General features: G+C 40.4%; 3 protein-coding genes across 5 annotated transcripts; all 3 read right to left on the bottom strand.

The window, feature by feature from the left end:
• Window positions 1–2,175: 2,175 nt before the first annotated feature.
• Window positions 2,176–10,993, bottom strand: colq (collagen-like tail subunit (single strand of homotrimer) of asymmetric acetylcholinesterase). 3 transcript variants are annotated; one of them, XM_080897170.1, is made up of 17 exons: window positions 10,623–10,993; window positions 10,003–10,112; window positions 9,675–9,782; window positions 8,808–8,852; window positions 8,627–8,653; window positions 7,714–7,785; window positions 7,382–7,444; window positions 7,270–7,296; window positions 7,135–7,179; window positions 7,017–7,052; window positions 6,812–6,892; window positions 6,610–6,706; window positions 5,916–6,046; window positions 4,649–4,768; window positions 4,398–4,524; window positions 4,187–4,289; window positions 2,176–4,091 (listed from the first exon to the last, which is right to left on the bottom strand). In XM_080897170.1, the coding sequence occupies exons 1-17, from the start codon at window positions 10,717–10,719 to the stop codon at window positions 4,022–4,024; spliced, it is 1,359 nt and encodes a 452-aa protein (XP_080753296.1). In that variant the 5' UTR covers window positions 10,720–10,993; the 3' UTR covers window positions 2,176–4,021. The 3 variants fall into 3 exon arrangements, with proteins under 3 accessions (XP_080753296.1, XP_080753295.1, XP_080753297.1); XM_080897169.1 differs by having other exon boundaries at window positions 4,398–4,539; window positions 10,623–10,986; XM_080897171.1 differs by lacking the exon at window positions 8,627–8,653 and having other exon boundaries at window positions 4,398–4,539; window positions 10,623–10,986.
• An 886-nt stretch (window positions 10,994–11,879) lies between these two features.
• Window positions 11,880–18,454, bottom strand: hacl1 (2-hydroxyacyl-CoA lyase 1). Its single transcript, XM_080895898.1, has 17 exons — window positions 18,262–18,454; window positions 17,939–18,043; window positions 17,809–17,849; window positions 17,636–17,716; window positions 17,489–17,561; window positions 17,337–17,414; window positions 17,121–17,215; window positions 16,899–17,011; window positions 16,684–16,819; window positions 15,738–15,843; window positions 15,481–15,564; window positions 14,419–14,520; window positions 14,094–14,248; window positions 13,812–13,970; window positions 13,617–13,724; window positions 13,320–13,506; window positions 11,880–12,205 (listed from the first exon to the last, which is right to left on the bottom strand). Exons 1-17 carry the CDS (start codon window positions 18,310–18,312, stop codon window positions 12,173–12,175), a joined length of 1,707 nt encoding a protein of 568 aa, XP_080752024.1. The 5' UTR covers window positions 18,313–18,454; the 3' UTR covers window positions 11,880–12,172.
• A 1,401-nt stretch (window positions 18,455–19,855) lies between these two features.
• ankrd28b (ankyrin repeat domain 28b) lies at window positions 19,856–38,283 on the bottom strand. The gene is made up of 28 exons (XM_080897464.1): window positions 37,745–38,283; window positions 32,845–32,928; window positions 32,272–32,350; window positions 31,728–31,798; window positions 31,429–31,629; window positions 29,969–30,056; window positions 29,585–29,727; window positions 29,181–29,393; window positions 28,428–28,506; window positions 28,216–28,330; window positions 27,928–28,010; window positions 27,686–27,749; window positions 27,528–27,596; window positions 27,311–27,451; window positions 27,019–27,130; window positions 26,857–26,883; window positions 25,838–25,912; window positions 25,540–25,741; window positions 25,360–25,447; window positions 25,160–25,277; window positions 23,610–23,829; window positions 22,258–22,345; window positions 22,087–22,170; window positions 21,800–21,945; window positions 21,582–21,664; window positions 21,377–21,459; window positions 21,139–21,230; window positions 19,856–20,975 (listed from the first exon to the last, which is right to left on the bottom strand). The coding sequence occupies exons 1-28, from the start codon at window positions 37,769–37,771 to the stop codon at window positions 20,692–20,694; spliced, it is 3,159 nt and encodes a 1,052-aa protein (XP_080753590.1). The 5' UTR covers window positions 37,772–38,283; the 3' UTR covers window positions 19,856–20,691.
• Window positions 38,284–51,864: the final 13,581 nt, after the last annotated feature.

Genomic DNA, 51,864 nt, shown 5'->3' with positions numbered 1-51,864 from the left:
TGCCAACTATACACTCACTGACCGTTTATTAGGTGCACCTGTTAGTGCAGATGACCTGCTGAAGTGACTTGATTTAAGTGACTTTGAGCGTGGCATGGCTGTTGGTACCAGATCAGAAACTGCTGAACTACTATGACTTCCAATGAATTTCCTATTTTGCATGACCATTTCTGGGGTTTACAGGGAATGATCTGAAAAAGGCAAAGACGATAGAAGATTGGAAAAATGTTGCTTGGTCAGATGAATGCCACTTCTTTTGTGAAATTCACATGGTAGAGTCCCTTGGATGTTTATTTTGCATGAAAGCATGCATCTATTCTCCCTTCCAATGGTCATGGCAGGTGGTGGTGGTGTAATGATGTCGGTACACTTTGGGCATGTTAGCATTGTTTCTGACCATGTCCATCCCTTTATAACCACAGTGTACCTAACATCCGATGGCTACTTCCAGCAGAATAATGTCCCATGCTACAAAGCTTAAATGAACTCAAACTGGTTTCTTGAACATAACAGTGAGTACACTGTACTCAAACGGCCTTCACAGTCACCAGATCTCAACGCAGTAGAGCATCTTCAGCAACATCAGTTCGTACAGAGCTTGGGAAGAAGGCATTGTCCTTTTCTGCCCTGTCTTCATGCAGTACATTGCAGAAGCTCTCTCAGTTGATTTCACTTGCAGACTTTAAAAGACATACAAATGTTTTTATGAAATCATCTCTGGGAACTTGTTCATGTTTTAATATGACTGTGTATGTTATACATATTTAGCCATTTTATTGCTTTTTTATTGTTGTAATTTTAATATGTTTGTCTGGAGCAGGTCTCTTGGAAGTGAGACACTCAGTCTCAAAGGCTAAATTAAAAAAAAATCTTTTGGGGTGTTTGGCATAAAAGGAGATTCTCATCACTGATGTACAGCTGGTAAATCTGCAGCAACTCAGTGATGCTATTATCAATTTTGACCAAAAGATTTTGGTCAAATTTTTGAAGGCAAAATAAATTCCAACCCAGTGTTTTCAATATGTGCCTAACACAGTGACTGTTGAGTGCAAATAAGAAACAGATAGTAAATAGTTTGTCGTAACAACTGTGGTACCAATCTTAAATAATACTTCTGTATATCATTTTCTGTTTCAAGTGATTATTTTGCATGTGCATTAATCAGCACCACTGCACCCAGGATACCAGCAGTTCTTATCTATAGGTCAGGGATTTTCACTTGGCTTAGGTGAAGCAGTTGGGTCTCTGCCAGCTTCCTGTCCTGTGGTTTCCTTTGCATCGCCCCATGTACCACAGCTGTAATGCTACACCAGTCAGTCTACACTAAAATAACCTTGTAGTGGAAAAAAAGAGTGTCATTTTTCCATAGGTATCATTTTAATACCTATGTGAGCTGAACATAGACCAAGCTTGCTATAAGTTACACTGCATGAATAAGTTAATAAAATGCATGGGATACAGCTCATAAGTTAATTTGACCTTACTTCACAAATGGTAAACTTCACTTGAGGGATTCTTCTGTGACCACAGCTCATCTTTTCATTACAGAGCCAGTAAAATCAGGTCAGCCCTTGAATTTCAGTGACATTTAGTGCCACACTGGGACATTTGTTTGACAAATGTGATTGCCCCGGTCAGGGCACTGCACATGATGGCATAAATACACCAAGGTAAGGTTTTACTCTGGCATCTCGGTAGACAAATTGCCCTGATGTGATTTAGAAGAGGAATACAGCATGCTAATACAGTTATATGGTCTCATCCTGCTTCAAACATCTTGGTTGCAACAGTGGCCGGCTGGTCTGTCCCCAACCTGTATCGCTGTGCCTCATCTCCAGGCACAGATTCAGCTCTGAAAGGCTTCATTAAGATGGAATAAAAAGCCGAAAAACCCATTGCCACGTCTGAGAAACAGCAAGAGTTCACTGTGTGGTCTGCTTTGCATTTAGACTAACGCAGCACTCAGCAAACGGCTGACTGCTGCGATACTTTGATGTCCCCCTTACTTTTTTGTCTGAGTGTTGTATCCTAAGAGAACATCAATAGCCTCTCCATCAATGCCAGTTAGGTTTGGGTTTTTTGTGTGTGTGCTTTTTTTCCAATAACAGCAGACATGACAAACCGCTAACCAAGGTTTAAGTTTAAATAAAGAGAGTGACTTAAATATCACTTTTATTTGATCATTTTTTAAATAGTTCACAACTACTGTAAAAATCATATCAGAGTATTAAAACAAAATGAACTACCCCAGTCACAATGCTTGCTACGCTTCATAAAGCCTTACAGCACGTCACCACATGCACGTTTCAGCATTGCTGTACATAGGCAGTCTAAGATAGAACACAGCAGCACAGGCCACAGACACAACACTCAACATAGTTTCCAGAACGGTACTCGAGCTTTGTGCATGGCACAGTTCATAACTTTAAGGTTTGTCATTCATACAGTGCTTTGCTTCTCTCTGAACAGAGCAAGACTGACAGTTCTTAAGACACCTGCTATGCTGATGAATGCAATGATGATTTACAAAACAGTATTTGACAAAGGTGAAGCATTAGCAGAGTTTCACAAGCATGCGGACACAATATATTAACAGTCTTCATCTTTTGATTGCTTTTGTAGGCTTTATAGACCTGACTACATCTAGGTATGTCTGAGAAAAGGTCTCCCTTGGCACCGCGACTCAAAGAGTAGCTTATGGAAAATGTCAGCTTATATCAGCACAGTCATTTTCAGCATTTGTGCCCAACACACAGCGGACTACACCTACACTGTTAAGTTTACTGTTGCTGTATATACTGTAAGACAGAAAGACTGGATAAAGAGGTATCAGAGTATTTACAGTAATGATCAGAAAACTGACTGCGATATGAGTTCCTCTCCCTCCCCCCTTTAGCAGCTACAGAATAGTCCAGCCCTTCCCGTGCACCGAGAAAATTAAGGACATAACAGTTTCAAGCCTTCGTGTACAGTATATTTCATTTCTCACTGCAGCACAGGAGGGGAAACTGAATCCTGCAGTACTGCGCATTGTTGATGCGTTAAAGCTTTTGCTTGAGTTGCCTCAGTGTACAGTGACTGCCGCGTAATTTATAAAGAGCAGTAGAGGATACCTGTAAAAGGTGCTTTGTTTGTTGAGCTACATTACCTGTTAGCTAGTTCCTGAGAAGATTTGGGGATTTATTGAAACCTTGTCCAGACTAAATGTCCCTGTCAGTACGGTACCACCACAAGCTAACAAAGCTGGGTCAACTTCTAGGCTTCAAGCCTCCTGGAGTAACAGTCTCACTCAAAGATTACAAGTGCATAACTCGCTATATATACAGTATGTAGTGCACTATAACCACCTCTATCTCCATCCCTACCTTTGTATCTCGACATGGTAGTGAGAGGACACAGTACGAAAGTTGTTTTGACAGTAATAAGTAAACTGATAGGTTACATGCTTTGATAGTGACAGCTGCTGTCGTGGTTTTAGTAATCCCAGATACATGCAAATGCTGTGCACTGTCATTCACACTGCAGTAGAATACCTCGGGCCATCGCTCTGGATGTCCTACTGCTTGTTATTCTCAACAGTAACTGGGTCAAGATTAATATGCCTCTGTTCCAGCTACTGCTTCTCTGCAACATCGTCCACTGGTACGCGATTGAGGCTCTCAACTGTTGCGTTGAAAGGCTGGTTCGGGTCCAGTTGGGTATGTTGAGGAAGCCAGTCCAAATCCTTCTCGTTAAGACAGCGTGCAGTCTTCCTTTGCATTTCCAGTGTGCGGATTTTCACCTTCAAAGACTCAAGCTATAACCTCCGGGATATGTGGCATCTCAGCAGCAACACAGATGAGTTTTATGTATGTTTGTATATTTCTAGGTTTTGTTCTTTCTTTCATAACAGAATCACTGGCAGCCTCCATGTTTTTGCTTGGAGCATTGTTGTCTTTTCTTTTTTTTTTTCTTTTTTTTTACATGTTAAGTCCCAAGCAAATAACACACAGAGGAGCCACAGCACTGTCCAGACAACTCCTCAAGTAAAGTACTTGCAGTTTGTTGAGTCAATAGTACAGTATCTTGTGCACTTGAGGTGACCATATGACCTACAAATCATAAGAAAAACGTTTTCAGGGTCAAGTTCATAACCTACATCTTTTCATGCAGTACAAGGTTGTGTACCCAAATGCTGTATGCTTACCCTGGAAGATATGAATTACATGTCTGGTATCCAAAGTCTTTTCCATCACACTCCTCAGCCCCTTCATAGCGGTATCCGTCTCCACAGTAGGCATGTTTACACTCTATGGTAACATGAGACAGCAGGGGCACAGGGGGGTCATGTTATATGTGCACAGCAAAGTACAGCTAATGAACTATAAAAGGACCGGTAACATAGATGCATGACTTACTGACGCAGCCATCGGTGACAACTCTGTTTTTGTCATCACACTCCTCCCCGGTGGAGATCTGCACTATGCCGTCCCCACAGTAACCTTCATCATCGGGGGCATTTTCCATGGACTGGTAGGGCGTGATCTGGAATGGAAAGGTCTTTTGCAGAATTTAAAAAATGTGAACATAAAAGGAAAAGGCTGTTTGAAAGTCAATATCTATTGTTTTTTTTAAGGACACATTGCATTGTTGCTACATGCATTTATACCTGGATTGGCAGCCAGCCATCAATGTCTTTGAAATAGAGAGATTTCTGGTCTTTACGGAATGCAAGAGCGTTATCTGTGCGGAGGCGCTCCAGTTCCTCCTCATTGCTCACCACAAATATCTAAATAAAAGGCAAAATAATAGGGTTCCGTGCATTTTAGCACTTTATGAAATAACATTGAAGACCATCATTTGTCATCCCAGCTGGTAACATTTGTCTGCAAGCATTATCTATCTCTCCTGTAAGTGTACTTTAACCTTCCTTTTATCTTTCAAGCTTATTTATTTCCAGTTGTGGTCTAAAGTTTAATAGATTTATCACAGGCATGATGCTTTTAATGATATCTTTGAAGTGTTCTTTTTCTGGATTGGAATGATTGTACAAAATCTTTTTTTTTTTTTAATTTTTGTATTTTGTATTTTCTCTAATCCACTCACAGCCAAAAGTATAAATAAAGGTCAAATATATACTTCTAACTTGATCCCTAACTTCTCGCTAGTTATCATGATTGACCTCAAAAAGGAGTTTCTCTTCACTGTCTTTGTTTTATAGCAGTCATTGGATTGACCAATACTTGGAACAATAGGAAAATCCAAGGAATTCTGTGAAGGTCTTAGAAGGAGACTTTTAGATTTATACAAGTTAGGAGGGTCTCTTGAAGCCATTTTTAAACCACTGCAGATTTTAAGATTATCAGTTCAAACAACTTATTTGGATGTGTCACTGCTTTGTCCAAGAAAAACCAAATGTCATCTGCAAAAACGTTTTATGGTCAGATCAGATAAAGATTGAGCTATTTGGCAAGAATACCAAGACATATGTTTAGAGTAAAGGTGAGGCTTTCAAAACTAAAAATACTGTACAGGCTGTCAAGCATGGTGGTGGTAGCATCATTCTGCAGGGCTGTTTTACTGCCAGTGGTACCAGTAAATTGCACAAAGTGGATGAATTTTTTTTTTTTTTTTTAGCTCAAATCAAGAGCTGAAACAGCCTTCCTAAAGCCATTAAAGGTCTATGTTGTACAATCACTCCACCCTGGAAAAAGAGGACGGCACTGCCGTCATTTAATGCACTTCCAGAAAGCATTCGTTTGCAAAAGGTTATTAAAAAGCTACAATTACCATGGCATCGATGCCTATGATGAGCTGATGTAAACTTCTGACCACAACTGTATTACCCTTTGAAACTCTTTACATTTTAATTTGGTGGATTTTTCACTGATTTCACAGATGATTCTATATTTGACTGCAAACCATTCATCTCTCACCGCTGGCACTTTGAGATAATTTCCTGTAGAGGCATAATTTTCAAATGGAGGACTACTCAAAGAGCTGCAGCTACACTTTCCAGGAGGCCCTGGTGGACCGCGCGCACCCTTTGCTCCAACCATGTAGACTCCTGCATATACAGGAAGAGGGGGAGAAAAAAAGGAAGGATAAACAAACAGTGGGTCTATATTTAGTCCAAAGTGACAGAATATAGCAGCATTAATGAGTTGTGTACAGCCTACACAAGCTGATATAAATACCACATGTCAGTCTAGCGTCTTTGATTTATCAATCAAGAAGCAAACACAATCAGGATAATTCATACAGGAACTTGATCAAGATAACAAATGTCATCTTGATGATGTGCTGACATAATATTTGTAAAACTGTAGGCTTGCCATCTGTCAATCCATTTTAGCCACATGATGTCATGCTGAGAGAATCCTGTTTCAGCTCAGGGGGATTCGATTTCTCCAGTGCTAAATAAGACTACTGGTGTTACCTCGTACACAGTTTCAAAGTGGGCTTCCTTTACTCACCGGGCTGCGAGCTTTCCCTTCTCACTTTCAGCACAAGTTTTCACGCGCTCACAACGGAAAAAAACACACGACCATCCACAAACTAAATCTCTCCAGCAAACACTTAATTATGACCACAGTTTTCAAGAGTTTTAAATCTACTTTGGGATTTCACCTGTTGCAGGTGGACCAGGAGGGCCGGGGTGGCCTGGAGGTCCCTGCGGGCCTGCTGGCCCTATAGGACCAACGCTTCCTGTGTCTCCTTTCAGTCCCTTAAATTCAAAACAGTGCAGGGTCATTTCCTTACACCACATGTCAAAAAGTACAACTGTCTTGCTATCACTACTGTAAAACAGTGCAACCCACAAACTCCTCACCTGCTTGCCTCTCTTCCCCGGTCGGCCAGTGGGTCCTCTGTTTCCTGAGGTTCCAGGTTCTCCTTTTGGACCCATTTCACCCTCAATAACAGAAAAAAAAATATCTATATTAGAAAAATTCTGAATTCAAATACATGAATTTAATTGGTTAGCTGGTTAACACTGTAAGGCAGAACCCTTACTGGCGTGAATGAGGATTACTCACTTTTTGTCCAAGCATTCCTGGGAAACCCATTGCACCCTGCGAGTGAGGAAGAGTACGTAACATGAATTCAGAATTCTTACAAAGTGTATGTACAATTTTCCTGATACACTCTCCCCACCTTGTCTCCTTTCATCCCATTCTCGCCACGGTCACCTCGGGAACCCTGACAGAGCAGATTACATTCATTTAGTTTACTGTCAAAGTAGTTAATCAATAAATCCTACGGTATTTACAGCTGAATGGTGCCACTTACCTTTTCCCCTTTATACCCAGGTAAGCCCTAGGATTAAAGATTTATAACAAGCATGAAACACGATGAAACAAAACTCACTAAAGATCACTAAACAGCATATGTAAAATTTTACCCTCGGCCCAATTGGTCCTCTGGATCCAGGCAAACCCATCAGCCCCGGGTCACCTTTCTCCCCCTGACACAAAGGTAAACATGAATAACCTGAATGAGCTTTTGTCTTTAAAATAAGAAATGTCATATGCGGACATTGAACGTTAAAGGTTCTTTTATTACGTTTACAGTAAAGCGTTCACCAAAGGAAAGGCTGTTTGCATGTTACATAACTGGTAAACCAGGGTTTTAGTTTATTTGACTGCAAATCAGACTTGTGTAATAAACCATTCTGGTTCTTATTGGTCTCATATATTGACATATTTTATAAGATCTACATTATGACTTACTCACTTTGGCCCCACTTGGTCCTGACCATCCTGTTGGTCCTCTTTTCCCAGGAAGTCCAGGAGGGCCTGTCCGACCCTGACAGGAGACATAACTGTTTTTTAAGTTAATGAAATCAGAGCCTTTTATGCCTGTTTGAACATACATATATATACATATATATATATATATATATATATATATATATATATATATATATATATATGTATACATATATATATATATATATGTCTGAATGAATTATTTGCTGCATTAGCTGACGGCCAGCTCACTACAGCATTTTTCAGACGCTGCTGCACATGTAGGGGGAGAATGGCTTTAACGAGCCCTGTCACTTTGCTCTCTTTAATTAAATGATGGGCTGTATATAGAACAGGAGTCTGTGCTTGTGGGAAATAAAATGATTAATAACCTGGCTGAAACACTAAGCTAAATTGCTCTGCGGTGCTGCAAAGCTGCTCAGTCAGGCCGCTTGCAAAGTGAAGCTCCCCCATTGGACAGCTTTGATTCATTTAGGAGGACGCTACTCTTCTACCTGTGCTCATCACATAGTGTGTCCCGAGCTTTCAATAAAGCTTTATGTTAGGAGAAGGAGGACCGTCGGACAGGCTAGCCTGATGCGGAATGTTGATAGGGAAGCAATATGCTCCGCTTCGGTGAGAGAAACAGACTGAGAGCATGTAAAGTCCCTCAGCCACAAAAACAGCCTGTCTCAGCAGCCCTGCACCCATTTGCCTCCTGTCAGTGTGTCTGTTCTGCCTCCTGTCAAGGTTGTATATCCTCACAATTTCGGGATGTACACAAGCAGGCACTGGCAGCACTGTGACTTACAGCGAGCGAGCAGGCGGAGGCATTGTATCTCATTTTTTGAGTAAATCCACTTAGCAAAGAACATGGAGTGATTAATGGAGACTCTCACCTTTTGACCAGGTCTTCCTATTTCTCCCTGACAACAGGATGTGGAGGAGGGGACAAGGACGGCAGTCATTTAATGCACTTCCAGAAAGCATTTGTGTGCAAAAGGTCAGTTGCACTTTAGCTTATTAGAATAATAAGCAGACAGTCTAGTTTTATCTAATTTCAATAAGTACACTCCTTACCTTTTCTCCTTTAGGCCCTGCTATCCCAGGTAATCCAGGGGGACCCTAATGAACATAAAAAGAAAACATTAGATTTGTGCTATATGCTCCTAAATCACAGAGATAGCCATCTAAATTCATTTTATTGTCCACAGCATCCCACCACAGATCTGTTCTGTTTCTGGAAGCTGCAGTTTCAATTAGCTAAAGGCTGAGTGGCCACTATTGATTTAAAAGCTGCCTTGTGGGCCTCCTTTGATAAAGAGAAATGCTGCTGCGGTTGGACCTCTGATGAGCAACCGCAGCAAAAGCTTTAACAATCAGTTGGTAAATCTGCTTTCACTTATGAAATGCTGGAACACAGTGGAGAACAGTGGAGCAGGTTGGGTTATGAGGGCCTTTTGAACCGAAAGGTCTTTGCATCTTTCAATCACTAGAGAACACAAACACCTGGACACAAGCATGTTTTGGTGAGCCCTGGAATTTACGCGACCCAGTGCTCGTTTCCAAGCAGACAGCTCTTCAGACAGTTTCTGAGAATGATGTGTGGGACACTGGCAGCCGGTGGAAAAAGGCTATTTGTGTCTCAGCTAAAAGTGGAGCGTTAATAGGTTGCTGTGTTGCATGGGCCAGAGAAATCCCCATCTCCTGCTATACAGGAACTATCAAGTTGGAGAAGACATGCGGTTAATATGTAGTTGGGGTACTAATTTTTAACACCTTAAAACTACGTAGACTCCAACATGAAACAGAGACTGACGCTTTAGTTATAGTGGTGATGAATCCTGTTACATTATGAGAGATTTATTGGAAGAGTCCAATAACAGTGGCACGGTTCCAGATACAAAAGGATAGCCATGATGTTTTAGGAATAGCCTGGTTTCCCACCTGAGGTCCTGGGGGGCCAGGAGGCCCCGGAGGGCCTGCTGGGCAAGAAGAAACTTTATTGTTATTGTCCACATCAGACTCGCGACCACCACGGGAATTTCCATCACTCTGTAAAATATAAATAAAGATGCAATTCGATGACTTCTTCGGTCTTGACAACATTTGCAAGAGCAGGTTTGATGCTATTCATACAGTTGTTGACATTAAATTCGAGAGACTCTTGACCAGGGGTCAAAAGGCTGTAAGAAATGTGGTGTTTTTGGATATAAATCAAGGACATGTCAATAGTTAGAGATTCACAATAGAAAGTCACATGACTTTGACTCACATGAGGGTAGAGGCGCCAAAGTGAAGGGGGTGGAGGAAACAGCGGTGGTGGAGGCGGACTCACTAAACAGCATGGGTTGAACCTCTTCTGCTGATCCGGTGATCTGAGAGCTGCGCAAGGTGGGCATGCAGTCACAAATTAAACAGGGTATCAAAGGTATATGAAGCCAGGAAGGTTTTTTTGTGTGTTGTTTTAACTTCTGCACCCGCGATAATGAATGCGAGATGAGAAAAACTTCATTTACGACAAATTAAGGCGGGACAGATCAAAAATTTGACAAACTGAAGCAATTACAGCATGCTGGAGCAGCACAAGCAACAGAGAAACAGGTGCAAACTATCAAATCATGACACCCATCCAGCAGAATTCCTAGCACTGGACGGATATGAAGCCCATGTGCCTCTCACTGAAGAGCCGGAGCTGTTCTCGCTATTTATAGAGGCCTTTCCAACCTACCTCATGGACAACAAGAAAATAAAAACAAGGGTATTATCATGAGTGCCACGTGAATCTCAAATTGAGACTTTCAGAATCCGTGCTTTTGCAGCTCAAATCCACCAGCTCCTGTGCACGCACAGTACAGTATACAGTGTTCAAGCTCAGGATTAAAACGCTCTTACCTGCTGGGAATGAATCAAAGTTGTCCAGAAAAGAAGGCTGAGCCAGGCCATAACAAAACCACAATGGCAGATACAGTCCAAGTGTTAGAAGAGTCATGCTGCTCCGGATAGTTGCCTGACTTTATTTCTGATCCACAGCAGCTCTCAAGCTGTCTTTTTCCACTCCCTCTTTTCTCACTGTCCTCTCTCTCTGCCCCCCTCCCTCTGCGTTCACTCTGCTGTGTCTCCTTTACGCCCTCAGAAGAGGGTACGCTGACCAATACCCATTAAATCTTTCCTCTGCATCAGTGTGCACTAAAATTACAGGAGACAGCCTGCCAGCTGCTCCTGGTGCCAATATTAGATCTCTACTACTGCAGTGGGGGGCTTTTGTTATTGTCTCTCTTCAGGGAAAGTTGTGAGACTCCCTGTGTGCTTTTCTGCAAGACATGCTGAGAGCATTCTGAATGAAGATGTCAATATGTTACAACTTTCTTAGATGTATCAGTCTACAGTCTAATTATGTTTAGATGAATGTGTTTTTTTGTGATGAAGTACACTGTGCATCAAGTTATTTAGTGCGCACTATACTGCTGTGGCAAGTCTTTTACACAATGTCAAGTGTCTGCATTTCCAAAGGACCTAGAAAAACAGACTCCATTACTTCTCAGCAGCACTTTAACCTCCTAGGACCTGGCGTCCACATGTGTGGACATCACATTTTGGGTTATTTAGACTAAAATACTCAATTTTGCTCTACATGGGCCTGATATCCACTTACAAGGACATTATACTGCTACTGTTCTATCAAAATTTTAAACGAATATCCTCATATGTGGCTCTGATTTTTCTTAAAAACAAAAATAAGGTAAAAACAAAAATCTGGTAATTCTTTGTTTTTACATTCATCGGGCCCCAATATGCCCAAATATCAAAGAGAAATTAAAAATGCATGCTGGGGAAGAGTTCAGGTCCTAGGAGGTTAAGATAAATTATGCTTTTTTCTTTATATAAATTACAAAAAGCAATCATGTCAAGCTTGCAACTTAAGAGATACAAAGCAATGCAATTTTCTACCAAATTATTTTAGCTTGCATTGCTTTTTTTGTTGCGCATTTAGGATTTTTCAGACAAGTTGTGGAAAAGGATACAAAACTTATGGAAATGAGAAAAATCCTGTTGATTTCATCTAAAGTTTCCCCATTACTGACAAATCTCTACATTCAACTGTAAAGATTAGCTGGTTCATTTGCAAAAAGAAAAAAAAGTTTGTCAAATGCGTTTATTTTCTCCTTTTCTCCAGATTTAATTTTATTACATTTCATTAATGTAGGCAATACTCAACAGGGCAACTCACAGTTGCAGTCCAGATTAAGAGGGGAAAAAACTGACATAAAGAAACAGCATGCACTCTGTGTGAAATGTTTTATTGTAGTCATATTTTTCATATTATTCACAGTATAGTAATAGCAAAATATTAGATTAATTAATGGAAACAACCAGAAAAACAAAAGCAGTTTGATATTTTCCAGGAGAAAACCGTCACTGCTGTTCTGAAACGCTCTGGAAATCTACAGGTTGGAACGTGTGAGCCAAGGAAACTCCTGCAAACAGACAACACAGTGTTTATATTAGCTATACGGTGTAATAAGATCTAGAGGAATATTGTACTGTAATGGAGATCTAAGCAGTAAAACAGAGGTTTTTCCAGGTAATAAAAATTAACTAAAAGTTTTCTTCAAATTTTCAAAACTAAATCTTGTCAGCTTCAAGTCTGACAGGAATGAATTAAAGTTGGGTGTCGAAAGGTAAAGGCGCAACACTAAAAGTCAGGGACAAGTCTTTCTGCTGGCACAGCCGTGGAGCTCAGCGCTGTGGATACATTACTCAATACAACCTTCAACCGTGTCTGCAAAAGGTTGCGTGGATACGTTCAACATAAACACGGAGGGCCTTGCTTTCTAATTATGGGAGCCCTGAAATAGAAAGGTCAGGTTGGTGTTAGGTGGAGGGATTGTGAGTGGAATACAACAGTTCTGGTGCACCTGGAGCAGGAGGATTACGGCTCAGCGAGGCATGTTGGTAACATAGCCCTCAAAGGATGAGGAAGAGTCAAGTAAACATGAAGCTGTTTATTGTATGCAAAGCAGAGACCAAAGAAACACTGGATTAAATCAGGCTTGGCTTTACTGCTGTGTCTGCTGGTGTCACTCAGTCTCTTTATGCCTTCTGTGGTGCACCAGGACCAAATACTAAAAACATTCTGTGATCTGATTTGCAGCCTTTTGTCATATAGTACCGCTTATAGTCTGCAAGGACTCAGGGCTGCAAAGGTGTAAAACATGCTATGAGATGAGATTTCTGATATGAGTGATATATGTCAAGTCTTTATTCCAGACTGTGTTAACATGTTCGGACCGCCTTAGACCCTCCATGTTTCTCCAGTGTACGGCAAACGCTCCACAGCGCAGAAGTCCAGATATTTGATAGAGCCACAGAGATGCTCTGACTATGGTAGGAGTTGTTATTACAACCGTGACCACAAGGTGGAGCATTATTTTTCTAGAGTTGCCTGTGCATGTAGAGAATTTTACTCCAGGTGCACCTGGGAGACGCTCACCCTCAAGTCTGTCTGGCAGGCAAGACGTGGTTAATGTTGTTGCATACTTTATAAACATGCAGACTCTATAAACATGTGCTCCTAACAGTTGTAGTTACCTGCTGCTTCCTGTCTGAGGAAGGGTCAATGAGCACATTGATGAGACTTGGTCTCTCCCAGTCACTCAGGCTAAGCTGTAAGGCACTGCGCAGCTCCTCCACCGTCCTCACCAGCAACCCTCGACCTCCGAACGCCTTCATCACCTCATCATAGCGAGCGTCAGGTAGAAGGGACACGGGAGGGGCCCTACAGTGTGACGATGTAAGACAACTTTTGCTACGTCATAGCATAAGACATCAATAAAAACTATCAGTGAATTCACTTTATGATCATTTTCTCAAAAGTATCTCACTCACACAGAGGTCAGCTCTCCCATTTGTTTCATTGCTTTCCATGTTTCAGAATCTACTCCGCTGTAAATGCCGTTATTATTGACCACAATAACAACCACGGGTAGGCTATACCTGATTTACAAAACACAAAGAGAAGAATGTGAAGTCAATAGACGGTTAAACTGCAAATACTGAATAGAAACACTGGACTCAGTTCACCTGCACATGGTCTCAACCTCCATACCAGAAAACCCAAAGGCACTGTCTCCCTCCACACAGACGACCCTTCGGCCGGTGTTCTGGCTCGCCTCCACAGCAGCTGCTGCGATAGCAAACCCGAGACCTACTCCCATTGTTCCAAAAGTGCCTGCATCCAGTCTGAACATCATCAAAATTAGTTTACAGCAATCTAATAGATATACATTAACTCACAGTTTAGTCTAAATTGATTTGTTAGCATAAAAAAAACAACAAAAAAGTCAGTGCGCTTGACTGGCTTACCTGTGTCGAGGTAGGTAGTTATTTAACATGGTGCGTCCGATGTCCATTGTGTTTGCACCCTCGCTGACAATGATGCAGTCATGTGGCAGCAGCTGGGAGATGTGATGAAACACTGTGTAGTAGTTCAAGGGCACTGTAGACTGTAGAGCAAGTGCCTATTGGCAAGAAACACAAAAAACAGAGACAACATCTAAATGGATTAAATATATAATTTAATGTCATCGGCAGGCTGATACAGTGTAACCATGCACAGAACAACAATGTAAGCTTTCCATTGGTGGTCCAAATTCTAAGGAAGGATTAGAAGAACTTTGGTGAAACCCACCTTTGATATTTTTGCATTAGCAGCAATCTTGCTCTTTAACATGCTCCACCACTCAGCGTTAGAGGGGTATTTCCAACCATCTCTACGGACACACAGTAGCAGCTGAAGAAAAAAAAACAAAAACACTGCTATTACAGTTGAATGTTACTGTACTCGTGTCACTGATATAGAGAATATAGTCGAGCTAAAAATACAGCACAAGACGTTTCAAAGAAATCATCTGGTCCTTACCTGGTCTTAAAATTTGGTAGATGCAACCTCAGAGGAAGAACAACCCCATGACATTTAACACAATGTAATCGTAATAAAATGCAAAAGCAGTCTTGTGAATGTCCTCACTGTTTCCATAGGAACTGAGAGAGAATGTAGAAGCCAGGTGCTGCTAATCAAATGCATTTGATTAACTGATCATCAGCAAGTGGTCGTGTGTGAACACAATGCCGAGGAGGAAAGACAACACCAATCTCAGCAAATGTTGCTGTCCATTAATCTGGGAATGATTATAAGGCCATTTGCAAACAATTTCAAGTCCATCATCGTACTGTGAGGAAAATTATTCACAAGTGGAAATCTTATTAACAAATTCACCCCAAGGTCAGACCATGCAGCGCTCAGAGAAACTGCAAAAAACCCAAGAAGTACATCTCAGGCCTCAATTAACATATATTAGCAATTCAAACTCCTCTGTATATGAAATACGCTTTGTTTTTGCCATTTTGCTTTTTACAGACATATTTTTTGTCGCATATTTCAGTCTGAAAATTCAGTGAGAGGAGCAAAGAAAATATAAAAACAAACAAAAAACTCTGAACAAAGTGTTCAGACCTCAGTGTCGTCAGGCTTAAAAACCAATGATTAAAGAAGCCATTAAGAGCTGCACAAGTACAACCAGATCTTATGCTATAGTGAATTATCTATGAGAGAAAAACATAGTTCTACACAGGTTCTTACCATTAGCGCAAATGTTGATGAAACAGGTTTGCTTTTGATTCCTAAATTAACGTTATGGGAAAGACATCAAAGAGAAAGATGAGCCAATGGGCTGAGTTGCTGAAAATGTACCTGAGTGGCAACAGCACTGATATCTCCAAGGAGAGCAACAGCTGGCCTCACGTTATTGCCCATCTCCTCAGCACAAAGGTCAACCTGCAAACAGATCACAGTGGGGTTATATCATTACAGCTTTTGCAGCACCAGATTTGGCAAAACTAACTCTCTCATGACAAGGCAAAAGATTAACAACCAAATAGACTACTAGCTTTAAACCAGATCTTTTAATGCTGATTTTTCTCAAACCATAAACTCGGTCATTTACATACCTGAATGATCTTAACATTAGGGTTAAATCTAGGCGAAAGACCAAAATGGAGCATCCAATTTAGCCTGGCTCCAAACAGAAGTATGACATCAGCCTGGAGAAGAGCTCTGGGTAACAAGGGAAAAAATACATAAAAAACAAACAGCAGAAGAGGTCAAACAATGGATTCTCATTAAACAAGACTAAAAATTTTAGATCCTGACTAGTTAGAAGATGCAGAATTTAGGAGCCAGATAGATGACCATGACACAAATGTTTGTTTGCCATCTAAACATGTACTGTCAACTATTCTTGGCCTAAAAAATATAGAAATAGAAACTTCGTGCCACTTCTCCCTTAGGCAGAATGTTTTTCGATCCTAATAATGCATATAGAAGGTGAATTTTGTCTTCTAGCTAAAAACACATTCAAAATAGGAGCTGCACTCAAAACACATCCGTCTGTCTGGATGTTAGACTGTTTTCTTTTTTGAAAAATCTGACCATCGCTTTTAAAAAACAAGTACTTTTATAAGTGTATTATTATACACTTACCTAACACTTCATTAGGTACACCAGTTCAACTGCACATTAATACCTAACCAGCCAATCAGTTGGCAGCAGCTCAATACATCAATACAATCATCAAAATTGTAAAAATGTTGCCCGGTCTGATGAGTCTGGATTTCTGCTGCAACATTCAGATGGCAGGGTCAGATTTTGGCACACACAGCACAAAGGCATCAATCCATCCAGCCTTGTTTCAACTGTTAATATCAACTGAGCATTGATTAAACCCCAAAGCCTGCATGGGTATTGCTGAGCATGTCTATGCCTTCTACTTCAGGAAGATTAAAACACACTAAAGTTACAGAGTTCTGCTGGACTACTCTATTAAGGAGAAGCTCTACAGATTGTTACAACTTTGTCTGGTTACTACCAGGTGTGATTGTGCAGTGTGAGGCTTACCTTGAGCGTGCAGCAGCTACACAGTTGGCATGGTCATCAGGAAGAACCCCTTTTCCCATCGGGGTGGGCAGGAAGGGAAGGCCACTCATTTCAATAAGCTCCCTCAGCACAGTCTCTGCTCTGCCGTAGGCTGCTCCTATTGGCGGAAAAACACAGGTTGGTTAGGCTTAGTTAATTTGAAAAGAGGTGGCAATTGCTTCTTTTGTTTCAGTTACCTTTGCCGATGATGACCAAGGGTGTCTTGGCTGCTTTTAAGACAGATATGGCTTCTGTGACTGAACCCTGGTCAGCCAAACTCACTGGTGGAGGCGGACAGCAGGACACCTCTCTGAGCGAGAGACACACTTCTCTGAGAGTCTATACACCTGATGTTTAACGAGTGATACTGTGCATAAAAATGTATTTATTTATTTTTAAATCCAAGAATGACAACAAACCTAACTTTGCTCCTCTCCACTTTAGCATTAACCATGTCGCCTGCAATATCCACATAACAAGCACCCGGACGCCCATAGATGCTTGTGCGGACCGCCTGTGACCAACCAAATACCAGAAAACTTTACACAGACGTGATGAAAATAATCATCATCATCCAGATCTGTTCGATACATTAAAAGAACAAAACAGACAGTGTGAGGGCATTGTTATACAACCTTCTCTATCACTGAGGGGATGGCTTCTAGACTGCTGGGTCTCGCTGAAAACTTGCTGTACAGGCGGCATGCTTCCACCTGGCAACATGGAGAAACAGAATCAGCGTAGAGAAGCGGTGTCAGGCAAAAATCCACATCGAGACACGTGTTACCTGAGGAAACTCCTGAAAGGCTCCTGCAGTTTCCTGATTTCGATCCGAAGACCCTCCGATAACAACCACCGGCCTGTGCAAAGCCAGCATCACTTCATAAACACCTTGTTAGTTGTACAGTACACAGCAGTGGTTATGGAGTCATACCAGCAGTTCATGTTGGCATTGGCCATTCCACCCAGGGCATGGATGAGCCCAGGTCCAGAAACCACAAGACAGGCCCCTGGTCTGGATTCAGATAACCACAGGAAACAGCAACATGTGAATAACAGTGCTGGGCACCAGCTGTTCACCTTATTCGGTACAGAATTAGATTTTACCTCCCAGTAATGTATCCGACGGCAGACGCTGCATAGCACGCCTGTTATGCGACAGAAATTATTTGATGTCAGCATGGCAGTGCAATGCTTTTGTTAGGGATTACTAAGGTTGTACAAAACAACGAGTTACCGCTTGCTCGTTGCGCATTCCTACGTATCTGATTCCTGCAGCCTGAGCAGCCATGGCCACTTCGATAATCGGAACTCCAACTATCCCAAACATGTAGTCCACTTTCTGCAGGGAGATTGGTTGAACGTTGGATTGAACAAGTTTTGTAAAAAAGTAGCATTATTAATAAGAGGGGGAAATGCTTTTATGAAAAGTTTAGTGATCCTGACCGCACCGCACTTGGACTTTGACACATTGCTCAACAGTTACATCTGAGCAAAGACACAAACAGGGAGAATATTTCTGTTGGAGTGCCACATGTTTGCAGACGACGTCATTCCTACCTGAGCCTTTAGAGACTCAGCGATGAGCTGAGCTCCTGTCACTTCGTCCATGACCGTGAGGAGACAGCAGGCAGCGCAATGTCAAACCGCACTGTCACAAACCACAAGGTGAGGCTGGACTGCGACTTGAGCAAGTTTGCATCAGAGCCCTTGAGCAAAGGTCTCTGCTTGGTTTGTTTTTGGACCTGCATCCGCCCCCTTACTTCCACTTCCGAGTTACGAGCCAATCACGGGAGCCAATGCGTGTGACCTCACGTCCTACCGAGAAGTGCAAAAAGAAATTCAGTTGTGTAGACTAGATACTATATTTTATTTAGTTATTTCTAATAAATATTAGAATCTAGAGTTTAAGCATAGACCTTGTAGTCGGTCTTTGGTTTAATGCATCATTTTAAATAAATTAATAAATATGGATGGAACAGAATCATGCAGCTCTTTTCATTGGCTGCCAGTAACATTTCTACACCATAAAAACAGCAGTTGTATGATTTCTATATTTGTATGACAGAATAAAAAACAAAAGTATAACTAATAATAATTGAATGATGGTACACCAACAGGCCCCTGAACTGCTCACTGCCTCATCAGAAATAGTCTCAGTGGAAAGGTAGCTGTCAAAACGTCATTCTTAAAAGTGAGAAACAGTAAGAATAGACTGTGGTATGCCAAATTACACAAGAACTGGACTGTAAATCAGTAGCATAAGTCTTATAGAGTGATGAATCGTCATCAGTATTTACAGAGGTCAGGAGAAAGGTACAACAGTGTCTACAGCCACCTGTAAAACACAGTGTCTCTGTCATGGTCTGGTCCTGCATTTCTGACAGCGGTGTTTGGGATCTTGTCAAAACCGATGACATTATGAACACAGAAAAGTGACTTTCAAGCTCATTAGAATTATGCAAACTCTGTTTTTACCTTATATACGGTACTGTATTTCCATATGTTTTTGTACACTTGCACCCATTTTCCCAGCAAAACAAAGAAATGGAGATAGTTGCAATCAGAAATAAAGACAGCATTTAACAAAAAAATAAATCAAGTTCATCATTAAATAACTCATTTCTTTATTACTCATAAAATATACAGCAATCTCAGTACTGAAAGAATTCATTGGAACTTGAATTCACAGTCATTTTCCCTATATACATGCTAGTTTCTTTCCTCTTCAAGAAAAAAAGCAAGGAAAAGAAAAAAACACTTTTCCATACTAATGAAATTAGCGAATGTATTTTACATAATTCCAGTTAAAAGCATTTGTCAACAAACAAAACTGTGAATTCTTGAATCAGGGTACAATCGAGTGGTTTCTCTCTCTTTTTTTGAAGTTAAAGCAAGCAAAAGTCAATACTTTGACTAAGATAACAGCAAAAATATCATTTAGACAGAAGAAAAATCAAATGCCATCCTATCATTGGTTTACAGTGTTTCTCCTCGCAAAGCTCAGCCTAAATACCTCAGTAAGGGATCAGTGCTTCTCACAAATGTTTAAATACTTACCTAGTGTGCACCACTGTACTTTCACAGCTGCCTCTACAAACCCATCCTTTCTCAGTAACTAATGAAGGCACAAAATGAACACATAAAAAGGGACCAGAAGTACACAAATAATTTATTCTTCAAAGACTAAACCGCAATGGACAAGTCAATGTACAAAATTAAGGTTGCTCGACCTAATAATTAACCGGTGCACATATCAAATTTTTTGAAATTACTCAGATCATTAAAACCTGACTTTTTTGTTTTCCTCTAGAGGATAAGGAATTTAAGACATGAAAAATGGGTTTAATAAAAATTTGATCTCAAAAAATAAATGATCTTTTCCCCCAGTATGACTTTTACAGACTTGAAGGACAAGTGCATTCTGAAGGGTGTAGTGTGCGGATATAAACCCATGAACCCCCCCACCCCTCCAAACACACGCGCGCACACACACACACACACACACACATTAACAGAAACAGCGAACCGCCGATGAACCCAAGCCTTCTCAGTCTCATTTGCACAGTTAAAACTGGGTTAAAATGTATCCATGTCTCTTGGTCCCTGTTGGTTTAGCTCTCTGTGATGTGCAACCACCAGTCTACAGCATGTTATTGCCTTAGAAAGGTTGCCGTCTACCAAACGAGTCCAGGTTTTAGCACTCAAGAAGTCCGTGTTGGTAAAGCAGTGGTCACTGAGGTCCAGTATTAGTTGAAAGGACACCTAGTGCTGGATGAGGTGGTGATGAGCGTTGGCCAGCCTGCTGAACCTCCTCCCTCACTTGCTCGCTCTCTGGTGGTGGTGGTGGTGATGAAGGGGTGGGGTGGGGTGAGGGGGACTCTTAAGGCTCCTGTGGGGGCTTGTGTCTCATTCTGCCCTCCCAAACTCATGGTGGATGATTTTTAAGACACAGCGTGTGTTTATGCATTTATCACTTTCGCCCTTCCTTCAGTACGTCTCTGAATCAGAGTCGTTGAGCTCCTCGTCTTTGTAGAAGCCGTCGTGGTGGCTGATGTTGTTGAAGCTGCAGTATGAGCTGTGCTCGCCACGCAGCACGGGCAGGCTGTCGAAGGTGACGCTCTTAGAGGGGCTGGTAGTGTAATGGTTAATGGCACTGAATGGGAGGGTTGGTGCCGGGGTGCAGGGAGACACAGGCATCATGGTGGCCAGGATGAGGGCTAGGCAGTCTGCCACATCTTTGTTGGGGGCACAAGCCAAGGCGGGCGTGTAACCTGAGGAAATAACAACACAACAATATTTTATGCTCCATAAAATTAATGCAAAGAAAACATTTGCAGTCAGCTTCTAATCCTGCTGTGCCCAAGGATGCACACCAAAACCCAGAAGTAAGACAAAAATAATAATAATTTTAAAAAAAAACTACAGTGAATTTACCATTTTCATCAACTGCAAGGACACTGGCTCCCTTTGCAAGCAGCTCTTGCACTACCACAGTCAGGCCATTTCTTGCAGCCACGTGTAGAGGCCTTAAAAGACAAGATAAATCTTTGAAATCGGTGACAAGCTAGTCAACACTTACTAATTTGTTTTGTACATTTTGACATTAAGAATTCAGTTATTAACAATAATGCACTAACAAGCGAGGTACTAATATGATATGAGTGATACGTACGTCTGTAAGGCGGCATTAGTGGCATTTATGAGGTTTCTGTCTGTAATCTTCTCCAATATCAACAAGGCACTGGTTTCATGTCCCTATGGATGGGTATAAAAAGAGCCACACAGAGTGGTAAATGCTCATCCTTTCTCATATTTAAACACTTCGGCAAGACACTGTGCATACTAAGAGCACAGTGCCACCATATGGTACTACACACCTTACTGCAGGCCAGGTGTAGTGCAGTGTTCTTTGCAGCATCTTGTAGAGTGAGATCTGCTTTTGCACTGCTCACCAGCACCTCTAATGGTGACATGATCAAACACAGGAAAAACAAAATGAAGTTAATTCAATAAAGTAGTTTATTAATTCAATCCTCCACTTGATTATTATGTCCCGCTGTGATATTTGCCAGGGTAATAGTTAAAGCCTTCGTACCGACAGCGTTGGTCTGGCCGTTCTCAGCAGCCATCATGAGCGGTGTCTTCCCCACGGCGTCGACACTGTTGACCTGAGCGTTGTGGCTCAGCAGCAGCTGGAGACACTCCACGTGGTCAGTGAAGGCTGCGGCGTGGAGCGGGGTCCTGCACGTGCAACATCAAAGCAAAGCTCAGTATTTATTCAGTGATATGACCCTTCACTTCCTTACGCTCGTTCCCAGAATCAGGTGCTTTACAATTCTATTCAGGCTTGAATTAATATTTTTCTTGTAACATCATACATGCCTGTTTTTACTGTCTTTGGAATTCACAATTGCAGGGCCCAGTGTGTCTATCAGCATCTCAGCAGCACCTTCGTTGTCATGGATCCTAAGGAATAAAAAACAGCACTATTTAATCTGGTAGATGCTCCGTCCTTACACAAATTGATCGAGAGAAAGCAGCTCTAGGTCTTACACAGCACAGTGGAGGGGGCTGAAAGAATTGCCATCAGCCTTGTGGAAAACCTCTTGCTCCAGCAAAACCTCCACACACGTATCGTGACCTGCAAGAATGAAAACATTAGCTAGTTACAGCATTAACATAGCAATAATGACCAGGATGTGTCAAAACTAGCCTAAGGGTGTGCATAAGAGACCTGTGCCAACGAGGAAGACTTTATTAGTCCCCCTATGAAATGCAAAGTTCGGGTCAAAAGCTTCCCAAGTGCCATTTTTAACAGAAAAACAGAAATTTCAACATAGCATTTCTTAACATACTAGTTTTCTTTAGAAAGCATGAAGGATTTCTATTTGTGCTGCATAATTATTTCACTTTTTTTGTTTTAACTGAGCCATAGCACGAATCACTGCCGTGGAATGATGTCCTTTAATTTACAAGCTTTGAGCAGCTTTGAGCACAGTACAAAAAAAACTTCAGCAAGAGTTTGAGTTTGAGAAAGCATAATACCAAAACCAAAACAAATCAGTTTAGACTTGAGGAAAATAATTGTTGATGCTCACAAAGCAGAGGAAGGATATACAAAGTTATCACATCATTTCCAAGTACTGAGAACTGGAGTGAGAAGCATCAATAAGAAATTCAAAGAGAGCCACACAGGACAGAAAAAGTCTGGCAGAGGTAGGAAGCAAAAGATTTCAAAATCTCTGAAAAGGAAACTGGTGAGAGATGTGTCTAAAGACCCCTTAGCAACTGCCAAAACATGAGTGAATGTTTTAGCTAAGCTGGGAATTATACGCTCAGAAGAGAATCACTAGAACCATGCAAAGGAATGGACTGTGAGATTGCACACCAAGAAAAGCCAGACTGAAGTATGCTAAGGACAACTTGGAGAAAGAGTATGCATACTGGAAGTGTGTCCTTTGGTCAGATGAGACTAAATCAGAGCTCTCGGTCCACAGAGACACTGTTTGTGTTCGGGGTAAGAAGCATCACGGAGGCTAATAATTTTAACCGTCTTAGTTTTTGTGAAATCATTTAATCTCTGTGTGCAAAGTAAAATAATGTAGGCATCCAAAAAAAACAACTTGGATGCTTGAAAAAACTATAAAAGAAAAATTCCTTTCTTTGTTTAACAGCACCTGGGAAACACAAAATGTTTAAAGACGGGACTAATAATTCTGTCGCCATCTGTATGATGAGCAAGCAATAAACATGGAAAAGATGTGCTTGGCTATATTCCAACCACATTTACTTGGGTGCTTCATTATACTAATCTACTGCACTTAGTGGCAGGCTTGCATGTTCTAACCATCACATGTAAATGTCTTTATCTACACGGAATGTCATCAAAGCCCTCTTCTCTGTACCATTGTAGCAGGCCCAGTGCAGTGGGGTGTAGCCTTGGTTGTCTGTTAAGACAGGGAGTGTTTCCACTGATTGGGCAGCATGCAGAAGGCCTCCCAGTACCCCTATGTGTCCACACGCCGCTGCCAGGTGGATCGGTGTGCGCCCTTTACAGTCTCGCACCAGGAAGCTGGCGCTGTGCTGAAGCAAAGCTTCCACACATTCCTCATGGCCAGTCACCGCCTGAGAACAGAAAACAGGTTTTACCAATGACTGGCTTACATCCTGAATGACAACATACAATATGTAGAAAAAAAAAAAACAAGGTTTCAGAGAAACCTCTCAGATACTCGCAGCACTACCCAGTTTTCACAATATTTCCTCCATGAGTGTTGCTTCTTTTTCTTTAAGTTGTTTATTGTACATTTTGAGGGTCTACGTTGGGTCACTGCACTATAGTAGAAGTCAGCCTCTTTTTACTTTCAGTATCTTGACTGCCTTTTGGGCATCCCAAAGCAGAATATTTCCACATCGATTCCTAACATGATGCCTACGTTGCCTTGATGGCAAGGTTTTCTTTTCAATATATGCTGGCATGTCTGTTGTCCAAATAGAGCATATTTGTGTAGAAAGCTGGCACAGTAGGAGTGTTGTAAAGTCATACTGGGTAGAGAGTTTTGCATCTCAGACTGGAATTCAACTATCGACCTTTCGCTTGCCAACTAAATGTGTAAACCCATACATTATGGAAAATCACACAAGGTCCTTTATATAACTTACAAAAAATATTAGTACTAAAACATTCCAAAAAGCATAACATTAATGAATAAAGAAGATATACAAGCAATAGACAAAGAAAGCAAAAGTAAAAATGTAAGAAAACAACATGTAAAAGCCAGTCCATACTTTCCTGAAGTTCGTTTATTTATTTCTAAATGGGGAAATGATTGTGCTGATAGAATTGCGAGAGGAAGTTTGTTCCACAGAACTGGGCTAAAACAGTTTACCATTTGTTTTAAGCCTTAACTGTAAAATATGTAACAGCAACTGATTCTGAAGGGTCTAGGGGTGGTATGAGGTATTAGGAGCTCTAACGTATCAAGTAGAGCCAAAATCTTGGGATTCTGAAGCAAATGGGAAGTTACTGTCGTTCTGTGAGTGATGTGTTCCCTGTGATTAGTGTGAATATACTTGCTGCTGTTTTGTACCAACTGTAGATACTGCCGCATCATTTAGGCATGTACACAATGACTTGCAACTATCTAATCAGGAGAAAATGAGGATGTTGACAAGCAATATTTCGAAAAGCGAGACTGGACTACATGTCTGACATGCTGGTTGGTTGGCAATAAGTGAAATGTGCCTTGCAACACAGTAAAAAACAAAAAACAAAACAAAAAAACTGTTGTGATTATTGTGTTGTTGCGATATTTGAAAGACACACTCATTCCACAAAGGCCAAGAAATACACATGTAAATTCTGATAGTGGTAGCAAGATTTAGGTATCCATACTGAAAACTGTGAATAAAGTTATGCACAGAAATATGAGTAAAAATAATGACATTTACTTACTCCTCTGTGCAGGGCTGTCCTGCCCCATTTGTCTTTGGCTTCTACATTGGCTCCTTTATTTAGCAGAGAATACACACAATCTGTGTGTCCACTCAGGACCGCAAGCATGAGAGGGGTTCTAGGAGATATGAGGCAATAATGTTAGCAATGACTTTAGAATAAGAATGGAAATAAAATAAAAAGATTTTCATTTAACTTACTGTCCATTCCCATCTTGAATGTCTACTGCACTTTGAAGATCAGCATTTCCAATGAGCAAACGTAAACACTCTGAGTGACCATTGGTAGCTGCGGGAAAGATTAACTTATTACTTATGTTGTATTTGGGTCTGAATTTTCAGGTTCAGGAAATTTTATTTGTAACTCCACGTCTAACATACCTGCAGCATGTATAGGTGTTCGCTTCAAGGTGTAATCTTTCACCAAGATGGAGGCTCCCTGGTTGATTAGGACATCCACACACTCCACATGCCCTTTGAAGGCAGCCAGGTCCAGGGGTGTGCGCCCTTGGCTGTTTCTCACATCCAGATCCAGCAGAGACTGCACCAGAACCTCCATAGCTTGATGGTGACCATGGTATGCCTGAAAGGTGGATTCCCCCATTATAAAGTTACTGCTGACGCTGGTGACATGTACTGCTCACCAGAAGGATAAAACCAAGTGTTTCAAATTACTCACAGCAAGATGCAGGGGGCTGACAGGGGCTCTGACATCCGCGTCGTTCAGGATGTCTGTCCCTGAGGTTTCCATTAGCTGAATAAGCCAAGACACACATGAGAACCTGATTCAGATATTGTTTCCTTTCCTACTGCATGACTCTGTGCCCTATTTTATATACATAAAAACTACAAAAAAATATGTCAAGCCTTGATTATACTCTGTTATAGACAGAGTTACAGACAGCTGGAGACATCACAGCAGAAAAATCCTTCCTGTTATACGTCTTTGAAGTTTGGCTGAAATCTGTTGCTTGGGGCTTTTGTATTGTAATGAAAATGTTTCTGCAGATGAGTTTGGGCGATCACAAACGAACATCTGTAGGGACCCTTGTGCTCACTGACTAATGAAAAAAATTCCATCACTTGGACTCAACCAGACCCACAGGTCCAGAAAATAAGGCCTCAGTCATAGAGTTTTGTGGTACTTCTTGCTAGTTTTATGAAGAGACTCCTCAGTTGTGAGGCTTCTTCTCTTCTACGAACTCAAGAAATTAAATTTAAAAAAATCTATCAACTAAAGGGATAAAAGAAAAAGGAACGCACACATTAACAGAGTACTTTTAGTTATCAGCAAAGAGGCATGAGACAAAATGTCAGACATTCACCAGGGGAGAACCAAGACGTCATCCAGAGAACACAGACGATTCAAGGAGGAGTAAAAGAAGTCATCTATGCCCAAACAGAACAACCATTTCAGAACAGGTGGTTGCCTAAAACACCAACTATAACACACTTTTGAGATCCCCTCCCAGGTGATTCACTCACTCACATGTTGAAATGTGCAACCCCAATAACGTAATAATGATGACAACAACTCTCTGGACTAAGTCCAAGGTGAAAGCACCACTAGGGGCTGAATAGCTCATAATCCCCATGATAGGATTCTTCACTGTTATAACTGAAGAATCCTCTCAGACAAGAGGTGAAATGTCTTCAAGAGCCTAAAAAGAAGAACTAAAGAACTAAAAATCAACTTACCACATCTAGGGGTGTTTCACTTGCAATCTGTTAAAGAACAGGAAAAAAACACAAACAAACAAAAAACAGGCAATTCTTTAAGCAGAATTCCACAAAACACAAATATGAAAACAGGGACATGGTGGCTGTTAAGTGTCATGTACTCTGGATTGAAGTTCTTACCAGCTCCAGACAAAGGCGATGTCCATACGCTGAGGCGTAGTGCACAGCATTGTAGCCCTGATTGTCCCGGATCCCTGGATTTGCATCATTTCTCAGTAAATATTCCAGGCACCTGCAGACACAACAAAAGCGCTGTAGTCAAGGAAACAACATGTTGGCTTCTAGTCCTAAACCACTACTCAGCATAATGGATAATGCAGGTGGTTATTTTTACTTTTATCTGTGAAAAACTACAAACATGAACCACCTCCCACACAACATCCACCATTTTTAATAGAGAGAATTTACTGACTTTCCATCTGTGTCAGACGCAGCGGCGTAGTGGAGAGGAGTGCAGCCCCGCTCGTCTAGGTCATTGACGCTGGCCCCAGACCCCACCAGAGCAAACAGGCACTGGTAGTTACAATTGGCAGCAGCGTAGTGCAGAGGGGTCCTGGAAAAGCAAACACAGCTCAGTTCCCTGTTCAAATTTGACTCTTGATCCAAATCCACCAATAAATACTACAAACCTGCCAAAGCTGTCCTTTCTGTTGAAGTCGGCCCCAGTGTTGAGGAGAAGATTTAGACATTCCAGGTTTCTGAGGGGTTAGACAGACAGATAGTCACTTGATTAAAAATTACACAATACTTTAATACTAAAGGCGATATTCAGCCATCGTGTACTGACCCTCCAGCAGCTGCAGCATGTAAACAGGTCCTCCCAAAGTCATCAGGAGTATCAATATCAAAGCCTGCACAGGGTAAAAGTGATTATGAAGGAGACACATTCAGGATATATTATAAAATGTTTTACATTGCACATGATATATTTTTGTACTTTTTTTCCTGTCAGGAATTTCTAAACTACTTAAACGTGAGCTTTGTGTCACGTTGCACTGAAGGTTGTGACAGGGCATGAGTGCCGTTCACCTGAAGACAGGAGCTTTCTGCAGCAGTCAGAGAAGCCACTGAGAGCAGCTAAATGCAGTGGGAACATGCCATGGATTCCTCGTCTGAATGAAAAAAAACAAAAAACTTTGTATCATACAAACAGTACACAACAATGTTGCTAATGTGGGAATAAAAAAATGACTATTACTAGCACATTACCATTTATATGAGTTACACAACAGATACTACATGTGTGCTTTCAGAAGGAAGGCTCTTCAATATATGTTCTAAGACTTGACTGAAAAATCAACAGAAAGGCTCACGTACTTAGCTGTGTCAGCTCTGTTGGAGATGAGAGTGTTAATGAGGAGTTCGTGGCCGTATCGAGCGGCAATGTGTAGTGGTGTATTTCCGTTCTTGTCTTCACAGTCAATCTCCGCACCTTTAGGGGGAAAAAACAAAAATCAAAGCAAGCATTTAGCCTCTGTTACACTAAAAAGCAGTTTTTGCTTCTGGGTCCAGCATGAGAAACAGCTCACCTTTCTCAATGATTGCTTGAGACCTCGAGAACCTCCCATGGATCGCTGTCATGTGGAGTGGAGTCTTCCCATCTTTACTCTGAATTGAAACAAAAACTTATTATCTGACAAGTTATGCCTTTTTACAGTAAAGTTTAATCCCCAAGTCAATCAGCTTCCCTCAAACAATGAGAAGACCTATCACATGTAGGAAGCAGGCACAATAATACACGTTTACACACAAGGAAGCAAGACGTTAGGGCTGTGCGATTTTATACGCTATCGTTTAATTTGTGGTGTCGCATTTTTTCATTGTTTGGATGGCCACCAAGTGAATGCAGGTACAGAAAATACCAGCATGGCCAGCGAAGATGAGGCAGAACCAGGTAGCTCCAAACAGAAATACTAAACTAGGGGCTACCTCTGTAGCATGGAAATGGTTTGGTTATGAAAAGTCTGACACAGACCAGAAAACTGTACTATGCAAATTATGCCGCAAACCGGTCCCCAGCACAAACTCACACACGACAAACCTCTACCACCTACGCAAGAATCATGTGAAAGAGTATGGAGAGAGTTTACGGATGGGAGGCCAAAAGGAGCCGTCAGGTGCTCAAAATAAACCTTAGACTCAAAGGTTACAACAGGCTTTTCCCCGCAGCATGCCATGTAATAAATACTCACAAAGAAAATGGTGGTCGTTACAAGTTATATCTAAAAATATATGTAAATACTTAGTTGTTTAATAACAAGCTTTGCCTGGTTTTTACTCACTTTAATGTTGACATCTGCCCCATTGCAAACCAGAAGCTCCAGGCAGAGTGCTCCGTGACGCGAGGCGGCGGTGAAATGCAGAGGGGCAAAGCCCTTCTCGTTCACCTGGTTGACGTTGGCTCCACAGTCTATGAGCTCGTTCACAACCACATCTTGCCCGTTGTAGCAGGCCACGTGGAGGGGTGTGTTGCCATATGCATTGGGCTCATTGATCTAGAAAGTCAGGAAAACAGCAGGCAATTAAAACAATTAGAATAAAGTGCTACAAATAAAAGAACAGTTACAGTTAGAACAGTTGTAACACACAATTTAGAGACACCACTGAAAAATATCTCTCCTGTTGAGCTCATACAGTATAGCAGTGTCTACAGTGCGATGGCAAAAAGCTTGTGGGTGGAACCTACATCCACCCCCAAGTCCAGGAGGTATTTAACAACGCTGATCATTCCACTAGAGGCTGCCGCATGTAGGGGGGTGTAAGATTTCTTATCTTTGCAGGCCACCTCAGCTCCATGTGATGCCAGCAGCTTCACCACTTCTATGTGTCCTGAAGATAAAAAGAGATTTAATTACATAATGCTTACACAAAGATATTAGACATGTTTTTTGTTCATATGGCATCTACTCTAATGTAAACATTTAAAAACATTTTAACAGATGATTTTTATTCAAATAAAATTCTGCCATTTAAGTTAATATTGACCACAAGAAGAAAGGAATGTCTAAAGTTGCATAAAAATGAACAAATACCAAAACGTAAAAATCTCTATGGCTGCATTATTTTTTACCCATGTAGGCGGCCCAGTGTATCGCACGGCGGTCCTTCTTGTCAAAAGCATTGATGTTGGCCCCTCTGGAGAGCAAGAGTCTCACCATCTAAAAGTAGCAAAAAAAACAAAAAAAACAAACAGGGGATGAGAAAAAACATCAGGGGACGCTGCAACATCAACCTACCTATCTACCATTTGCAATAAATGTAGCAACTTATATACACTGCATGCAGTGTTTACATATTAGACATACGAGTTCAGTGACTTTATCTTAGCGCTCTTGGATCAATTGTCTTGTCAATGTATGCGTATCTTCACTTTAATATAATAGAAATTATTTGAACCTGCAGGGGTTTCTAAAGTTATTTTTTAACTTGCTGAGCAAACATGAGTGGTGAAACCTTGTCACCCTTTTGCACAGATTCTGTGCAGGTATGCCAACCGAACAAATATAATTAAGATTAAACAAGAAAACATGCATTTCCAAATATCCTGTCTTGTACAGCCAGTAGTGTGGCATTCTTCTCTTGGATCATACCTCCATAGACTCACCTTTTTCATATTTATATGCTTAACTTGAATCCACTGTATACCTAAAAGATGCTCCAAATAGCTTGTATGCACTTGCATTCATTTGCATGAATTTTTGATAATTCACTTTTAAGATAGCTAATTTGCATGCAAGTACAAGATTACAATGGGTAATTTGCATCCAGACACATGATTGGTCAAGCACTATCTGTGCATCCAGCACCCTTAAGTATGCGACCACAATTTATGACTGCATGCAGAGAGCCCACTCAGTCTTAAGCCATGTCTGAAAATGCAGTTTGTGCTCTTTAATTCAATGTAGCTGGCTCATTAAACATTGAAAAGCTGCCCTCTTTAACTTAAGAGGGTGCCCTGATGTCAGGAAGCATTTGGATGACTGGACCAGATTTTGCGCAACTGAATCCGGGATCAAACGGTCGGGTCGGTTAGTCATGCGCTACTAAAATTCAGCAGACCTATATGTGGATGTTGCTTGTCTCAACTAACACTTGTTAAATGGGCAAATAATGTGACCATTATTCTGCACTGCATGGCAGAGTGCCCACCAGTGTTTAATCATTCTTGAGGCAAGCAGAAACACTTCTTAGAAAGAGATCGGGAACTTCTAATAACAGTCAGGTAAACACACCCAGTAATGCTAGCATACTCTGACAGTTTGCCAGCAAAAACAATCTATGTAGCACACAGCAATTTAAATCAATCAATATGAGGATTACTGAAGAGGTTATACTCAAAGACATTGCACACTTTACAACCACAAAACCTCACCAACCCTCTACATTAACACTCTGCTCCTTAAGAAAGCTGATACCAAACGTTCAGCTGCTATTTCAATTCATTAACGCGCAACCACATCGATTCCAAAGATGTTAAAGTGCCTCCTTAAGCACAGTTTAATCTAACAATGTCTTAGGGTTTAAATTTACCTCCAGATGACCGCTGAAGGCTGCATGGTGCAGCGCGGTGCGGCCTGCTCTGTCTGACACATTCACATTGCTGAGTAGTGGCACTAGGGCTTCGGCGCAGCGGACCGCCTTATTGGCGGCGGCGATGTGAAGTGGCGTCTGCCAGTTTTTGTCTCGGGCATTTACATCAGCCGAGTGTTTCAGCAACACCTGGACAGCATCCTGTGAAGAAAAAACAACAAGTAGGTTTACATTGTTTGGATATGCAAACCTGTGTCTTGTAGTGTGTATGACAGAGAACAAAGGGAAAATTCACATACCTCACTGCAGGAGGCCACAGCTCGGTGCAGGGGAGTGAGCCACTTGTTATCTTTGGCATTTACTCTTGCACCTAGAAGTGAAGAAGCAAAGGCTATTTAAACTCATATGGTTTTGCTGCATATGGTGCAACGTTTCGACAAGAAGGTATTCAACAGTTTTTGAAGAGACTAAATTAGAAAAGTTCAGAAAAGGCTGAAAGAGGTGTAGAGACATTTCAAATATGTCATCATACTGTATGCAGAGGAATGATTGCTTGTATTCCACTTTGCTATTAAAAGGTGCCATTATGTACACACACACACACACACACACAGCAGTATGTCATGTGCTCCCAGCATTAGGAAGATAATTATAGGCACATCTATAATATTTCTAATATTTCACATTTTAAGAGCATGACTTATTTTCTCTGATTAAAAACTGTTAGATAATCTCTCCAGACACCTGTGAAACTCTCATTTCTACAATCCAAAATTCACCCAGTATTTGTGGCTTCAAGCACTTTCTTGTGATCATTGCATTAATACTAAGAAGAAAACATACCAGATAGAATCAACAGCTCTATAATTTCTGCATCTCCGAGATAGGCGGCAGCATGCAATGGAGTTCGCTTCTCATTGTCCTGTATTAAGTGAACAGGAAGAAACTGCTGAGATTACAGAGAAACAAAACAACTTGCAGTAAACACTGCAATCTGTCTCTTCATTACATGTGCATTGGTCTGGTGTAGCAATACAAAAACACATTTTCCTTAACATTTGCAACACTGTAGTGTTAACAGGAACAAATATTTACACAAACACCACATTGTGGTTTTAACAAATTAATAAAAATAAAAATAAAGAAAAGCCTTGCAGTGAAGGACGAGTGAGTACAAAACAGCCTTATTTTGAAACAAACACCACCACTTGAATATGTAATATTGACGAGGAATGCAGTAAAGAAAAAAAAAAAAAAAAAAAAAAGAGGCAGGTCATGCAGTGCTGTTCTGTATGCTACAATATCTGTAAGAAAGAGCTGCACGAGGCCTTTCAAGGACAACTGCACATTAGGCCCCCCCAAAAATAACAATAATATGAGGAAACAGATGCAGATATTTGTAACTGTTGGGCTTACCTGTGCATTCACATCTTCTTTTTTGAATATAAGCGAACGTACTTCATCAGGATCTACATTGAAAATAGCTTTCAGCAAAGGAGGCTGTAAAAGAAAGAAAAAAAAAAGCACACAATAAATAAAAAGGACAAAATTATCATGATTTTGATACTTTTCTTTGTGGACATGTAACACCATCTCAGATTCCATCACTACAATTTGCATACAGAGCAAACCCAATGAACTGCGAGTAACAATCTTGTCTGTCTGACGGGTATTGTTGAAATCTGAGAAAACCAATAATCCGCCAAACTTAAACTTAAGGACTTCAGCATGCTTGCAACACAGGACATACACAACACTCATCTGAAGACCAAATATTGGCATTCAACAAAGCACAAATGAAAGCAATGTAAAAGAGCATTATTCTTTGGGAGAAAGAGAACAAACAATGAAACGATGACTCCGCATGTCACAGACTGCCAAGGCCACTTTTTAAACACCGTTCTGCACTTTCTGTCTGTTGATAAGTAAACATGCCATGTTAGCAGAGATAAACATCGCAGTTTTTGAATGAAGACATTAAAAAAGACAGACCCAAACCTTGTACTCAAAATGAGAACTGTGCTGCTTACTTTCACACAGCCAGGAATCAAAAACAGGAAAAAAAATAAAAGTACACAGCTCCTCTCATTCACCACATCCAACATGATCACAAGATCAAGTTTTGGCATAAAAATGAACCAAAGTTCTTTGAGAAATCTCTCTTGTTGATCATCGTGTAGACAGAGTGCTAGCAGTGTGTTTTTCAACATGAGTGTATAATGGAATTTTTTCCATCATAACACTTGGGATGTTTCTAAAAAGTGACAAAACATGTGAACACAATAAATTTCAACCTAATAGACATGTTGGCCATTGAATTGGCAACACCTTATAAAAATAAATTGCTGCTATGCTCATTTTCTCAGTTTCATACTGATGACTCCTCACTTGTCCAGTTATGTATAAACACTTGCTATGTGTACATAGGCTTTAAAAACATTTTTGCTTATGCTTAAAAAACTGCTATACCCTTCACATTTTATACATATTAATAATTGCACAAATGCTTTAATATAATTTATACTATGCCTTCTACATAATAAAGTTATGAATAATAAAACTGACTTTGACTTGAAGAACTGGCAGTGTTGTGTATCTTTCTATGACTTCAGTGCAAGCCAAACTCTAAATGCCAAACTCAGCATTTAGAGTTTGCCACACCATAAATGACAGAACTGAGTCTTGAATGCAGCGTTACAATATTCCCTTCATGTTGGATAACACTTTCTGATGCTAGCTTCAGTCTTTTTATGTTTTTTGAAAGAGTCAACCACTCCTGTAATTTTAGACAGACGAAATGCTTGCAATGCTCAAATAAAATCATTGAAAAAACAAAAGAATAACCCAAAAAACAAAAACAAATCCTAGGTAAGTAATATGACTAAAATATATCATTTATGTTTAGCAACACTGGATCGCTTTAAAACCAGAGCAAAGATTTTGGAAACACTGGAGTCTTTGATCAGGATGTTTTCATCTGCATGCCCTGTAGCAAGAGGCTGGGTTGGACAGGGACAACAGTGGAGAGGAGGAGATCCCTTCCAGGCAGAGCATTCCTGACATTTTAAAGTGTTACAGCTGAACCCCCAATTAAAAACTATATTCCTAAGAAATACACTATAAGTGAGAAATCTTAACCTGAATGAATAAGACAGCATATATGCAAAACAAAATGCATGAACAAGAAGTGGCCGAGAGAAGGAAACTGCTTTTAAAATAATCTGCTGCCTGCATCATGAAACATTGCGTTATCTACTAGTGACGTGCGATGCCACTGATTTCCTTTCTGATCAGCTACCAAGTAAAATTCAGACTGGTATTGGTGATTGTGATCCAATACAGACACTTTGTACAAAAACTTAATGTGTTTAGAAAATCCAAAGTATTGTCTTTCAAAATATACCTTCATAATGGATACATGACATCAGACTTCTTGCTCTTATCATTCAATTATGAAGAATTATATATAAGAAAAAAAGCAAAAAAAGGCAAAAAAAAAAAAAAAAGCCTGAAAATTCAATGCCTACATTTTAAAAGGATTCAATTAACAATTAAAAACATATATGACTGATTTAAAATAATAATAAAGCTGAGAAACATTTGCTAGATACATGTTATTATCTATCTTATGTATGTTTGAATTGTATTTTTAGTGTTACACATCACCAACAGCTCCACATTTTCCCTCTCTGTACCTGGAAAGTATCTGCCTGTAGCACCAAAGGACTTCCTAGCAGCACCTGTCCCTCACCTCTTCTTCAGTTAGCCTCATCATAAACTCATCATCATATTCCGTGTAATGATTTACTTTTGTGTCACAAACCACGTCTTGGCTGTTTGTGGAGCTGAAACGGCTCCACGCATGACTCTGCTTACGATCATCACCTGAGCGAGCGATGCATTTATACAGCTGTATTTCGCATCACTATGACAAGTGGAAGGAGGAGTAGTTCCTACAAATCATTTAGAAAATCCTAATAATATAGTTACTTTCCACTGTGTTCCTGTTAATCATAAACTCCTAATTTAGCCCAAATTAATAAAATATTGATATTTTAATATGAGCATGGATTCTAGAACATAAATATCTGGTATTGACAGAATCAATACTTTAGTATCGATCCTCACACCACTATTATGTACTCATAACCTTTACGTGCCTGAAATAGATTTTGGCTTAAAATAACTCAAAACATACCAAATAAGTCTACTAGCTGAGAGAAAACAAAAACACTGAACTTAATGACTCCTCTCTTTGCTTTCCATTGTACAGGTAAAATGATGCAATATACAGGGTACATGCATTCATTAGTATTCAATCATTCAACTTAGCAGGCTGCCCAGCTAGTCAATTAGGTTAATGTGCATGCATGCAGTTTGTATGTGCAAAAGACATTTGGTTTATGAAAGTGCATCTTCAGCAACCCACTTTAAAACATTAATCAAGCACAACTACGTATACTTGCAATCATCTGGTTTTGCAGTACTACTTCCTGATGCCTTTTAGTGACTCATGCTTCATGAAGTTAAATACAGAACCAAGAATTTATACCTCTACCTGACAGAAAAGATATACAATAAAGTAAGGGAAATTGCTGAGTTTACTTCATATAAGCCAAATGTCAAACATTGTAAGGGTCATTGTTGTTATTTCATTTTTTTTTTTTAAATCTATCAAGGTCACCCTGCTATGGATAAGCCCTCAACAGCTATTCAACACATATGCGGTGCCATGGGTGGATTATTCCCAGCAACATATTGAAGCAATCACGACATTACAAACTTGTACAACCACGACTGCCATCTCAAAAGCGAGCAAGCAAGCAGCATACAGTGGCTTTTTCTTTCTTTCTTTTTTTTTTTTTTTTTTTAAACACAAGGACAATGAACTCGTTTAGTTATTATAATGCCCATGAATGTCTGCAGGGCACAAAGCAGGTTAGAGTTACTGGGGACAAATTCAGCCAACAAGCAGACTCTTGTGGTTCGAACACTATTTGCGCCATGTTAAAAACAAAAAAAAGGGACAGATCTGCATTTTGTTGTTTTCAGTTCTCCGTGTCCTGCATGAGTGGTGGTGGTGTAGGAGATTTTCTATGCTCTTCTCTCACTGCTGGACTGTGTGCCTCCTCTCCTCATACAAGCCAAGCTAGTTAATACCATCACCATGGAGACAGCTCTTTGGCAACTTCCACCGGCTCACAGGAGCCCAGATCATTCAAGCACACACAGACCATAAAAGACACATGCGCGTACATATGTCACAGAATAGCAGGCATGTGCAAAACAAAACCCTTAAAATGATAACACTGAGCTATTCTGGTTTTCACGAAGTAGGTGTCAAGTGTTTTTTTTGCAGAGTTTAAAATGACACGTCTACTGTCACACTGCCATTGCCCTCATATATTAAAGCATTACACAGCAGTTTACCTGCATTTTTCCCCAGTAACGCGGTACACATGGGTATAGAGTATGCGAATACTAGCTAATAGAAACTGTCTTGTTTTATATATTTTTGAGTTTTTCTATAAGGGCACACACTAAAGAGGTCTGATTACAGGCATAGCTTAACTGTAACAGTGTTATAAATCCTCTTGAAAACAATAAAGTCACCAAACTAGCACAAAGCTCCGCTCAGATCCAATCACTCCATTATCCTGCCCCACTGTGACACCAAATAACATAGTTTGGTGAATCAGTGAACAAAAACTATATCGTTATTTAAGGGTTTTCTAAACCTACAGCTGCCACAAACATCACTAGTTGGTTTTGCTAACATAAATATAACCACAAACGTTTAGCTGTCACAGTAATGTCACAATCAACAGATCGCTTTGGCTGTCATGACAATAATCTCACTGTAACAGCAACAGAGAGGAAATTATTGTTTATCAATAACGCTAGAATTGCTCGTAAGCGACTGCACAAACACAATTTAGCATTGTTGTCTCACAATATGCTAACTAGTCACTTCACAAGTGAGTCGCTGGATGCATTTCACGCAGGCTCGGGCTAATTGCTGGAAATAAATACAACATCATTAGCTGCTTTTTAACTCAACAGCCATTTAAGTACATGTCGGTGTGCAAACGTGATGGGAACAACAACGGGGCTTCGAATGTTACACGCAGTACTTCAGCCAGCTTTCACCTCATCGAGGACAATTCAAATTCTAGATTAAGGAAATGCTTCCGTTTCAGAGTCAGGCTCGAAAGACTCGAATTACATTGCGCTGGCGAGCGCTGAAATCGAGGCTAACATTAGCCGGCCACTTGCTCAAACTTACGGTAAACCTCTAACACCAGCCATTACTTACCTGGTCTCGAATTTTGAGAACCACCATATTTGTGGTATTTTAACAGCTCTCATGCAGGTTCATAAAGGAATACTTGTCTCCTTCCGAACAGCAGCGTGTGATCTCGGTTGCTTCTGCCGCTGGTTTTGCTGGAGGCCTAGCGTGACTCTAGCTTAGCTCGCTCGCTAGCTAGCTTCCTAACCTGATGGCATGAAAGCGAGAGGAGTAGCGGAAACTCCATAACATTGCCGCCACCATATTTCACCTCGCCGAAAAGACGCAATCCGATAGGCTAAGAGCGCTCTAGATGTCAGTAAGGGAATCGCTGATTGGTTGTTGCCAGCTGCATTCTGTAACAGCACAGACGCACTTTGTTGAATATTGCACTGCCCTCAGCGCTTATAAGTGTAGATATTTTCTATAAGGAGCAATTTTAAACTCTATATTCCACGTGACATTTATTAACATTGTAATTTACCCATGGTGCACTGCTCTGAATAACGTGGTTTTGAGAACAGCTGAATGTTTTTCTATTTACTAACTGTGACTCATCCTGAAGTTGCACAAGTGCGACAACCATGCAACCGCTGCAGCAACTCCATGGATGCCACTGGGAGTCAAGTGTTGACAGCAGTAATACGAGTTCTCCGGGCTGACGGGGGCCTCCTGGAAACTTTTTTTTTTTTAAAAAGGTAAGCAAACACACAACACAAACACAAAACAGTACTATCTATTTATTTTACGGCGACAACAGTAAAATAGATCTGAAATTTATTAAAACTGACTTATTAAAACTGTGAATTACTGGCGGTCCTAAAATGCGAAATGGGTTTCAGGTCTACTGATCCAACACCGAAATTTGATGAAATACGGCCACCTAGTGACTTCCCGTTTAACTACAAGCAGTGGAACTCTTTTAGCTTATGGCAATCAATTTAAAACAATATTTTATTTTATGTATGTGTTTTGGTGGTGGGGAGTGATTTGTGATTTAAATATTATTTTTTGTCGGCTGCCCTTCTTTTGCATTAGTTAAAAATATTCAGAGCACCCCTATTCATGTACAAGTGTTACTGATCCTAGAGCTTTAACAGGATTAGACAACAAAATCCTTTTACACAAAACAAGTCTCTGCATCATTAATCCTGAAGACAAGGCTGCCTTTTTTGTTTTGTTTTGTTTTTTACATTTGAATCATTTGTGGAATGCAACATTTACATCATTTCCTCTTTTCCGGTAGGACACTACAGACAGGACTAACAGGAATGACAGGAAGCACAAAACAAAAGGGCAGGGATGCAAAAGTTGTCTCTTTATGGTGTCCTTACTGACTCTGTGGTTCTGTCATAGAGGCGAGGATAGCTCTAGGCATTTCTGGTAGAGTCAATAGTTCACAGAGTACATAGCATTTCAAGAATAGCAGAATGAAGAGGAGTTTCTATCTGCTAGCAAGCAGGGCATCAAACGCCCTGATGGCACCATATGTAATAGTCATTATGATGTGCATTAATGCAACACGTGTGGTGGTGTTCTAATAAAATAGTGTTATGTGTTACATGCAATGTTGTATTGTGTAAATGACTGTCACTGCAAGTAAGGCACCTAATCTAATTATATTTCATGTATTAATAATAACAATAAATACTAATTCTAATTCATAGTATTCTACAACAGTAAAAGATTAATAACACTTGTACTGATTATAAAGTGCAATTGTTCTTTGTGAGAAAATCGTGTCATTAATATGCTTTTAGTGCAACTCTTTCACTATTCAGGCATTTGCCTAGAGGTGTAAGAGGTCATAGTGTTTACTATCCAACCAATCCATTAGGACTTCAAAAAAAAAAAGCGGCATGGCACAGCCAGTTAGTGATGAAGGTAGCAGGGCTTTGGTGAAAGAATGGGGGCTATGTTCACTGACTTTTGGGGGTAGTTTCACATTTCAGTGCAGTGGATTTACAGGTTGGGGGAGATGGAAAAAAAACACCGTTGCAGCTATGTGGATGATTTTGGATATAGACTGGTCACCTTTGCTTGGGGTAATCCTCCTGGATCTGTCTCTAAGCCCTCCCAAAGGCCAAAGTATCCCCAGTGGGGGTACTTTCTCACTGCCAGGGCTGTGACGGAGGGGAGGTTCCCACCAACTCAATTAGGAAGAGAAGAAACACAGTAAAAGCATAAATGAAGAAAACAGATGCTTACACACATACCTCCCCAATTTCCAGCATGCTTTAAAAACTGCCCCCTGACCTTGTATTTACATTCTTCTTGTTTACAGGACCCCTTGTGGGGCGTGCTTGTAAAAGAGACGGCCACAGAACGAAGGATATATACTACAAAAAATATAAAATAACCTAATAACCTTGAGCTTTTGATATGGAATAAAAAAATTTAACTATGTTCTTATATTAAAGTAGATGCATAACCTAAACAGTAGAAACATTTATTGAAGGTTTGAAGGAATATTTTAAACCATAGCTTGAGACAATATGTATAATGTCATTTTTTCAAGGTTCAATTAAGATTTTTCTGCTTCTGAGCTAGATTTCCAGTTTTACAAGATGACTCTATTCACTAAAACCCACCGAACGTATATCATCATATACCTTTTTGTCATAAATATGAGAGAACCAGTAGAATAAATCCTCTCAGTACTTATGTCAGATGGGACTGTTATAAAAAATCTTTTTAAGTATACATATCTCTCTTGGTTTTTCCAGACTGGTAGATATCAGTATCTTTGTTTCTAATTTGTTCTTGAGTTTCTTTAGATTGTGGCATGATGTGTTGCATTTTAAGATCTTTTTGATCTCTACTTTGTCAGACAGGTCCTATTTAAGTGTTTTCTTGATGCAATACGTCTGGCAGTAATTGGGCTTGTGTAATTGAACTTGGCTTTGCAAAAAATCTGGTAAATCACAGCCAATTTCTGATTTAACAAGTGTGGGCAATTCCCTTTTCACACTGGGCCAGGTAGGTTTGCATAGCTTCTTTCCCTCAATAACTGAAAGCATAATTTTAGAAAGGCATTTTCTCAGGATATCAGAAACATGTACATGTTCATATTGTGTACATATATGAACTATTGGGAATAAATAATTTTTCATTGCTATGCGTTTTTATTAATAAGTGTTATAAAGTTATATAGTGTAGTATTAAGTGGACACAGCCCTGAAAATAAAGGTATGAGACCATGTGTCCTTGGGGAGTAGAAAGCTGCAGACTCTTGCTCACGTTTGTCTGGGAAAAAGTAGATAAGAGGAGACCATCTCTAGTGGAAAGTTACTGAGACACTGTTGTTTAGACTAGAATGAGAGAGCTTCTGTAATAAAACTGTTATAGGCACACTGCCATTTTGAGATCCGCGGCAGCGTGTCATGCAGGACGCATCTCCCTTCTAGAAGTAATAAAGTGTTAAATGGTCTACTGATCAGTGTTTTGTCTTCCATTGGAGGCCTCTGAGGAATCAAAGGAACTCGGTGAAGTGTTGATATTAACGGTGCAAATACTTTTTCACAGCGCTGCATTTTTCCCCAAGTAGTTCAAATGCAGAAATTCTGATTGGTTGTATATATACATACCTGTGAAGACAAAGCTCACATAATATTGCTGTCAAATGACACGGTCTTTAGAGGCCAGATGCGAGCTCTGGGGTCCCTTGCAGAGACACAGGCAAGCTGCAGGATCATGCCTCAGATGCACTGATATTTGGCTGTGCCCCTGCCTCTCCAGATGTCAGGATGAGAGATAGCACACAGCTGGACAGTAGGGATTCTGGGATGAAAGTGGTGTCACCCACTGGGCCAGTCCCAGCTGCTGGAGGAAAGTGACAAGATCGGAAGAGATTTCATCTCCCTGTTTCCCACCACTGTTCTTGGAATGCTGATATAGACCCAAAGCTTAGATTTTCAACAAGTTATACACCGTCTTCTTAATGTTTGTAAAGAAGAGAGCTCAGCAAAACCTTAAATGAATTAAAGTAGCATTGATTTCATGAACAAGACCAAACTGGAGACATATAAACATCTGAGCAGTGATGTGGGAAAAAAAAAGTGAAAACAGATGATCTGGGGTTTGTTCTCTTAAAAGGAGGACATTTATCCGTGGGTCTGAACAGTAAAATAAGGCAAGCTACTGAAGAATGCTTTGAAGTGACAAATAAAAATGTGAGTCCACGGACAGCTGCAGATTTATAACGGTGACAAATCTGCATATAATTTCTGCTAATCACATAATCAGTGAGGCATTGTTCCTGCCTGAGATAAAAGCATCTCCTTTTTACCAAATGGTAATCAGAAGGGGGGGATGCAAAGCTTCATTGTTCTTTCATGACTTTGAAGCAAGGGAAGGAGCACAGTGACTGAGAGCATGCTTTAAAAAAATAATAATAAAATGACAATGCGAACTTGTCTGACAACCGGGCATCTCAACATTTGTTAATATGTTCTTAATTTATAGCTGAATGCATTCAATGTAATTACCAGTAGATGGCGCTGTTTCCATTTTAATGATCTTGTTATTAGACGCTGTATGTGCTATTTTTAGATGGTGCATCACTGCAAAGTGTATGCAGCTGTCAAAACACTCACTTTGGAATTTTATGTTATGCAATAACAAAAAAACAATAGCCCCTTAACAACAGACACTAGTGTCCCAAAGCCCTATTATCAGTACTAGTGCTCTGATTTCTAATTAGAGTGACTGATAATAATAATAATAGTAATAATAATAATAATAATAATAAAAGAGTAAAGGTTACACAGATTATTTGCACACTAGCTGTAAAGCTCAAATTATAACACCAGTTAAAAGATCTTTTTTCCACAAAGGAAGTTGATTTATGAAGTTAGCGATGCACCTGCTGAGGACACTCAGCGACCGGAGCTGCCCTCGTTTCTCCGTCAACTGCGATTATCAGAGGACAGCGGAGCAGACAGACTGCTCAGTCTGCCACTACCCTGGCTGGGATTTCTATGCCCTGTTTCGACGAAGTAGCTAAGGCTTTTTATAGCTTCATCCCGTTGCATCCTCATCCCCCTGCAGAGAGCTATCTTCACATTCTGCACATCAAACCCTCAACCGTGCGCCCGAGGTAGTGAAAGAGTTCATTTAAGCCTTTTTAAGTGACAAAAAATACACGTATAAAACTAGTGTGTTTCATACAAGTGTTGCTGTGAAATATTTAAGAGTATGTGAGAGCTTTCATAAGATAGCTTAGAGGGTACAAACAAAGTATTAACTAATATATAGGTTTTAGCAGCCAGCTGTGTAAGAACAATATGCTGTATGTTAACGGCAAGTTCGCTGTACAGTATGCTAGACAGCGAGTTCAGCGCATTAATATTTGAACGGTTAACCGTTGTTCTGCAGTCACAGGTGGTCGTCCTCTAATCGATTGTGAGTCCGCCAGTAAAAGTGGACCGGAACTGTGAGTATTAGAGCAATTCGTGACATTCTTCACACAACCACAATACTGGAAATGTTTTTTTTTTCTGAATTACTAAGTGACCTCATCATTGCTGGTTTCGCAGACTGTTATTAGTTCCAAGATGTGGGGTATTGTAGTGCAGGCTGGCGCCTATAAATAGACTCGCTTGCGAATGTATGATCTCATCGAAGTCGGTTGAAGCGTTAAAGTCATTATTAAAGAACTCGTCAGCCAACCAGATAGCATCACTCCTTGTCACAAAGTAGACTATTCATTACTTAGACGGGCTAATATACGTATAGCTTTTAAATAAGGAGCGGAATGACACACTCACGGGGTTAAGAGCAGAAACTAGGAGTGTAATTAGAACTTTAAGTAGTCTGTTTGTGAAAAGAAAAATCTCAACACAGAACTTCGGTTAATTAATTCTCAGAGCTGCTTTGCATTAGAGGTGAAAGAAGCATTCAGAGCAGGGAGCAAGCAAACGACACTAATAAATACTCCACTGCAAGTGAAAGACGTAAAAAAAAGTACACAGGCCTACCCAGAATATGCTCACAAGGCAGAATGATTCATTACACTGTTATAATATTATCAGAACAGTATTATTGGTTCTTCAACATGTGAACAGTGTTTTAATATTATAATTGGCAAGATAGATTCATAGGTAGAACTGAGATAGCCAAGTAAAGTATCTCATGGTGTATCTGAGCACTTCAATTTTTGTGTTTTACATATGAAAATCTTGTGTGTTCTCAGTTTTAGCATTAGTTATACTGGTTCAGTTGCTCATTAATGTGAAAATCTAATCAGCCAATCACATGGCAGCATCTCATTCCATTTAGGCATGTAGACATGGTTAAGATGACCTACTGAAGTTTGAGCCGATCATCAGAATGGTGGCTTAAGTGTCTTTTAAGTACCAAGTTTGTTGGTGCCAGACAGACTGGTCTGAGTATCTCAGAAATTCCTGACCTACTGAAATTTTCCCGCATAACAACCTCTACAGGGAATGTCTGAAAAAGAGAAATTATCCAGTGAGCAGCAGTTCCCTAAGTGACAAGTCTGGCCAGACCGCTCAACCGTAACCCAAATAACCACTCGTTACAAAGTGTGGAGAAAAGCATCTCTGGATACACACATTGAATCTCAAAACAGAACAACAGAAAATTGGAAGAAAAAAGTTGCCTGGTCTGAGTCTTGATTTCTGCTGGATGGTACGATTAGAATTTGGGGTAAACAACATAAAAGCATGGATCCATCTTGATTTAAATCAACAATTCAGACTGTTGCTGTTGGTGTAATGGTGTGGGGAGTATTTTGTCGGCACCTTGTGAACCTCTTAGGATGACCTGAATATCGTTTAAACACCACAGCCGACCTCAGTGTTGTTGCTGACCATGTTAATCCCTTTATTAACTACAGTGTACCCATCTTCTGATGGCTCCTTACAGGAGGTTAATGTATCGTGTCCAAAATTTCAGATCATCCCATATTTGAACATAACAAAGAATTCACTGTAGTCAAATAGTCTCCACAGTCACCAGATCTCAATCCAACAGAGCACCTTTGGGATGTGGTTGAAAGTGAGAGTCACATCATTGGATGTGCAGCTGATAAATCTGCAGCAACCATGTTATGCAGTCATGTGGACCAAAATCGCACCTTGTTGAATCTATGCGACGCAGAATTAAGGCAGTTCAGAAGGCATAAAGGGAATCTAACCTGGAACTAGTAAGTGTGTAGTAGTGAAAGATTGCAGAGATAAACATTTCTCAGCTTGCTGCACTTCATATGCGATAAATGCAGATATGAATCTACAGCTTATTTTTTGCATATTGTCTTTACAGATAATGAAGAACCAAAACCACAAGACAGGCAGATAACATGGCAACATCCATGACTGCTCAAAAGTAAGACGCTTATTTTTTTTAATAGCTGCCAGTAACTAAATGAAAGTTAACTGACAGTGCTATGTATGAAGTTTGTTTGGTTCTCAGTTTTGCTGGACACCCTGTCACTCCAACAAAAACTTTGAGCAGATGGCTTTGGTAAGCAGTGCTCTTTCCCCAGGTGTCATGTGTTGACAGCAGCGTTTCAGTCTTCTCAGAGCGAGGTAAAAGGGAAAACACAAGAAGCACAGAGCCTCCAGTGTACACATGACATTTTCACTTAGACAAGAAAAACTTGGCTCAAAGTTGACATAAAAGCCTTTCACAGCCAGTCAAAATGACCCTTCAGCTGTCTTTCCATCTCAGAATATTTATGATATTTTTACATTAGACTTGTTCTTGGCAGGTTAATGCTCACAGATGTCTACACTGCTCAGATGGCTTGAGGGGGCAGGTACCATCTGAGCTGTGTCAGGGAGAGAAAGTCATTTTAACAGCACCTTACACTTAGCCTAACACATAATTTCATAGTACCAGTGAATGTGTTAATGAGACAAAATGTTTTTGATAGAACACATTTTGGCAGGCATCTGTGAATTATTCACTGGACTTGATAAGTTACCATGTTCAGCTATTCTCTTGGCAAGAACTATTCACAGAAGCAGCGTGTTGCGCGAGTTCCCCGCTGTGCGATGCATGTTAACTATAGCAGAATATTATCATTGTCCTATAGCTGACGTCTGCCAGATTTGTATCAGTAAAAATATTCTGTTGATGCCGCAGAGTAATCTGTCAGCTGCTACCAGTGATGACATAAGAAGTGGGAGTGAGCTTGTCAAAGTGGAGCGAATACAATGCCTTTTCCTTTTTTTTCTCCTGTCTTTTTTTTCCCCACAACTGAAGTGATGAAAGTGATGAATTACGCTTTGTCACTGTGGATTTATTTCCTGTGTTTGTGTGCCATCCTCGACTGACCGTGACAGCGTGAAGGCAGCCTTCATGTCACGCAGCATAAATTGCAGTTCTAATAGAGAAAAAGAATGCGGTGGTGTTTTGTGCTGGATGACATGACAGAATGATAGAGCTAATCTTCTGCCTCAATTGGGCACAAAGACATTAAAGGAAAAACACAATTGGGCACCTTTGTGCATGTGCTGTCGTGCCAGTCTAGCAATACATTAAAATATCTAGAGCATAGCAACAGTTGGAAGAAATTCATTAGCCATTTGGTCTGTGAAACAGCTATTTATTTATGACGTCTACGCTGGAGGCACCTGATTATCTCGCCAGCAAAACTCAGGTCAAAGTTTTTGAGTTTTGCTTCTTATTTACATTCATGCATTTAAATGAATTCCAGGTGTAAGTTTTTTGCACCCCTGTCAATGAAATGATTTCCTCCAAAACAAACGTTCTTGTCCACATATGTCAGAATACATTAATGGCCCACAATGGCCTCCAAATGAGGTGCTGCCAATTTAATATTAAAGTGGGAGCATTATGTGTTGATTTGTTTAGTACACATTAAAAGCCCTTAACACCTTCATTATATTAGCCTCGCAGTCATTGTTATCATCATTCATATTCTGTGACCAGATTATGGTCATTACAGGTTTGTTTGTTTAATCAGGATCCCCATTAGCATCAGCGTCGGCCTAGGCTATTCTTCCCAGGGTCCTTAGACACTTAATCCAACATCCACAACACATAAACATAAAACAAGGAGGGTCTTCCTGTACAGATAGCATTGAGTTTCATAGAGCAAGAAATGACTACCTCAGAAGTAGGATGTGTATGCTGCACCAATGTGTCCTCTGTAGCTCTACAGCATATGGATGTTAATCAGTGCCAGGATCTTTTGTTTCATGAGAGTTATTTTATTGATTGGAAATTTTAAAGGCTGCTGAGCTACATTATTCAACATTTGTAAGAGTATAAATTAGAGATGGACCGATCCGATATTACTTATCGGTATTGGTCCGATACTGACCTAAATTACTGGATCGGATATCGGAGAGAAATAAAAAATGTAATCCGATCCATTAAATGTCACGAAAGCGCCTCACAAAACTTACAACACGCCGTAACTCGCCTCATAACCATAGCACGTCGGAGCAGTGTGCTCACGTGATAGAGTGGCTGTGGCTTGCAAGACCTGTGGTGGTCTGGTTGAGCATCTGGAGCTTCGCTACCAATGTGGCATTTCATCTCCGACAAAGTTATCCCAGAGAGAAGTAAAGCAAGTGTGTAAGTTCATCTCTGAATGTTTGTAAAGCATTCCAGCTTAACAACCGATATATGGAGCGACTGCCTCTCTCCCTCCCTCTCCTGTTGCTACTTCAATCGTGAAATGATCAGCTGATCGGCTTTTCTGTCGCGAGTCCGTCCCTCTTGTTTGTTTTTGGCCCACTTTGCACCAGAAAGAAGAAACCAGACACAAAGACATACTTTTCTTTCTTATTCTCATTTAAAATGTCTAGCTTTTATTAAATAATTATCTGAATGTTACACCCAAAGTTTTAATTTGATGTAAAATGAATAGAAGTCCATTACTGTATATAGTAACTATTAAGTCTAATATATACCCTTGTAAGCTATAGTACTTTTTGCTTTGGGAAGGCTGTGCAGTCTGCAATTCTGTTAAAGAAAGATGTTGAATCTATTTAATATTTCTTGAAAAAAATGATTTCTGTGCATTTTTTTTTTCACACTGCATCAAATTAAGGTTGATTACATCGATTAAGCATCATGAGGTGGAGCGTGAGGGGTTGTTCCCTGTTTTTCTTTGTTGTTGTTGCTGGGAGTTGAAACCCTATTAGTTAGGTTGCTTAATATTTACGCTAAGTACTCTTTAAAATACCAGAATAGGGAGGATGGTGTAGGTTTAAGTTTATTAGATTGATCAGTATTGGTGAACTATGAAAAAAAAATTTGCATACAGGTATAACAAAATAGCTTTAGTGTTGTTGTTTTTTTTTTTTAAAACTTGAGTATGAACTTGGGCAAAATGCAGCAAGATATTTAAAAAACAGTTTTATCGATTAAAAAACACTATATCGGATTCATATCGGTATCGGCAGATATCCAAATTTATGATATCGGTATCGGACATAAAAAAGTGGTATCATGCCATCTCTAGTATAAATATTTATAAACAGTATGTTGACATATTTGTGTAACCTAAGCACTGTTAAATATTTAATTCCTAAGCCAGGTTAAAGAAAAAATGGCTAGTACCAAGTTGGACCTCTTTTTGCCTTTTGAACTACCTCAATTCTTTGTGTCATAGATTCTTCGTGGTGCTGGAAACATTCCTCTGAGATTTTGGTCCATGTTGACATGATAGCATCAGACAGCTTCTGCATATTTGTCAGCTGCACATACATGATGCATATCTTGTGTTCCGGTAACATCCCAATGGTGCTTTGTTGGTTTGAGCTCTGGCGACTGTGGAGGCCAGTACAGCAAACACATTGTCATGTTCAGGAAACCAGTTTGAGATGATTTGAGCTTTGTGATATGGTGCATTATCCTGCTGTAAGCAGCTGTCAGAAGATGAGCACACTGTGGTCATAAAGGGATGGACACAGTCAGCAACAGCACTCAGTTAAGATGTCATGTTTAAACAATGCTACAGCAATGTGCTGTGCATTCAGAGATGCTTTTCTGCATACCTTTGGTTGTAACGAGTGGTTATTTGAGTTACTGTTCACATCCTATTCTGTCCATTCTCTTCTGACGTTTGGCATCAACAAGCCATTTTTTGAAATACTCATCTTCCCTTAAATCACATATCTGAATGGCTAAATGCACGTGACAGGCTGATTAGAGGTTTGCATTCATGAGCATTAGAATAGGCATACCTAATAAAGTGTCCAGTAAGTTTAGTGATATATATATATATGTTTTTCTTTTATGATAGGCAGGATCTGTAGTCTAATTGTCATGAGCTAATGTTGAATGTATAAAAGCTAGATCAAAAACAGGCACTGTTGTAGGTCTGTGTGAGGCTGTCACGTGTAGAAAATCTGTAAAACATGCCTCACAAGTTTGTCATGATTTACATATTTCAGAAGTCGGGGGACATTTATGTAATTCTGCTGGATCCAAAAAGCCTTAAAAACAGCATTAGTAATTTTTACCCAGCCGCCAGTGGCAGTCAGCATAATGTCTTCTTTAGCAGCATTTCACACTTGGAAATAAGCTCTCATTTCATCCATTATTCCACTCATAATGACAGATGAACCATAATTATGTAATTTCACCAATGACTGCTGTTACAGAAACACTTAAGCAATTCCTAAAAACACACCAAGTGACATGTGTTTCTTAACCATACACCTCTCATGATATGTTTCTCAGCTTCATGATGGCCATGCCTGTTGACACCCTTAAACTATTTTTGTGTGGTCCAGGATCTATTATTGGCTTTGGCTGTAAGTGCTTTCTGTTCCATAACAAGATGAATCCCCAACATGGCATTAGGTTACCAGGCAACAGTGTACACTCGACTGCTCGCTTATAATTTTCTTTGTATAGTTAGGATGTTTAATAGTAAGTGACTACATGACAGTGTGCCAAATTTAACCACTGGTAGCAGAACCCGTAGAGCCTGATGTATGTCAGGAGGCATAGAGGCGAGCGGGCTATATTTGGCTGCTATGTTCCCTTCAAAGAGACGAGTTCTAGGCCTGGACTTGACATTTCTCTTAGACTGGAAAAAATGGGTTTGGGTCAGTGAGTTTTCGTGGGAGGAGGGGTGTTGTTGATGCCCAGAGGAAGGTGCCGCTCTCTGTTCTGCAGCGGCTCATTGTTAAAATCAGCAGTCTTTATTAAACAAAAGGTTGTGAGGGCTTACCAGAGGATTCATATTACTTGAATGTACATAAGCTACATATAAGAACAAGAGCATTAAGGTCAATAGCTTATTAACTTCTTTCTTACATTTTCACTTGAAACAGGACTATTTGTCTTGGTTATTGAAAAGATTAGGACAAATTGTATCATGAATGGAAGGTGTCAGTGTACAAGGCATATCCTCCAGCTGCTCAGGAGTTGTGAGCCTCATTATATTAGGAACAATGCTCGCAATGTTAGAAGACAGTCAGAAAAGATCTGCCAAGGAATCACAATGAGCAGCTGTGGCCGCACCTTATGAGATTGTTTTCATAGCCTACTTGAAGCCTGTAAAGAGTCTCATCATCTGAGTATTGAACAAACCTAACAGACCCCCCCCCCCTCCGACAACCTAAGTGATGTGACATTATAGTTTTTATTGTCCGAAAGTTCTGTTTTTCATTAGCCTCTTCTCTTTGTGCCGTATGTGTTTTGAGGTTAAACAGAATAATGTGGAGGACAGCCCTGGGCTTTATCTTAGTGTGCTGTCATGAAAATGAAATGGAGAGTCTTGTTCACACCTTTATCTATTTCGCTGCTTTTGGCTGCTGTTCCAGTGTGTGCCTGAGAAGACCGGACGCCGTGCAGACAAACTGAACGTAGCCTACAAAATCCATTTCATCTCCAAAGTGCGTTTTTCCTCACTTGCACTCTTAGGGTCTTGTTTCTATTATTTATTTATTTTGCTGTTTCAGGTCATTAACAACAACTCCGGTCAATGCATGACATTCTCAGGAAAGATTTAATTCACTTTCAAGTAAAAGCTTAATCTGCATACACTGAATCATAAATGTAACTCTTGTTCAGTCAAAAAAAACATACAGATTCTCTTATACGTGTGGAAATGTGCCGATCTAGGGCCAGGACTGAATAAGGAGTGAAGTATGTGTGAGGAATATTTTTCTCTCTTTATAGTAAGAGAGCTCTAACCCAGAGGGAGAGTATAGCTCCTGTTGTAGCAGAGATACAGAGCTTTGGTGGGTTTAGCCTGCTGTTCTCAGTGTTGTTCATCCAGCCCCACTGTAGACCCCTAGGCTCTCTGGGGGATCCTACTTCCATTTATTTTCACTTCTTGTCTAAAAGGAGTTGGAGAGATGAATCATTCATGTCTCTGAGAGGCCTCTTGTGTGGATGAAAAATTGGGAAATTTAAGGCTCCTGCCTCGAGTATTTAAGATAGATTAATATGGAGCGCTTTCTGTCAGTGTCCTGCTTTTTCCTCCTTACAGACATTTTAATTCTTTGGTTGAAGTCCGTTAAGTAGGAATTTTGCCGGAGTGGTCTGGTTTTGTTACTCTTCACTTGTCTGCGTCTCAGTACAGCCAGTGACAGGTGCTATAGACAGTGTCCCTGCCCTAACACGATACGAGACTTTGAGAACTTTGAGGTTAAATCAGTAAATGTGATGAATGAGATGTGTGCTCGGCCTCACGGACAGATTGTCACTAATCTGTCACGGGGTGAGGATGTTTACCTTGATGGCAAAACCAAAAGTTCACAAGCCTTTTAGTTGTCAATTCTTGCCATCCCATCAACTTATGCAGGCGAAAATGGCCTACCATAACTCATATTTAAACATCTCTTTGTTGTTGCCTTTCCTTTGCGGGTACCCACCCTGCTAGTGACAGGTCTACAAGAACAACCCCCTCCCCACTTGCCATGAAATGTGCTGAACAAATGGAGCCAGGAATTACACAGAGATTGGACACACTGGCTATATATCTAAGAGCCCGCATAAAGGTCTTGGTAGTCAGATAGGTGTGAAAGGGTTAAGAGCCCATCTGTTTCCAAAACAGAAAATTCTTACCCCCTTTGAGTTACCAACCTTAGAGCATACTCTAAATCAGTGGTTCTTAACCTGGGTTCGATCGAACCCTAGGGGTTCAGTGACTCAGTCTCAGGGGTTCGGCAGAGCCTCCGCCATGACAT

Source organism: Rhamphochromis sp. 'chilingali' (genome assembly GCF_963969265.1).
Source record: "Rhamphochromis sp. 'chilingali' genome assembly, chromosome: 11".
Taxonomy (NCBI): Eukaryota; Metazoa; Chordata; class Actinopteri; order Cichliformes; family Cichlidae; genus Rhamphochromis; species Rhamphochromis sp. 'chilingali'.
The sequence above is the reverse complement of the archived record's forward strand: the minus strand, read 5'-3'. Positions and strand labels throughout refer to the sequence as shown.

Excerpts from the sequence above, each read along its gene's own strand:
- hacl1 (XM_080895898.1), bottom strand. The coding sequence starts at position 18,312 with ATGGACGAAGTGACAGGAGCTCAGCTCATCGCTGAGTCTCTAAAGGCT. Across the intron at positions 18,044-18,261 it reads CTGAGTCTCTAAAGGCTCAG|AAAGTGGACTACATGTTTGG; the intron begins GTAGGAATGACG and ends ATCTCCCTGCAG. Across the intron at positions 13,507-13,616 it reads ATGGGAGAGCTGACCTCTGT|GGCCCCTCCCGTGTCCCTTC; the intron begins GTGAGTGAGATA and ends GTCACACTGTAG.
- ankrd28b (XM_080897464.1), bottom strand. The coding sequence starts at position 37,771 with ATGGTGGTTCTCAAAATTCGAGACCAG. Across the intron at positions 32,351-32,844 it reads AAGAAGATGTGAATGCACAG|GACAATGAGAAGCGAACTCC; the intron begins GTAAGCCCAACA and ends CACTTAATACAG. Across the intron at positions 23,830-25,159 it reads GGACAGCCCTGCACAGAGGA|GCGGTGACTGGCCATGAGGA; the intron begins GTAAGTAAATGT and ends TTCTGTTCTCAG.
- colq (XM_080897169.1), bottom strand. The coding sequence starts at position 10,719 with ATGACTCTTCTAACACTTGGACTGTATCTGCCATTGTGGTTTTGTTAT. Across the intron at positions 6,707-6,811 it reads CGGGGAAGAGAGGCAAGCAG|GGACTGAAAGGAGACACAGG; the intron begins GTGAGGAGTTTG and ends TTTGAATTTAAG. Across the intron at positions 4,769-5,915 it reads ATTATCTCAAAGTGCCAGCG|ATATTTGTGGTGAGCAATGA; the intron begins GTGAGAGATGAA and ends CCTTTTATTTAG.